The following is a 72,089-nucleotide window of genomic DNA, read 5'->3' as shown; positions in this document are numbered from 1 at the left end:
TGAAAGGTTGTATGAATTCCCTTCACAGGCTCCATGCAAACTAATTCCGTTACACAGAAGCGTGCCGCTTAGTGACATAGCACAATTGTTGCCACTAAGAAACACTTTCTGTCCTTTATTACTGACACATGCATGTGAATAGGGCAGGTTCCAAGTTGTTTTAAGGTACCCCTTACCCAATTTTTCGTACATGCCAGCCTGTATATATTTTTGGCAGTATTGAAACCTGAAGGTTGAGATTGGAATATTCATGATTCCGTGGATTATCCATTCACTGACAGGTCGTTCTGACATTGTCATTGGTAATCTTTCTAGTTTTTCAATGCGCAAGATTGTATAATCAGCACCCTTTTGCGCCATACCGATGTCTATCAGTAAGGTTAAAGATTTGGAATAGTGACGTTGTGTTGATTAAACGCCAAGGCACATAGCCTGAACGCAGATTTTGTAACGTCCAGACAAGCTGTACAATAGAACGCAATTGTGACTGACCATGTTGTAATAACAGTAAGTCTTGCAATAATATATCGATTGCTGACGACACAATGCTGTCCAATGAAAAAATTCTGGAGGACAGAGTCATTAACCCATTGTCCACTACAGAAAGTGATTTTTCCAAATTAATACGGTCAATTTCCCGTATTCTCTCTGCTGTTTGAATTTGAGTAACCTTCCAGGCCTCATTGTATGCTGCATATACAGAGGCTGCTATGAAACGCTTTTGACGCTGTTTGCGTGGTCCCATTATGAAATCACGCAAGTCAGCACCATCAGTAAGTAAAGTTAGGTGTTGCTTAATTTCAAGCAGTGTGGAAGTTTGTAGCCATAATTTGCCCACACTGTAGGTTGTTATTATCCCTGGGTGATGTCTTTGGGGATATCTAGGGTCTGGCCTGGTCATTTTGAAACCCTGTGTTTTTTCAGGAATCTTTCTTGACAGTTATTTGTATCTGTGGGCCAGATCAACCATTGTTTCCAATCAGGATGTGTTCTGTTTTGGTTTAATATATGGTTTACGTCTATCTCTTCATCTGTATCAGTGCTATTGCTAAACATTGTTGGCTTTGGAATATACGGTTTATTTAAATCTTTGATTTTGGCTAGGCCAAGACAGGTCGTTTGTTGAACAGTGTCATTTAAAAATATCATTTGTTCTGGGATCATGCAGGCTCTAAACAAAGCTTCTAAACCCTGTACTTGCCAATCTTTTGTACCCCAAACACTTTTCAAATCAACATTTTTGTCCCAATAATCAAATCCAAAAGTATTCATTTTTTCAAAGAATGAATCTGAATATATCAATTTTGTGTTGGTTATCATGGTTTTCATCCCTGTCTTGTTTGACAATTTAAAATAAAATGTTTCAGCATTACTTTTGTTAAAACCTGAAAAATATGAATATTTGTCATAAACGGTTCTTGAGCTCCCTTTTGGAGGTGTAGCACAATGTTCCCATTGATTATAATTTAAAACATTTCTAGGTTGTGCAGATTTATGCAAAAAATGGTTACCATAGTGGTTATAGCAATACATACTATCATAATTTGTAGAACCTTGCAAATAATCATGTTTTGTAAATTTAGCAGACATTACTAAGTCAGACATCATATTATTAATGCTTTCGAAGTCCCAATCATCAGCAAATGAGTTTGGTTTTGCAAAGTCACTCAAGGAGATCTTAATTTGGTGTGGATATTTCAGGATCTCGACCGGACCATAAATCTCATAGTCAGTGTTGTCCCAGGCTACCCCACCAGGTATCGGATTGGCTGTGAAGTTGGCTGAAGAAAGTTCTCTTTTCTCGACGTGTGAAGATGTGTGTGGTTTGAGGACCAAGTTGATGTTCTGACTTGCTGTGTCCATTTTAGCATATTTTCCCTCAATGAAGCGTCCCAAAGTAAATACCATGATGAGCCAAAGTATGAGGATAAATGCACCAAAACCCACCCAAAATTCAATCCATGGAGAAACCAGATATGTTTCTTTCAGTTGTTTCAAAAGTTCCTTAGCTTTTTCTTTAAAGGATTTTGATGATGGCTGTGTCTTTGATTCACTGAAGCCTTCAGAGGAATCATCGAAGTTTATGAAGTAGCCGGATGCAGTTCTGTCAATTGTTCCAATTGCTTCAGGATTTTTGTTTCTTGCATTTTCACTTGGTACTTCATTGTAGATTGGTGTGTCTCTGCTAAATGTTTTTATTTGGGTTTTCAGAGGTCTTAGTTCTATTGCATTGTTGCATAGTCCTTGTTGTTCTTCTGTAGGCGTTTCGAATGTGATGAGCCTCTTTGTTAGGACCTCTGTACTGGTAGCAAACCTTGGTGTTCTGCTACTTATTGGGAGTCCACTTGGCCTACTGTTTGTTATCGGCCACATGTTGTGGTTTTACCAGGTCGATGGATACAACTCGGTTCTCCTTTTTTCCAGCAAGTGGCGGTAGTACAACTGATCTTGTCCCGTTGACAGACAAGACAGGAACTGCTTTTCTGTAAGAAGGCCCAAATTCCTTCTTTACCGCGATCTTCTCCCTGACTAGATCCCCGACTTTTGGAATCCAGACAGGTCTTGCTGGGACAGGTGGTGATTCTTCAGTGGTCGTTGGCTGTTGTTTCAACTGTATGTTGCTCAGGTCTTTTCTTGTTTTGTTTAAGTCCTGCAAAATAGCCAAACGGTCTTTGACATCAAAGCTTTTTTCTTTAACCACTGAAGTCTGACTGTCGAGGTCAGAGATAATCAATCTAGTTCCAAATAATAATTCGTACGGACTGAATCCCTTCAGAGAATTTCTTGGCAAGTTATTTAGACTACGTTGGACACTTATTAGATGTTTGACCTACCCAGCTCCCGAACCTAATATCCTTTCTATTATAGATTGCTTTCTGCCTTGGTTTTTTCTTTACACCATCCCGTACCCTCAGGAAGGAAGTGAGAAGATTCCCGCTGGACTGTGCTCATTTGGCCATGTTTCCCCCCAGGCTGGTGTGCCTGAGTGAAAACAATGGTCAAACGTAACATGCTCTTAGCGTATATGCCATTTAGACTTGCAAATCTTTGTATAACAGTCCGGACGTCAGCCGAGTGCTGAGGATCTACATTATAAGTGGAAACTAGCCTGTATATGTTAATCGCAAGCCATTCTTTTTACTGGTGATGTTATCTGCAGTCAGATTCCACCGTATTATATTTTTTCTCTCCCCACTGCGATTTCTGTTACAGTTTGGGCAGTTTTTTAAAAACATGGTATGATGTAGGCTCATGCCTGGCCACCAGTACCGTGATTGTAAATCTTCCAGAGAATCTTTTAGTTTGAGGTGTCCAAGACCCTCACCCATATGTGCGTCTGCGATTAACAAGCTTCTCCTGTCCATGTTTGGAATCACTCTATTCCCCACTCCAGGGATTCGAGCAAAAGGGACGGAGTTTGCATCGATTATGTATGTATAATTGAGTGGATAGTTGATCGGTAACACTGAGCAGTCGCCTTTTGATGACGTTTTCACCGCCAGCAATGTTTCACCGTCAATGTATTTTAATGTACGCTTTTTTCGAACTACGGGAGCCGATTTAGTGGCTGCCGCTGCGGCTGTTTCAGCCAATGAATTCCCTACAACGTGAACGCCATCACGTTGATGACTCAGTGTATGTATCACGTGAGTCTTTGGTAGTTCTTTTTGTAAAAGAGCTACTTGTTCCCAGAGCATTTTATGCTTGATGGTGCCACCTTTCGCATCCTTGAAACCGTTCTGAAGCCAGATCTGCAAGTATTCATTATAAGATTGAATGCAATAATACGAATCGCACACTATGAGTGTGGGGAATTCTCGATCGGTTTTTTCAAGCGCCATCTTGAATGCTAGTAGTTCAGCTCGCTGAGCTGTACAATCTCCTAGGGATTGTGTTTTAGTGAGGGTTGGTTTAAATTTCCCTTCGTGCCAACGACCTTTAACAATCGCGCACGCAGCACTGTAAGCTTGTTTACCCCCCCACTGCTGGTTGTGCTGATCCGTCTGTATATATTATACAGCCGTATTGATCTAGAGGCAGAATTTCGGTTGGCGGAGGACATTCAAATTCATATTGGAGAAATTCTTGTGTTTTTAAGTAAGGATCAAATTCGTACACCACGTCTGTTGCAGCAAGAGAGTTAGCCCATTGTATCCATCTCGGATGGAGTGCTTTAGCATTTGGAATGCTTGCCTTTGTTACCGCCTCTAAGGCTGGTAATGGTGTCACGATTACTATTCGTTTACCTTGTGCCAGGGCTCGTTCTTTTGCTATAGCTGTCTGTGTTGCTGTAAGAATTTTTTCCGTTGGGCTAAATTTCATTTCAGCCTTAGTGTACAAGTGTGATTTGAATGCAATTGGTACCTTTTCTCCCTCATTAGAGGTCAGGTATGTGAATCCGCATCTCCCTGGGATGACTCGAATCACAAGATTGCGTGTGTTATCACGTGTTTCTAATTTTGTTTTAATTAGCATGTCTGTTTGTAAGGATCTCAAAATTTCTGTGTGTGTTTGAGTCCAACTGGATCTTTTAAAGTCTGGTTTAATTAGATCATAAAGGGGTTTGACCCTTTCTGCGTAATTTGCAATGTAAGTTCTTCCGAAATTTAGGAAGCCTAGAATTGACTGTAGGTTTTTTAGTGTTTTAGGAGCTTGGATTACGGCACATTTCTCTAGGAAATTGTCTGCCAGGCTTTTGCCTTCACTTGATAACTCATATCCTAAGAATAGGACTGTCAGATGGGCAATTCTGGATTTTTTAAAGTTGAATTTGTAACCCTCTGCCGCGAACCCAAGTATTATGGTGTTCACTCTTTTCAAGTGAGTCTCCAAGTCATCATCTGTTAAGTAAATGTCATCGACATAAGATAATGCTTCATCATCATATAGTTGTAGTAATTCTGTTACTCTCGCTGAGAATACCCCCGGGCTGTTCTTGTACCCCTGGGCTAACCGACAGAATTGCTTTTGAGTGCCATTTACTGAGAATGCAGTTAAATATCTGCTCTCTGGTGCTATGTTTTGACAAAAGAATCCATTGGAGATGTCCAAGGTTGTTTTGTATTTTTTGCGCACTATGTTATTCATTAGTGCAGCACTGTGTGAGTTTTGCACTGCAAAAGTTTTGCAACATGTGTTAAGGTGTCGGTAATCCAAAACTAGACGATATGAGTTGTCTGGTTTGGAGACCGGAAACAAAGGATTGTTCATTTGTGAGGTGCAAGTTTCAATCACCCCCTGGTATTCTAGCTGATCTAGTATTTCATTTACCTGTTTTTTAGCTTCTTGCTTAATTGGGTACTGCCTTTGTGCAGTAGGTTGTGATTTTAACTGGATTTTGTGAGGAGGAGAATCCTCATCCCATCCTACATGATTTTTATATAAAGCAGGTGCTAAGGCCACTGCCCACTTTCTAGCAAGTGTATATTTTTTATGAATCGGGATTTGATTCGAGAAGGCAGGCATAATTACTTCTTCGCCATGAGGGCACTCCCTGACAAACTCTGGTGGCCAATCTTTTTCAGCTAGGAGGATATCATAGCCCTTGGAGAGATTATCCCAAAATAGTCCCCTTATTTTCCTAGTCTTATCTCCCTCTATACGTAATGTTATCTCGTATATCTTGTGGGGTTTGCTAACTCTGGTGTCTGCAGTTTCCACTTGAAGATATTCATTCGTGTCCACTATCTCCAGATGATTCATAAGGACTTTGCGAGCTATGCTCACCTCTGCTGCGCTGTCTAGCATTGTCTGAGCCCACTCTCCGTTTTTCAGTTGTGTCCTCAGTATTCTCGGCATTGTTAACTACCTTGATACTGGCTACCTTCTTTTTTGGAAATTGTAATTTCTTTTTTAGTTGAGCAGGTTCCTTGTCTTTGGACTTGGCGTGCTCTTCTCTTTGTTCTGATCGTCCTCTTCTTTCCGATTTCTGCGAGGAATTCTGAAAAGATTGAGAGGGACGTGTATCAATGTCTTGATATCTATCAGGTTTTTTAATATTATCCCTATTTCTAAGGTTATATCTATTCCCAGAGGGGTCACTCTGCGGTGACCTCTGTCTTCGGTTTGGAGATTTTTCTCTTCGCCTAGGAGACCTTCCTCTGGACTGGAATTTCTTTTCCTTAGGATTGGATTGTTTGTTTCCATCCCAGTTCTTTTTTGGTGAATTATTATTAAAAAAAATAATTTCTGGACTTTCAGTCAGTTGCGGGTTTACTGGTATTCCACCTAAACTATCTCTACCTAGTTCCTCATAGGATTTTTCTATGATTCTGGCAATTTCAGCTGGTTGGTCTGCTATATCTGTCTCTTTTAACCTCTGGCGGATCGCCACGTTTGCTGCTTCACCTTTTATGTTGGCTAATAATATAGCCGAGACCTGCTTGAAGTCTTTCAGTAATTTCATACCAAGAGTTAAAGCAGGTTCTGGACCGTATTCATCCTGAATTTGTTTTAGCACATCTGGTATCACCGAAATGGATGGAACACCGTGCGTTTTTGTGTAGATGGAAGCAAAGACTGTACCCCAAGTGTCACAGTCCTCAATGTGTGGTGCGATTCCCATTGGGAGACATATAGTCAGAATCCTGTGTTTTTCCAGCGGGGTGGTGTCAGGAAACACCGCCTCTATTTGGGTGATTTTCTGTGCCAACCAGAATGGTATCTGTTCCCGTTTAGCCGGAACTTTACCTAGGCAGGATTGGATGTTCTGTGGTGTTATTTTATTTGTGTTCCCCTGGTGAGGGGTCAGCTGTGGAAGTTTAATCGCTGGCTGAATTGTTGAAGTCCGCATTACATACTGAACTAATTGTCTGTGAATTTTTAGTAATTGTTTTAGCTGTATTAACAGCTCTCCTGTAGACATCCCTTCGATGTCTGGGTGTGGTGTGTATCCGGCTAAAACCGGCCACGTTGCTCCTGGTCTACCTAAAGGACCGAGCCTTGTAATGTGGTGGTTATGTATTAGGGCGCCATCAAATAAGAGCAAATGCTCTTGGAATTTGAGTGGTACTTCCACCTCCTCGAAAGGAGTGTAAATGTCAGGTGGTACCTCTATTTTGTAATAGTGGAAGTACTTTGTTACAGCATTTGCTGCTGGAAAATGTATCCATGAATAGTATACCTCTGTCTGCCGATATTCGTGTGCCTCAATTACGAATATGACTGTGCCACCTCTAGGTGTCAGTCCATTTTCTATAAGTTTTAAGGTTATAGATTTCCTTTTGGCGACCAGGATGAGTATTATATCCCCGTCCGCATCTAGTGCTGCAGTATCAGCTGCTGCTATTTCAGCTGCTAATCTAACTGCCTCTCTTTCATCCTCATTGTCAGACATTTTACTGTCAATAAGGCTATTTTGTTTGTTTGCAGATCAGGTTTCTTATGGAACCAAAGATTAGATGCACAATATTTTGGAACAGTGTATCCTTCAACGTTGACTATACCAAGAACCATACATAGGAGTCCCCTCCTGCGAGGTTTTGGAGGATATTACCTTTCACCCACTCCAGACGTCTTTGGAGTATTTGGGAAAAGGGGTCTGAGTGAGAAAGCACGACTGAGTTACTCTAAATGTCTTACGTTAGTTTTATCGCCCTTTCCAAACACGTTGGGCGCCATGTAGTGTAGCTCCTATCTTCCCAGTAGGCTCTGCGCATTGGAATAATACCTACAGCAGTAAAGGCCTAGGCCAGACGTTAACTAGGTCTACTACTGTCGATACTAGACTTAATTTTTGGGTTTGCCAGCGTAGCTCAGAGTTCGCTAGTAACTTTCTCGAATGTTCAAGGAGGAATTAACTTCCCTGATTAGACAAGAAGGGATTTAGTTTCTGACAACCATAGAACATGACAACTTTGCTCTCCCCTAATCAAGAGTCAATCTCGAGAGTCGTGTGAGCACAAGGCAATTATTTTACTCAGTCAGTACGTGCATTCTTAGTCTCATCAGATTGTAGAGAAAAGGAAGAGACGGGCGTGTTCAATAAAAAGGTGTTATTTATTGATCAGTCTCTTTTCTCGTACAAGAGAAATGGATCAATATTATTGCAATACTTATAGTTAAGTAAAGTGCATACATTAAAAGCAATAGTATAAAATAATACTGTAAAACATTGATATGGTTTCTGAGCCATATGATGTTTTAAAATGATTAAAATATATTTACATACACATATACATTTGACTAAACGTACTCAACTGGTGTTTCTAAATACGCCTACCCCGTGTACCTGACCTAAGTCTAATGCGTGGGCGGGAATAGAAAGTTACAGTTTAAGTTAAGTTTGTTTTTGCCAAGTGAATAACTAAAGAATTCTCTGTGAGGGGTTATTCAGTTCTGTACCTGGAATTTAGGATGAATGAGGAATGGTATCTCTTTCTCTGCTCTCGATATTCCAGGCCGCCTGCGAGGGCTGCCCAGAAGCGCCGGTGCTGGGTCTCTCGGCTTGAGATAGCAGCGCGTCTCTCAGCGCGTCAGGAAGGCGGGGCTGCTGCCAGCGGGGTCTGCTTCTGCTCTCGGCTTCGGCAAGTATGGCTGCTCCGTCTTGTCACCACGCGTGTGTTTGCATAGGGCAAGATCGGCAATATTTATACCTTAAAGGTGCCGAGATTGACGTAAGGATGGACATAGATACGTCAATAAAGATGTCATACGACTTGCTCGTTAGCACATTCTTTACTAAAGTTCTCTGTGAAATCAAAACAATGGCCGCACGGATTTTCCAGGTTGTCATAGGTTTGATTTGTTATGAGAACGTCATATGCCTTATCAGGGGCTGGAGGAATGTCGCTTGTCTAATTAGATCTCAAGCGTTATGACCTAATCAGATAACACGTTCCTGTGCCGTAGTGTGACTGCGTCAGATAACGGTATCTGCATCATGGGGGCTTGTCTTGCCTCATGGGCTGACTGTTAGTTAACTTGATAGTTAGTTTAACCAGAATAGGGTCAGGAATAGGGGGATCGATTCAGAACCTATAGGAATACACGACAATTTCTACATGCTACTGAAAAAGTTGGTATGCAATTCCTACAGCACACACAGGATCTTTATTACACAGCATGGAGACTATTTGGGAATTCAGTGGCCTGACACAGATGCTGCTTTGCACTTTATAGCACTAACTGTCATAAGGAATGACTCACTACAAGAATACATCTTTTGCCATATTTTAAAACACATCAACTAAGCAAATTATTCTGCCACATTTTTCTGAAATGAATTCTCACTCACACTGTGATCTTAGACACATGACAGTATGCCTTTCAATTCAGCAAAATGATTACTACAGTGAAAAAAGTCTAGCTAGGAGTCCTGTTTCACATTTTAGGACAGTGCAGTGGTGTACAGGCTACGCAGGGGCTCAAGGTGGGACTAAGAATGTAGAAATGAGAATTCACGGAAATAATTTCTACATGCTACCGAAAAAGTTGGTATGCAATTTCTACAGCACACCCAGGAAGTTTATTACACAGCATGGAGACTATTTGGGAATTCAGAGGCCTGACATACATGCTGCTTTGGACTTTATAGCACTAACTGTCATAAGAAATTACTCACTCCAAGACTACATTTTTGCCATATTTTAAAACACATCAACTAAGCAAATTATTCTGCCACATTTTTCTGAAATGAATTCTCACTCACACTGTGATCTTAGACACATGACAGTATGCCTTGCAATTCAGCAAAATGATTACTACCGTGAAAAAAGTCTAGCTAGGAGTCCTGTTTCACATATTAGGACAGTGTAGTGGTGTACAGGCAATGCAGGGGCTCAAGGTGGGACTAAGAATGTAGAAATGAAAATTCACTGAAATAATTTCTACATGCTACTGAAAAAGTTGGTATGCAATTTCTACAGCACACCCAGGCTCTTTATTACACAGCATGGAGACTATTTGGGAATTCAGAGGCCTGACATACATGCTGCTTTGGACTTTATAGCACTAACTGTCATAAGGAATGACTCACTCCAAGACTCCATCTTTTGCCATATTTTAAAACACATCAACTAAGCAAATTATTCTGCCACATTTTTCTGAAATGAATTCTCACTCACACTGTGATCTTAGACACATGACAGTATGCCTTGCAATTCAGCAAAATTATTACTACAGTGAAAAAAAGTCTATCTATGAGTGCTGTTTCACATTTTAGGACAGTGCAGTGGTGTAGAGGCAATGCAGGGGCTCAAGGTGGGACTAAGAATGTAGAAATGAGAATTCACTGAAATAATTTCTACATGCTACTGAAAAAGTTGGTATGCAATTTCTACAGCACACCCAGGATCTTTATTACACAGCATGGAGACCATTTGGGGATTCAGAGGCCTGACACACATGCTGTTTTGGACTTTATAGCACTAACTGTCATAAGAAATGACTCACTCCAAGACTACATTTTTGCCATATTTTAAAACACATCAACTAAGCAAATTATTCTGCCACATTTTTCTGAAATTAATTCTCACTCACACTGTGATCTTAGACACATGACAGTATGCCTTGCAATTCAGCAAAATTATTACTACAGTGAAAAATAGTCTATCTATGAGTGCTGTTTCATATTTTAGGACAGTGCAGTGGTGTAGAGGCAATGCAGGGGCTCAAGGTGGGACTAAGAATGTAGAAATGAGAATTCACTGAAATAATTTCTACATGCTACTGAAAAAGTTGGTATGCAATTTCTACAGCACACCCAGGATCTTTATTACACAGCATGGAGACCATCTGGGGATTCAGAGGCCTGACACACATGCTGCTTTGGACTTTATAGCACTAACTGTCATAAGAAATGACTCACTCCAAGACTACATCTTTTGTCATAATTTAAAACACATCAACTAAGCAAAATATTATATCATTTTTAACAACAGGACTGTACTGCAAAAAATATCTCCTCAAACACATCAACATACCAAATGCTCCTTTCACAATATTTTTCCCAAAGCAGACAAATTCAAAATTAAACTCTGTACAAATAAACTCCTGCTTCCACATTAGAATACATTTTTCAATTTAACTTAAACTGCACAACATAGATCCACTTACAAATTAACAACTCACCTTTAAAAATGCTTTTGTAGTTTTAGAACAGTGTCAATCACACAGCAGATTTTCTTAAGCAGAATCTCTGAATAGAGCACTAGTCACAGCAAGCACAAAATGGCATAGCTTCCCTCTCATTTTACACTCTAATCTTGAAGATAACCAATCAAATATCTTCCCACACAAATTCAAAACCAAACTAACATTGTAATTGGTTCTACATTGAAACACTTTCAATCTCACATCAAATTCAACCTTTCCCCACTGCTCTCTCTGCCTGTTACCATGGTAACACTCCATAGACACCTAACTGAACACACAGGTGAAAAGGTCATCTGCAAAACAAACCAGCAAGGGTGTTTGACTTTTCAAAACAGCAGCGAATCTTGTGCAATGTTCCTTTCAATCACTTTTTCTCAACCATTAGCATTTCTCCTTAAAAAAACAACAGTAGCATGCACCCTAGTTTTCAATGTTGAATTTACAGAAACCACCCATCATTTATTCTTTTTCAAGTGCACTGAATTTCATCCACATGTGTTTCTAAACTCCTACTTTTCAAACTGCCATTTCATTTCCAGAGTCCATATGAGTGCAACCAGATCTCCCTTCAAGATGCTTAGAGTGTGGATTGTAGGACACAGCTATATTTTCTGGAGTGAAAGGTATGCAGCAAATAGATGCTTTCTCAACCTATAGATGCTTTCTCAACCTTGACCTACCAAATGTGGATATTATGTGGATTGGCCAGAGAGGATTGTGATGTCACCAATTGATGTCATTGGTAAAATCCTTTTTTGCATCTCCCACACCCTGACCTCATAATTGTGCACTGTGGTGGCAATGACCTAGGCACTTTGACTGGGGTAGGTCTGGAAATGCTTTTAAATGACACCTTTGGGCAATTGATGTCACTTTTTCCACAAACTGGCTTTGTTTATTCTAATATATGCCAAAGGCAAAAATAGAACTGGTCCAACCAATATTGTCCACAGATTGAGAAAGCAAGGAAACATGTGAATAAGTCAGTTTCTGCTGTCCTTCAGAGACTATGGTATGGGTTCTATATACCAGAACAACTTGCGTTACAACATGCAAGGCATTTATAGAGGAGACAGTGTACATTTCACAGATGAGGGAAACAGAGTCTTCCTCTTGAATTTTAGACTCTGCATCGGTACTTACTTGTAAACACAATGGCTCTTTTTAGAGCCAACCAACATCTAAACACTCAAACTTGTTATTTAACTGTATTTTTTTTGTTTTTTTTCTGACGTGCGTGCAACGTGCGCACACCTCGCAAATTTTTGACTCGAGGGTGCGCGCAACGTCCGCGCACCTCGCGATTTAAAAAATAAAAAAAGCTTTCGCGCGAATTTGCGGTCGGTAAAATCCGAGATATTTTTTTTTTGCTTGTTCGCGGGGCTTTTTGCGTGTGCGCGGGGCTTTTTGCGTGTTCGCTGGATTTTTTTCAGCGTGGCTACCGCGAGGTTACCCATGCGGTCGTACATTGGCTAGTTGCATGCTCCGTTGTGCAATTGCGTGTTTGCGCCCGTTTTTGCGTGCTCGCGCATTAAAAAAAAGCTTGCGAATTGCGAATTTTTTGACAAATTTGCGCGATTCGCGGAACGTGAATTTGTCAAAAGTTCTCAAATTCTGCAAGCGGAACAGATTTTATGCCCATGCTTAGAATAAAGACAAATGCAGACCCAGAAGTTCGGTGCTTTTGTTTTTAATTTAATCAATGCCCAGCACCTCCGCCATTACGCGTTTCAGCCAGCAAGTGGCCTTGATCACATGACGCGCTATTGGAGTGCTCTCACCCATTCAAAGTGACAGTGCAAGATCACATGACTGCATTGCGTAAAAGTAATCTGTGAAATAATGGTGAAAGCTAAAAACAATGTCGGCCGCAGCAAGTTTACAGTAGGTATGAAGTATCTGTTGGATAAATAAATTGATCAAGTATAGCAGAACAAATTTAAGGCATGTAAAAAAATCCTCACTGGAATTGAGACCATTTGGCATTTTACTGTCCAATTCTGAAATGTACCTGGTTTCCAGACTTTTAAACAGCGCTTCCCGGTTGGACCCCCTTTCTCAATGGAAGGACAGAATCCAGAACAAAATATTCCAAATCCTTTCAATCATTGCCATGGAAATCCTTGAAGTGCCGGGTAACCAGGTAAGTCACGTCAGGACTTATTAATGCTGTACTTACAGGCCTTGCGTGAGGTATATTTAAAAAATCCAGTTCTGGCATTAAGCCCTGTTTTAACACGCCTAATTTCTGGACTACTGCTCATTAATGTGTTGTGCATAGAATGAGCTTTCCTAAAAGTTATATTAAGGGACTTTTTCATGTTGCTACCCAAGATAGGATCATTTTATATCAATGGCCAATTTTATTAACGATCTTGTGTAGGCCTGTGTGTTGTTTATTATAGGTTAAAATGAGGTGTTTTGGTTGTGGGGGCTGCTCAGTTCTTGATGTCCCTAACTCTGTTTTATTGAGTAAGGCAACCGATCTGTCGATATTGCTGGTTCTGCTTTTGGCACTATTAAGTATCACTTCTGAGTACCCCTGTGCTCTTAACCTGTCCCTGCTTTCACTTCGGACCTTAGAACAATCTGAATCCGTGCTACAGAGCCTACGTATCCGCAGCATCTCCCCGCAGGGGATGCTGTGGATAAGATGCTGGGGATGGTGGCTGGATGCATGCAGCACGGAATTTCTTGCAGTGGGCTTCCTGTGCAATCTGGTTTCCAATTTGTTACATGATACAAATACTTCCACATCTCAAAACACAAATACATTCCTTGCTCATTTGTGCTGTGAATTCCAGATTAAGATTGTTGATGATGATATGTTCAATAAAATGTCTGGCTCCACTTTCCTCACCTTTCCAAATTAAGAACAGATCATCAATATATCTATACCAACATACAACATGTTTCTGAATTATCACACCATAGGTTGCCATGAGGACATGCTCCTCCCCGTATCCCATATGTAAGCAGGCATATTTTTGTGAGAAGCATGCCCCCATGGCGACTCCTCTTGTCTGTTGGAACACTTGGCTTTGAAATAGAAAGAAATTATTCTCAAGACATGTCATGATCATGGTACTTAACATTCTGTTATTCATGTACAAATACATGGGCCTGGTGTTCAAGTAATGTTCAATAGCTTTGACTCCATCAAGATGGTTTATACTGGTGTATAAGGCGGTTACCTGAAGGGAAATGCGTACATATTCTTCCTCCCATTAAATCCCTTGGATTTTTCTTAAATAAATCACCTGAATCCTGGATATGAAGGTAATGTTTTCACATGCTCCTGCAGGAAGAAATCAACATAGCGGGTAGTATTTTCCATCAGGCTCCCTCGACCCGTAAGGATTGGTCTGCCCAGACTGGGCAGGCCTTTGTGTATCTTCGGTATAAAGTATATTACAGGGATGACAAGGTGTTGAATTTTTAAAAACTTAAATTCATCAATGCTCAATAAACCTGCAGATTTCCATGCTAGTATAGAATTCACTCATTGAACATTTTACAGCCTGCATGGTGCTCCTTTTGTAGCAGTCCCTATTGTTTAGATGTTTGAGGGCTTCCTCCATGTAAAACTCCTGTGGCCACAACACCAAGTTGCCCCCTTTATCTGACTGCCGCATTATCATATTGTCATCAGACTGCAATTTTTTCATTATTTGGTAGTAGAGGTTGTCCTGGTTGCTGTATTTCCTAGGAGCTCTTATTGTTGCAGTATGTAACCTTTTTATTTCATATGTTACTTTGTCATTGAATACATCTAAGTTATCTCTCAGCATGATTGGACGAAAGGTTCATTTCACTTTGAATGGGGTCTTTGGTGTACCTTCTAGTTGTAAATTTATATTACTGGCCCCCATCTCGCTTTAGCTGTGTTCCTGCAAAGTTGCTCAAGATCCTTCAGTATTTCCACTTCCCCTAATGTTAGAATTGAAGGAGTACGAGTCTAAATCTGTTGCATGTCATTTGACTTGCGCTTGTCCACGCCCTGGGTAATGTCGTATTTTTGCAGTTTTAATTTACAAATACATTTAAAGATATCTACCTGAGTTTCAGCGTAATTGAAATCCAATTTCGGCCTGAATGATAAACCCAAGGCCAGTATTCTATTCTCGTCCTCGTTCAGTCTCGTATTGGTCAAATTGACTACCGTTTGTGAATCAGTGCCCCTCATTGCCGAGTTTACCTGCGCCTCCATCCCCTGTTGGCTGGTTTCTTGCTGTTTCTTTGGTCTTTTGTGGTTTTTTGAACGTCTAGCCCTTTGCTTGTGGTTCCTATTTTGTTTGATTTTACATTTTGCGCACGGCGGTGCAATGTTTGCCTCCGATCCTGTCTGAGGTAATCCACTTCTTGCCCCAGGGATGGCTTCTGAAACCCCAAGCCATGCTCAGGTCTGGGCTTCTCACTTTCCAACTCACTCCCCATAGAGGAGCTAAGATCGGATGCTGAGGTAGAGGCGGGTGTTCTTCCACTTGCATGTGGTTGGATTGAGGAGGGGATACCCATTCCGTTGATGGGTACCTCTTTGTGAATGTGAATACGTGTCCTGGCTCGTAATCACAGTTGTCTCGCTGGAATTTGAAAAGCTTTATGTTTCTTTATTATGTCCTCCTCCTCTGTAACTGAACCATCATGTCATCACATAGTTTTTAAAAATCAGCCGTGACTTCTATTTTACTGATTTCTTCATTAAGTTCGTCAATTTCAGCTTGAAGAGCCTCACGGTCACTGACCATGTATTTTACAAGTATCTGCACCAACTTTCTTGAAGATTATGGATTACACTCTGCCCACTCTGCTAGCATTCGTAGGTAAGATTTTTTATAACTTGGGGCTAGCATAATTCTTAAGCCCCTCGGAATCCTTCCCACTTCCAGGTAACGTGACAATGATTTTTGCTCCCACAATTTTGACTGTTCTGAGCGCATCAGTTTTCCAATGATTTGAATAATTCCCTAGCGCTCGGATTACTAACTGGTACAGCACTTGCTTGTATACTGCTTGCTACATCCCCACTTTGCGAATCGTCAAATAACTCATTTGCCGCTGCCTCGTGACTCCATATCGCGCCGGCGGACATGGTGCATTAAAACCAGTTGACAGAAAAAATTAAAACCAGTTAAATTGACAACCCCAAGGTGAGCGATGCATATAAAAACATGATACTTCTACATAAAACATATATCAAGGAACCCATCGGGATAGTGGTCGGAGCCTAATCCCTACAATAGAGGTGGCGCCACCGCAAACATCACCGTAGGTATTACGATGTTAATTTCTGACAGCCTTTTCATGGTGAGCCCACGGCCATGAAGAGTCTATCAGAAGGGGACTTTTGTGGCCCCTAGCAGGACAGTCGTCCACCCTGGTACTCGGCTATGAGGCCAGGAGGCCACTTGTGGTAACCCTACAAGCGCTGTTAGTGCTTTGACGCCCTTGGGCAAAGTTAGTGCTTTACAAGTTTTATATTCATTCATGATATTTATCAATGCACTGTGTGCCAGGCACCACATGGAGAGTCGCACACAGTGCACGGATGTTTAAAAACATGACTTTTTCTGATGCAGCTTGTGCTGCAGCCCTTTTCTGGGCTGCAGCACACGCCTCAATAGAAAAAGGGATGTTTCTGACCGCCTACAGAGAGGTTGCATTATAATATGGTGGGTCCATGTTCAATGGCAGTCAGACGCTCATCCGACCGCCATCGTAATGAGGGCATAAGTGTAGAGCACAACAAATAGCTGTTTTGACTATGAAATAGGGAACCATTATAAATCATTAATGGAAAATCCTTTTTACCAAACCAATGAAAATAAACTAACTCCCCTAGTGGAATAATTCAAAGACACATGGGTAGGGAGACTTTATAGACCAGAAAAAAGATAGTACCCTAGGCCATCAAGCCAAAACTAACAACTTAGTGGAAGGGTGGCATAACGCGTTCCAATCAACATTGGAAAGAACTCAACCTATCCTTCACAAACTACTGGAATCTGTATAAAAAGAACAAAGCTGTCAGGAACTTAGACTAAAGCAATCGGTCACACAACTCTGCCTTGAACTATGCAAAAATAAACAATGTATACACATTTACAATACAAAGTTAAGGTATTTCCAAATAACAAATCTATCTATCCTCTAAACAAAACATTTAAACAACACAAATATTATTCCCCAAAATAATATAATACAAATACATAATTGAAAATAATAATATACAAATATTATAATACTGTTAATACAAATATTTCCTAATTTATCAATAATAGTTGATATAATGTATAAACATATAAATATTTCAAATGAATTCAACATCAAACAATAAACTTATCTGACTAGATTTGGAAAAGATCCTCTCCAGGAAACCCATAAAAATTAAATAATTAAAAAAAATTACTTTATAATAAACTAAAACAGCTTTCCATTAAAAAAAAAACGTAGGACCCATTTTCCATTAAAAGTAAGTCCGGAGCAAAAACACCTGTAAAAGACAACACTCAGCGCAAATATTAAAATTTCGATACATAACATTACATAATACAACCACACCTAAGACCACACATAACCAGGTATATAACACACACATAATAAGCTACAACACTGTACACAGTAAAATAAAGCATATATTAACACAACACGATATACTACCCAAAAAATGCTACACAATGGAACAACATTAAAAATAATGCACAACATACTCCAAACATAACTTAACTACTTCACCCTACCTTCAAATTACCTTAACATTAATTTAAAATAAACGTACCTTTACTAATGAAATGCAGCACCCATTACATATTCGACCTTTCTTCCCACAAATAACCCAACACAACCTAAAACAATAGCAATATAATACAAATAACAATTAAGGGCCCATTACGATGGCTGGGGGCCCATCACCGCTAGCCGGTCTGTGGCGGGCCCTCCGCAATTGTACTTCTGTTTTCCCCACAATATTATGATGGCGGGGGAATCCTTGGCAAAGCGTGGTGGCTGTTAATACCACCCGCCACCGTCCCGACAGGCGGTCCTTTTCCGAAAGCCTGTTGGAACCAAAACATTGGCTGACATTGCAGCGGTGCCTTGCCGGCCCTGCCGTAGGGATTATGATATCCTTTTCCTCCGTTCGTTTTGCTGCAGACAGCCCAGAAACGGATTTGGGGGCCAATAGCAGACCCCCTCAATCCCTGGTGCACAGAAATGTACCCTGGGGCCACCTTTGCCCCCATATATTCCTGCACCATGTGGCAGGCACCGCAAGGTGCCTTCCACATGGTACAGTGATGTGTCTGCACCCTCTATTTTGCATTGTGGCTAGGGCTTCTGACCGCATCCCCACCACAATGCAAAATATAGGTGATGCGAGCACCTTGGAGACGGTTGCATCATGATTAGGATTGTGGGGAGGCCGCCTCATAGGTGCCCGGTCCCAAATCCGTATCGATGGCGGACGGACTAAAGTCCGCCGCCATCGTAATGAGGCCCTTGGTTACAAACAAAAATGCCCACCATACAAATCAATGGGACTATAAATTAAAGATGTATAAATATTTCAATATATTTTTTTACACAAGAAAAGTAAGTCATAATTGCTTATAAAATGTTTTGTGGAAATTGTGAAATATATATTAAATAAAAATATAATATATATACTATTTTTTACTATACATTAAAAAAGTATTTGTCTAATACCTGAAAAAATGTAGAAAAATGTTACATGATATGAAAAAAATATCATTTTACAATATTTATGAACTACTCTAAAATATATTTTTCTATACCTTTACTACGGTTTAAGAATTTAGGGCCTAATTATAATTTCCGATCACAGTATTGTGATGTAACAGCCCATTGTCATAAGAAAAGGCTGGCAGCACAAGCTTCCATTCAAAAATGGATGTTTGAAAACATCCTTGCAATGTGTGACAGGCATCTCATGGTAACTGCCATAAGGTGCAGGGATGTTTAGGAGGGCATCATATGTGCCACCCAGTTCCGTAGCAGACAGCAAGAGGGGATGGGACCCGGAAAGACAGTTTTCAACAGCCTTTTCATGTCTTAAAGCTCAATATGAAAAGGCTCTCAGAAAGTGCCATTGTATTGACGATTGCGGAGCTCAGCTAGGTTCTGCCGTCATTCAAGGGATTATGGTGGGTTCTGATGCACTGACGGGCTCCATGCCATGGGCGGACCCCAGGGACATTGTAATTAGGCTCATAATAATAATTAAAATTATATCATAAAATATATAATATTATTTATATATATAAGGAAATACATGTAAAACTATATGTTAATAATTTTGAAAACAGTAGTAAAATACAGATTAAATAATTGCACAATATCCATGCATTGAATTGTGATTTTTATTTGAATGCATAAAAACATCCATAAAAGTATAACATACATCATATCAGGTTTGAGGAATATATATCCAAAAATATAAATTGCCTACTAAAATTAGTTGAAATAAATTAACAATATTAAAACTTTAGAAAAACCTTTATGTTAACATGTAATACTTATGCTCAAATCCAATTCTAAGTCCCACTTTTAATAGCAAGCATACCCAGGCAAATTTTATAAAGTGCCTATAAACTGATATTGATTTACAAAGTTAAAAATATAGCTATAAGATAGTTATATTACAAGTCACTGTATACTGCTGAGTGTTCATTGTAATAGAAACAATAAAAAAATATAATAAAACAATATCTACTCCAATCAAGGTATTACACCTAGATTCTTTCTAGTATAAAATAATGCCAATAAAAATGGCACCATTCTACAACATATTTCTAAAGTAGGTAAGGTTTGCACGTATAAATATGCCGGGCTGCATTGAGTAAAACCACGCTGTTTTAATATTGGAACGATGTATCTTTCCCGTAAACAAATATAACACTTGAAAAAGCTAAGCACATGCATTGTGTCCTGGAGTGACAAATCATCACAAGAACAGTAGGTCAAATTTTCTGCTCGTTAATCTTTGGGAAGCTAACCAAGCGGTGGAAAATATCTAATCTTAAGCGAAACCAATTTAAGATAGCGTTGCATATTAAAAGTTGTTACAATTAGTTGGTTCCTTAGTAGACTTGGTCTAGGTGCTTCAAGTGTCCACATTAGAGTCTCTAGATGCATCAAGCCTTTCTATCTCAGATTTTTTTTTTACTAATGGAGCATAGGGTATCTGGTCTTTGATAATATTCACAGCAAACCCTGTCTTGAAAAAAAGAGTTGAACATATGCTAGCCATAGAAATATTTGATGCTAACTTAATTTTAGACTGTCCCTAATTAGGGCTTGATTTAATACTGTATACTCTAAGGTCCAAATGTGTAACTTTATCATGTATGTAATATGATGCGCCCCTAGTTCTGCATAAGTAACATAGGCTGATATACTTTTAGAGATGGCCAGCAAATATAAAAAAAATAGTTTTCCACAATTTGTAGGTCTGTGCAATCTTTGTACCCCAAAAATTCTGCCCCGTTTGTCTCTCTACTCAGACACTTGGCTTTATATATTTGTATCATAACCTTGGGAGATTTGTTCCCAAGCATTCTCCAAAAGACCTAAGAGCCATGCAGGATTTACTAAAGAGGAACTTCCTGTTGTCAATTCCTTTATTCCATAAGCAATCTCTATCAAATAAAACCCTAGGTAAGAGAATGTATTAGTAAAAGCAATGGTGGTATTGTCATTGTTATATCTCTGCATTTATTACTTACCCATGCTCATTTCTTGATGAATTTTTTCCCTAGGCTAATTAAAAGACCAAGATCTTTCATATAGTCTGAACATTTAGACAACCGGACTGCAGAGCTAAGGGTGTGCGGGCAATAAGAACAGCATCATCAGCGTAGAGGAGGGCTGGGACTGGGGACAATCCTATTTGTGGTAGATCTTTTGTTAAAGTTGCAAGAACCTCCCCTACATGTTCATATGTAATGAGAACAGGAAGGGGGCTAGGAGAGATCCTGCCTCGCCCCTCTCTCGATGCTAAAAGCTTCAGTGCATTCTTCCCTATTTCCATATCTGACCCTGGTTTTGCAACCTGAGTACAGGTCGGCTGATGAATGGTGCCTCCACTCCCAAATGCATCAATTTTTACCACAGCTTGGAGTGTATGACACAGTCGAAGGCCAAGGTTAAATTGACAAAGGCTAGATATAAATCGCCTTTCTTGGCCTTAACATGCTTTAATTATAACAAATTTAAGTTGAGGCTCTGCTCAGTCGTACCAATACCCGGGCAGAAGCCATATTGCAAGTCTGACAAGATGTTTTGTGATTCCAGCCAGTCCTGCAAACTTTTTAGAATTACACACATTCCTATCTTAACAAGAGAATCAAGAAGTGTCATGGGCTGATAGCAGGCAGGATTAAGCTAGTGTCCTTTTTTTAAAAATCGGGACGATGATAGACTCACCCTATGTGCGCAGAGTTAGGTTTAGCACAGGCCTCCAAAGGGCAATGTTACCTGTATATATGTGTTAATACATATTAAAAATATATTTGTTAACACCAGTAAAAAATGCTTATTTGTAAATGTGTTCAAATACATATAAAAATATATTTTACCATAATATATTTGATTGAAAAAGCTTTATTCGAGTTATACACTCATAAAAGCACACACATAAAAATGTATACATTCAAAACTCTTAACATACATTTAACAGCATATTACAATTAAAATTCATAATTCACACACATAAAATACTTAACAATAATAGTTAGTGCAAGCTTTCTCAAAAAGTGCTAAGACTCAATGCATGTTGGAAGATAAAGCCCTCCGCCTTATGGACCATGCCCAAATTTATACATTCAAAACTCTTAATCATACATTTAACAGCATATTACAATTAAAGTTCATAATTCACACACATAAAATACTTAACAATAATAGTTAGTGCAAGCTTTCTCAACAAGTGCTAAAACTCAATGCATGTTGCGAGATAACGACCTCCGCCTTATGGACCATGCCCACCCCAGGTATTTTGCTGTTCCTAATACAATGGACATTTCGGTGGAGGTACAAATAATTCTCAACCCCTCAACACCATTTAGTACCCCAAGATTTCTACAAACAGGTGCCAGCCAGGATTTTCTTGGGTTTACGTAGGCCTCACACAAAAATAAGAAATGTGCAATACTTTCGTTGGTGGCACCACAATATCGGGCAACACGAACTACCACTAGTTCTCCAACTAGACGTCAATGACCTCAGGGGGAGGGAACCTGCCCTTAACTGGAAAAATAATTTCCTATCTAACGGAACAGTTATAGTGTCCCAATACTGTTCTAGGGCAGGTCTCGTTTTAATTTCCATAAATCTACCCCCCATAGATTCTAAGTTTACGCTCCTCCAGAGCTTCTGTTCAATATAATCCCAATATATGGCCTTTATAATATTTTTACCAGGGAATACTTCCCCGAGGGGATTTTCCCAGAGCTTGGAGAGACCGAGCTCAACGAGAACGTCCCTGAGCATCTGCAGCCATGTAATTTTGTGGAAGACATCTGATTTAACTAGGGCTAGAAACCCCTCAGCATAGTGTCTAATTTCTGGGGTCGTCCAAAGCCGTCTCCAGTAGAGGATAGGCCTTAGTCGAGCACGATCACTAACCAATCTCCTTCCTAGATCCAGACCAAGTGGTATTAGTGGGGTGCTTTGGGGGAGACTTGTTATTCCTCTCAGAAACCTGTTCTCGGATCTTTGAAGGGTATTGAGCCTCTCAAAGCCCCAAACTTCAGCCCCATAAAGGGCTGCACCCAAGGCTTTTGCATCGTAGACCATGAGGACCGGTTTTATAGGCCTAGTTTTGGATTTTACTTGTTCTACCCGGAGTGCTCCTGAAATCTGCTGGTGTTTCAGTACCGCCTTCTCAATATGTCTCGACCAACCAAATTTACTCGATATCTCCACCCCTAGGTACGTAAAAACATTTACTACCTCCAGTTTGGTGTTATTCAGGGATACCCTTGGTTGGGATTGTCGCCTTTGTCCGAAAACCATCAGCTTTGTTTTACTTACATTAACTTCGAGACCTTGTTCTTTACAAAACATATCAAATATGTTCAAGGCTCGCTGGAGTCCTGCCGGGGTTTTGGACACAATCAGGGTGTCGTCAGCGAACATCAGGATCGGAACCCTGATGCCCGCTAGCGAAGGTGCGTCTACCCTTGCATTCAACATCCTATCCGCTATACCGTTAATGAACAAGGAGAACAGCAGGGGTGCCATGGCACATCCCTGCCGTACCCCCCGATCGACTGGGAAATTAGTGGTAGATTCCCCGTTCCTCCCCCACTGGACTTTGGCAAAGTTGCTTTCGTGAAGACGCATTATTAATGTAAGCAACTCAAGTGGGACCCCTATCTTACTCAGAACTACCCACAGCTTACTCCTAGGCACCAAGTCGAAGGCAGCCCTCAAGTCTACAAATGCTACATAAAGGCTGCCTTCGCCAAGGAGTACAGTCCCCCACCTTAGCATGGTAAATCGAAATATTTGATCTACCGTGCTGGTTGCCCGCCTAAATCCTGCCTGGTAGGGGGATAGAGCATTATTCTCATCTACCCAAGCCATAAGTTTGTTGACCACCATCTTCCCCACCACTTTCTGGATAGTGGCCAGCAAACTTATCGGTCTATAATTTGCCGGGAGTGACCGATCGCCTTTCTTAAAGATCGGTATTATTATTGCCCCCTTCCATATTTCTGGGATTTTAGCCCCTTTAGCGAGGGCATTTCCCAGTATGGTCACATACCTTGCCCACCGAACCTTATCGTGTTTAAATATATCTGAGGGAATTCCATCTAACCCCGGAGCTTTCCCCCCTTGCATTGTTGAAATTACAAGTTCAGCTTCTTTATTTGAGAATAGATCTCCCTTGCAAAATACCACTGGGATAGGTTCTATGGCCATTGTGTCCCTATTCTCTGCATACTGGGGTTTAAAATACTCGACCCATAATGCCTCATTAACATTGTTGTCTGGGTTGTTGGGGGTACCACCTCTGCCCCATTTCACGATTTTCCAAAAAAGTCTGGAATCTCTTAACCCAGAAGCCTCGAGTAACTCCTCCCAATGCTCCTCATCCCACTGTTTCTTAGCCTTACGGATGTTATCATTGTATTGTTTCCTGGCAATACTAATCAAAGCCTTATCTCTGCTTTTAATTGCCCTACCCAACTCCAATCTGGTTAACCTGCACTGCTTATTAAACCACCTCGCCAATTTGATAGGTGCTTTTCTATTTGCCTTAACTAATTTAGTAAAATGCGGTTTTATCAGGGAAAAGAATGTGTCATGTATGTCTGTTATTAAGGAGGAACCCGGTGTTACAGGATTTACTGTTTCCATGGCGGCGATAGCATTATCCACCTCCAAGTTAATGTGATCCAAGGAGGCCAGATTGGCCAGCACATTTGGCCATTTCACCCTTCTTGAGTCATTAGCCATAACAGGTACGATCTCACTACATGACTCTGGGTTGTCAGGCGCGGCCCTCCACCATGAATGGGTAACGCAAAGGGGATTATGATCGCTTTCTAATCTACCCTTAATTTCCATATCGCCCACGCCACACCATAACTCGAGACTACAGATGACATAGTCAATCCTACTTTTATTGTGGCCATTATCGAATGTGCAATTTCCTCCTTGGTCGCTCTTTGTCCTGCCATTAAGGGCCCTCAGACCATATTCCAAACATAACGCATTCAACAACAGTATATCTTTTGTCCACCGCTTCACTGGCATAAGATTTAGGTTTGGGACACCCCATTGAGCATCTTCCTCCTGTCCTATCGGATGTTCCGTGTTTTCTAAAGGCTCAAATGTCCTGTTGAGGTCACCAGCCACAACCACTCTATTTCCCAGTGACTGTGATTCTAGGAAGGTGGATAGAGCTTCTAGGGTAGGGGAGTTCCCAACACATGTACCCCTAGCATAAATATTATAAATATCTATCACACCCCCCTTTCCTAGTGATAACCTTAATAATTGTATATCCTTACAGCCTAGGTCAATCACTTTTATTTTAACTTTTGAACTTTGCTTGATCCAGACTGTTAGACCTCCCATAGGTCTGCCCCTAGGGCCTCTACTCGCTGGTATACAACAATTTAAATAACCTGGGAGGTAGATTGGATCACAAGCCCACGTCTCTTGAAATAGGCACATTTCAAACCCATTAACAAAATCTATCCAGTGTTGTGACAACAGTCTAGTTCCCAACCCCGCTATATTCCATGAAACAAACCTCCCCATGGTGTCGCCTTTACAGATCCCCCTTTCGATAACTAGCATAGCCGGTGAATTGGTCAAGCTCTCGCAATCACCGCCCTCTCCTGGAACAATATCTGCACAGTTAACATCTTTACCATCATTTATACCAATACTTAATGGAAGTCTGAGTTCACCCCCCCCAATCTTCCAAACATGCCATAGTGCCCCCCTCATATTTCCACTTTCCCTGTTAGTAACCACTTCATCTAAATTGCACATTACATCCCCATTAGTTGCCAGTGTTGCCTCCAAGATACTTCCCCTGGCCATATTTTCCCCAAAATCAATGTGTTCAACTGGTTTCCGTCAACATCCCCACCTCATATACCCTAGCCCATTATAGGAGTTATATACCTGTTTATAACAGTCATTTGGTCGTGGGATAGGGGCAGAAAAAGGGCTAGCCTCTGCCTAGGGAGAGAGACTAGTTCTCAATGGCTCATTACTCCCCCCAAAATAAGTGGCCACCGGTCTTGGATAAAAGAAGGTAAGATCCACAACACCAATCCCACCAATACTAATATTCCAACCTGGTCTCGTAATTAACCCTACTACCCTTGGGTCTTGGAAGTTGATTATAATACATTCGCCCCCCTGTTTTTTCAAGGTATTCCCTATCCAATTGACCCTTCTAACCCCAATAATCACTCCCCCTGGTAAAGGTCTATTGACCCGTAGCCAATGCATGGCTTTGTTTTTTAGCATGTCATAGGTTTCTCTTTGACCTTCCAATAAGGGTGGAACATTGGTAAGAATAGCCACATAGGGGTAGGAATCAGGGGTGAGTTGTACCAGGGGTATCCTAGTCGGAAGTTTAGTCACATGTGATATTGGTTGGCAACGTTCTGGGACAACAAGGCACGGTGGGGCAACATTTTCCAATGCTGTAGTAGCATTACTTCCATCAGCTATGGTATTTCCATCCCTTGCAGGACCACCCCTACTTACTATCTGGGAGGCAAGCGGCACATTTGTTCCAAAACCATTATTACAGTGGGTTTTATCATTACCTGACAATGTGCCATGTCTTATTTCCAAAGTAGTTGGCAAGGGTGGAATATTTTTATTAGCAGTAGTGGCAGAGTTTTTTGGACTGTCCTTTCTACCTTTAGCTGCAGTGCTATGGGGCTTAGTTTTCCCGCAATTGCTATTACTTACAGTAACCGATGGGTCAGCGATAGTCTTACTACTCTGCCCGTTACTCCGCTGAGTAGATGCACTACTCGCAATTGGAGGTTGTAAATCAACCAACGTGGCACCTGCATCTCGCTCGACTATCTGTTGGTTTTTCCCATTCTCTCCCATTTTATTGGAAGACTTAATTAAAGATTTTATGGAAAAAAAATTATCTAAGCTAGCCTGCTCTAGGTGGTCCAGTTGTTCTGCTAGCTTTTTAAGTCTAAACTCAAAGGGGTTTAAGAGGGAACGTATTAATTTTTCCAACTCCAAAAGAAATTCAGGGTTAGATATTGGTGGCCCAGGGGATGCTATAATAATAGGATCTATACCTGATGATACTGGTGTCGTAGGAGACACCAATATTATGGTGTCTACACCTACTGGGACGGCTTCTCCCTCTCCCGTTGTTAATCCAGTAGAATTCTCTACAGGGACATGGCTTGGGGGTGTTTTAGTGCCCAATTTCCTATACTTCCTTGCGGGTTTTGGGGCTTGACATTTTTTGACAGTAGCACCCCTTTTCCTTTTTGGACAGGGTTTGGATTTTATTGCTTGTACTTGGACACAGGGTTTTAGTGTTGCATTTTGCCCATTAGATGATTGGCTGGAAGCATTTGAGTGCTCTGCGGGCACAGTAGTAGCTACTATGTCTAAGGGGAAAGTACCCAGTGACTCATTAGATAAAGATAAATCGTGCGAAATATCATGTGTAGCTGGTAGTACAATAGATGATAACGGGGTAACCAATGAAGGGAAACTTTGGCCTTGGTGTTTCTCGAGAGGGGTTTTCATAAGCTCTATCGACAGACTACGCCCAGCACGTCTTTCTGCCAAGGCGATCTCCCTATCGATATCCTGAGGCAGCCGTTTGAAATAAGTATCTAGGGGGCCCATGACGGCCGTCTCCACCTCACCCATAGAAGGCAGCAGGGTGGAAGTGCTTGTAGGACAAGCCATATATCGAACCCCCCTACTACCTAACGATATACTAACAGATCAGGGTACAATTGCTAGACAAATGGTTTTCGGCAATACCAGAACTGTAAATATTAGTGGGGTGTCCCAGCCCAGCCACCTTCGGCCACTGACGGCCACAGACGGTCCCGCCCTTGTCCCGGGCTTCTCCCGGCGCTCCCGCGCGCTACCGCGCGGCGGTAATGGCAGTGCCTATTTATATATCTATGCAAGAAGGGGAGGAGCTGACAGGGAGAGCGGCCCAGGTGTTCTAGATTGGGTCTGGCAAGCGCTCCTGGGAACGGTAGTCCCTGCCCAGCGCCTGCTCTCGCTCGCAGCCCCGCCTGTCACTCGCCTTCAGTGGGACACAGTCCGAATTCCTGACAATCCGGTGAGCACCCCACACGAAGCGGGACCCGCGGAGCGGGTCCCGCGAGAGGTAGGAGGGTTAAGAAAGATAAAAAAAGGCTCCGTCCAAAGCGCTGCTGTGAGTTCCAGTGATAGCGTCCCAAATTGATCCACAAACGCAAGAGTCTTAAGCGCAGGGGAAGGGGAGGAGCTGACAGGGAGAGCGGCCCAGGTGTTCTAGATTGGGTCTGGCAAGCGCTCCTGGGAACGGTAGTCCCTGCCCAGCGCCTGCTCTCGCTCGCAGCCCCACCTGTCACTCGCCTTCAGTGGGACACAGTCCGAGTTCCTGACAATCCGGTGAGCACCCCACACGAAGCGGGACCCGCAGAGCGGGTTCCGCGAGAGGTAGGAGGGTTAAGAAAAGATAAAAAAAGGCTCCGTCCAAAGCGCTGCCGTGAGTTCCAGTGATAGCGTCCCATAATATATTTACAAATGTTTGTAAAGATTTGTAAAAGCAATGCTAAATAAATGTATTTTCTGTATATAACTATTAATTGTAGAAAATAATTACTTCAATAAATATTACTATGCCAATTATGATATTATTTAACATATGTTACAACAATGTAATACTTGCCAAAAATTCTGTTATTTTCAGTACATGTATACATTATATACAAAATACTATATAATGTGTTCTGTTTGCAAATAAAAATGGTCTTACAGTAATAAATAGTTGTTGAACGTTATACAACCTTGCAGTAACATATAATAATCAATAATTAGTATTCTCACTCCAATAAAGCATACTTAATTAACAATACCACACAGTAAATACACAACACCCAATCCCACTAACTTAAAATGTCTTACTAGTTACGTTTACAACACTAAAAACTTCAAATATACTAGTCTCACTAAAAGTAACATATTTTAATGAAAAGCGTGGAACGTAAAGAGATAACATAACTTAATGAAGATTATTAATTTTAATATACCAACATTCACCCTGAAAACCTGATGAAAACTGATCTTAGGTAATGTTTTCTACAATCAAAATGTAAAATTACTATTCACAATCCCAACAAATGAAATCAGGGAAATGTTGGTGTTATGATTAATAGGCATAAATACAAGAGGAGAATGGCTTCAGGTATATTATTTTGATTGAAGAAAAATCCCAAACAACTTCTTGCTGGACACAGCTGGACCAACTGTTAATGATGCCACAGGGATGACATCACGCCAGAATCTCCACCACATCACAGAGATGTGCCATTCCAGGCAGCATCTCAATGGAATATAACACATCTCCCCCTTTGCAGTAAAACAAAACTAAAATATCAAAAATAAAACATGCTAAAATAAGTAAACACATTAAACAAAACAAAGTAAAGTACACCAGACCCATCTCCCTCCCTTGCATCCATATCATGTTCATCAGACCCATTTACCTCATCAAAGGAGGAATAATCAACATGCTGTTCTCTAGAAAACTCCGCATCATCCATCAACATCCATGGCGAACATTGCTCACAATCAGGCTTATCCTCCAAATGTTCCACATGCTTGTAATCTCGCCTTTGATATAACGCCACCCGCCTCAAATTCCATGTTTGACCGTTAGTTGACTTGACCCAATTACCTCCCACATCCTTAACTTTAAAATGACCTTTCAATTAGTTCACGAAATTGCTATGGCCACCAGGTTTCACTTTGACTCAATCCCCAACATTAATGAAACGTCTGTTCTCGCCACTCATCTTATCACAATGTGAGCCACCCACAATTGCTTTTCTGCGCATCCATGAAGGAATCAACTTAGTGCCAGCCTCCCTCCCCCGTATCATTACAAATGGAATCTTTCCAAAAGCAGTGTTCACAGTATTGCGATACGCCCACAGCATTTCACTCACAGAATCTAGAACAGGTAAACCTGCTCCATGTGCTAATTGCATAGTACCTTTAACCATACAGTTGATGCGCTCAACTAATCCATTTCCCTGCGGATTGTATAAAGAACAGCAAGAATGTTTTATGCCAACAGAGTCCAAAAAAACTCTTTCCTCTTAAAGATGTCAGACAAAACAGCAATAGTGGCAGAGGCGGTAATACTACTCATGAATGCAACCTCAACCCACTTTGATTTTGCATCCCCCAAAACAACAGCATATCTTTCACTGTCTTTTAGAAAAGAAAAAGGACCAATAAAATCTAAACAAACTTTTTCCCAAACTTCATCAGCCAATGAAACATGTCGTGGCTCATTAGAAGATCCAATGCCAACTCTCATCCTTTTCTCAGATTCCTTACATGCTACACACCTTTCCACCCACTCTTTCACCTGCTGATCCATGGAAGGCCACCAATAAACCTCCCTCAATCTCTTCACCATCATAGTCTGCCCCAAATGTCCCTCATGCGCTAAACTGATCAATCTAGCACGCGCACCAAACGGTGGTACAAACTTATCCTGACACATAATCACTCCATCATCAGTAACAGATAATTGATCTACAATCTTTAAAAACGGTCTCACACCAAGTGGGAGATTACTCTCTTCTGATATTGCCCTTAATCAACTTAACACCCATCAAAGTCGTATCCTCTTCCATCTCCTTAATCCAAGTGTTCCTTTGAATGGCATTGGCAAAACCCTCCAACGCATCATCAACAATTGCTGCCACTTCTTCAGTCGAATAATCAGACACTACTGCCTCCTAATCCGGAAGTCTTGACAAGCAGTCAGCAACCCTGTTTCGCCAGCCTGGAACATACTCTACCTTGCAGTCAAATTCCTGCAGTTTCACAGCAAGCCTTGCCAATCTACCTGAACAATTGCTTATACCACCAGGACCCAAAACTTTTAACAAAGGTTTATGATCCGTACGCAACCTAAAATGACTTCCCCTCAAAAATACTCTAAAATGATTAGTATCCCAAGCCGCCACTAAAGCCTCTCTTTCAATGACCAAGTAATTTCGCTCAGACTCAGACAAGGAACGTGAGGCGAATGCCACAGTCTTTTTATCTCCCCCACGCACTTGTGCCAGGACAGCCCCAATGCCCACAGTACTGGTGTCCACTGTAACGATGTTGTCAATTCCATTTGGAAAAGGAGTCAACACCCCAGCATGAGCTATTTCCTCTTTAATTAAATCAAATGCAGACTGTTGCGTTTTCCCCCAATCAAATCTTTTGGGAAACAGCGTTTACAATGCAACTTTTACCACGCAGTACCTTTACCATGCAACTTTTACAACGCAAGCGTTACAACGACTTGCGCTGGGGGGAGCTGTAGGATAGGGAATAGTTTAATTCACTATCCAACTCCTTCCCTACTATCCATAGGGACTGGAGTTGGAATAGTAAATTAAACTATTCACTATCCAGCACCCCCCAAAGCAAGTCGTTGTAACGACTTGCGTTGTAAAACTTGCGTGGTAAAGGCATGCGTTGTGAAAGCATGCGTAGTAACAACATACATCCAATCTTTTACATCTTCTGAAAAGTTCTCTCAAAGGCTCGGTCTTGTGTGAAAAATCTAACACAAACTTCGAATAATATTCTACAAGACCCATAAAGGATCTCAAAGAGTCTCTGTCATGTGGCATTTACGATGGCACTAACAAAGTTTTCCTTAGGTCTTATTCCTTCCTTGGTAGCCAAATACCCCAAATACTCCACTTGTTGAGTCATGAATTTGCACTTTTCTCTCCTCAAAGTTAATCCAGCCTTTGCAATTCTATCCAACACCTTGGCAAGTGTTAGATTGTGTTCAGTATCGTCCTTACCAAATACAAGGATATCATTCTGAAACACCACAGCGTTATCCACCCCTGACAGAATGGAGTTCCTAAGTTGCTGAGAAACACTCGCAGCAGAACACAAACCAAACGGCAGTCTGCAAAACTGAAAAGTGCTCTCACCCGTGATAAACGAAGTGAGAGATTTAGATTCAGCACTGAGTTCGACTTGGTGGTATGCACTTCTCATGTCGAGTTTCGTGAATACTTTCGCACCATCAAGCATCAAAATTAACTCATTAATGTTAGGTAAAGGAAATTTGTCAGTTATAAAATTTTCATTTAAACTCCTCAAATCCACACAGAATCTGAGGGAGCCATCCGGTTTACTCGTGATAACGACCGGAGATAACCATTCAGCCGCCTCTACGTGTTCAATCACTTTATCGTCTAGAAGCTGCTGAATGATTTCCTTCACCTTTGCTCTGGCTGCTATAGGAACTCTTCTTGCTCTATGCTTAATAGGATTTGAATTTTTCTTTAGCTTGATGACATGCTGGTAATTTTTGAATCTACCCAACCTAGGTTCAAATACAACATTACATTTTTCCAACAATTCATTCAAACTGTGAACATTACATGCATTCACACTCATAACGGGAACCTCCGCCCTGGGATCATCTTTAATATCCAAGTCATACTGGTGTGGCCAACCCAGAATTGGTGGTCCATCTTCAGCCACATAAACCTTGCCATGGGTTTCTTTCCCTTCAAACACAATCTTCGCCTCCATGTATCCTACCACACTAATTTCACTCCCTTGGTACGCTTTTAAAACAACATCAGATCTTGACAGTGAATTATTGTGCCAGGTTTGTTCATAAATGACAAGTGGGATGATGGTATACAACGATCCAGTATCTACCATCAAAGAAACTGACTTTCCGTTTATCCCAAAGTCAGCTTTAGGTCGTGTTCTCCTTCTTTCCAGACCATCCACATCTGCAACAGTAATGTCATCGTTAACAACAACGACCTTGCAGGTGGATGTTGTATCATCCACACATGCAACCTTTTCCATTTGTTGTTTGCACATACGTGCCAAGTGTCCTTGTTTCCACATTTAAGACATTCTTTTCCAACAGCATAGCACTGCTTCTAATCCGCCATATGATAAGTGCTACCACACCTGATGAAATGTTTTCCTGCCCGTTTCCCAGATGGTTTACTGATGTTCTTCTGATACTTATTTTATTGCTAAAACATTTTGAAACGTATTCTTAATGGCACAAACTCCCTCACAATCATCTTACAAGACAGTAACTTCTTTATTTTTATTATTGCTGGGACTAATCTTCATTTTCCGCATGCATTTCTCTGATTCTTCAACAACCTTTTCAATAGCAATTGCATCCTTTAATTTTGGGTTGCTAAATGCCCACAGTCTCTCTTGTGTTTTCTTGCAACTGCACTGGACAATCATCTGATCTCGAATCATATCGTCTTTCATTGCACCAAATTGTCATTTTGCTGACAGTTCTCTCAATCTTGCAACAAAATCATCTATGCTCTCATTTTGACGTTGCGGTTGTGTGTAAAATTTGTGCCTTCTAATGACCACATTAACATGTTTCGCAAATCTCTTTTCCAACTTTAGCACTGCCTCTTTGTAAACATCATCCATTTCTTCTCCAGGTGGAAGATATTTAAAAACATGTAGCCCTTCCTTTCCCAGGCAACTTAAAAGCAAGGCTTTCTTCCTCACGGCAGGAAATTCAGTGCCATCTAAAGCAATCAAATAATTTTTGAAACAGTCTATCAAGTCCTCCCATTCTATAGGGGGTTCACCTGGTGACATCAGAAAAGGAGGTATCACAATAGCAGTGCTTACATCCATGTTTTTGTTTTAACAAGCACTACACACTTCCTCCACACGGTGGCAGCACCAGCCTTAATATTGACCTTCAAACTTGAATGAAGATTAAGTGAGACAGTGACAACCAATGAAAATGTACCTAACAACTTGCAGATTTTTTTTTTTACTCGTGGACTGTAGCAGCTCAACACACAGTTTCCGCTCTGCTGGAAAAATGTCAGTAATAAATCAAAATTGCCTCCTTATGCTCCCTTTCTTTGATAATGATCAAATTTCGCTTGCAGCGTCAAGAGAAACACAAGCGTTCTCCGCCTCTTCCCTGCGCTCCACAGCGTTTACATATGAACACTAAGGGGCCCATTACGATGTCGGGCGGATTGCCTCCGCCAGGCGGGCGGTAGCCACCGCCGGCCTGGCGGAGGCAATCCGCCCGACATCCATTCCCGAAAAGACCGTCCGCCGCTTTTCCGCCCCGGTCGCCTTGCTGCCGGGGCGGAGAATGTTGAATATGGTGGCGGTGTCTCATAGACACCGCCAGCCATATTAGTATGGGCTGTCATTCATGCCTTTCCGTGGCAGTCTTCACTCTGGGGGCCCCCTGGGTGAGAGTGAAGGAGGGGTGGGGGCTGCACACGGGGGTACCTGTGGTACCCCCCCACATTTGAATAAACATAGCAGCAGGCACCGCGCGATGCCTGCCGCTTTGCTTATGCAAATGCTGAAATGCATTTCTAGCATTGTGGCGGGCGGTGCTGAGAGCACCGCCCGCCACAATTCTAGAAATGCAGGATGTGCCCGCCACTGTGGCGGGCACATCCTAATGCCCCCCACGGGATCCCCGCCCTTATGGCGGGCAGTCCCAATCCCCGCTAGGATGACATCCTAATGACCCCCCTAGCGTTCGACAATAACAGTTAGGCAAAACTCCAGTTGGTTATAGTGCCGGTAACATAATCATGCTGCTTAAAATGCCATTTCCATGTAAATCTTGATTAAAATACTCTCTTTCATGTACAGAACATTTGTACAAAATCACGAGTTTCCATTTTTTTTTAAACAAATTTTATTGGATTTTTGTCACATAGCATACAACAATTGTAACAGTTCCCATATCCCCAATCATTTTTAGCGGGTCCGTACAATAGAGTGCGAGATGTTGGCCCCCAGAATGAACATGGTCAACGGAATACAATCATGTAAAAGGTAATCCTATCTATGTGTTCCTTAGTGCACAGGGGAATGCGAAAGCGAATTTTAACTCCCCCCCCCCCTCCCAGTTCCCACCATCGGTGCTTTGTTAACAGGCCGGTCGTTGTGGGTCTGAAGCACAGGCGATGTCATTAAGGAATCGTGCAGTGTACCTGTCGTGTTATAGGGGTATAGTCCAGTCATAGTATTAGTCTTCCGGGACGTGTCGTGTATCTTAGTCACGTAATGTTTGTACCAGGGCCTCCCACGCATGCGCAGTCTCTAAAGCCTTGTCATTCTGCTGTCGCCATGCTAATTGGAACCTCAATGTGCTCTCCCCACCAGCCCATTTAAGGAGCTCAGTGCGCCATTTAGCATCTGCTGGACCCGTCTGTGCCTTCCAACGTCGTGTGATTTCGCGCTTCGCAAGGATAAGTCCCATATCTATGAATTTGCTTGTAACCTTGTTTTTAGGGGTATGCGGAAACCAATGGAGGATCCCAACAGCCATGTCAAACTGTAAATCGCGCTCTGTAACCTCATTAAGAGTATCACCCACCGATTTCCAATAAAAGTCTAAACTAGGACAGGTCCATAGCATGTGGTCAAGCTCCACTCCAACTGCCTTACATCTGGAGCAAGCTGCGGAATCTACAGCAAGGTATTTTTTGATCTTTTCTGGGGTCAAGTATGCCCGGTGAAGGATATAAAAGTCGCCTAATTGAAATTGCGCATTGCGCGTGCTCTTCCAGGCCCGGCGCATCAGCTGCGCCCATACTGTCTCGGGAATTTCCTTCCCTATGTCAGATTCCCATTTACTCCTAAGCGTCTCTAGTGGAGGTAATCCCTCATTAAGCATTCTGGAATATAGGCACGTAACTGCCTTAACCGTTCCAGCTGCCATCATGGTATATTGACAGGCCATTGCCGTTTTTGGTTCATCAAGCCCCCCCCTTCCAGTGTGCCTGTATTGCACGCGTAAGCGCCGAATGCAGCAGAAAGTCACCTCTAGGTAGGTCATAGCGATCTAAGAGCGCCGGAAATGACAGTAACGTCCCGTCTTCATAAAGATCACCCAGGACTTGAATCCCCGCCTCCTCCCATTTCTGCAATTGCGACCAATCTCCGCCATGCGGCAATGCTGATAGCATCCCCAGCTCAATTTCGGGGGCATACGGGTGGGTCACTCTACGTTGTGTTCGGGTCCAGCATTGTCTAAGTGTTAGCTCTTCTTGCGTGAGATCACTAAGGGCTAGTCTCTGCTGCATAGCTATATAGGATAGTACATGTCTAGGTATTCCCAGCCCCCGTTTAGTCTCTGGAACTCGGAACTCGCGCGCTATTTCCTGGGTATATATCTGTAATTGGGCCGCTAAGTAATACACTTTGAAGTCTGAAACAGCCAACCCCCCTTCTGGTTTTGGCCTCATTAGTGTTGCAAGAGCCACTCTACGCCGGCCCATTCCCCGGAGAAAGGACCCTACCAGCGACTTCAGAAGCCGGAAGACAGCAGGAGGTATCCAAATGGGGAGCGTCCTAAAATAATATAACAGTCGTGGGAGCGCCACCATTTTTAGTAGCGCTATACGACCCGCTACCGACAGTGGGAGGGTGGCCCAGAAGGACATGCTGCTCTTCAGCGCTCTGATACTGCGAGAGATGTTGCCCTCCAAGATATCAGTGTGGGTGTGGTAGACATAGACCCCCAGATATTTCAGACAGCTGGGTTCCCATCTGATTGCCCTAGTCGTGGTGGGCTGAGTCTCCCCCTTGCGTACTGGGAATAAGCATGTCTTGGACCAGTTTACTCTGAGGCCAGAGATTTCGCCAAAGGTAGCCAATAGGTTGTCGGCTCCGTCAGGGCTCCGTCGGCATCTTCAAGAAAAACCAAAAGGTCGTCAGCGTACAGTGAAATAAACTGTTGCCCCGTCAAGCTCCGCAATCCCCTATAATGAGCTCCCGTACGGATCGACATTGTGAGGGGCTCCACCGCCAGTGCAAATAGCAACGGGGATAACGAACACCCCTGTCTCGTGCCTCTTTCCACCGAGTATTGTGGGGATATCAGCCCGCCCGATTTTACTCTAGCCGTTGCTGAAGCATACAGCACAGTAGTCCACTGTAGGTATTCCTCGCCCACCCCGTAGCGCCTGAGTACCTTATGGAGGTACTCCCATTCGAGGCTGTCGAATGCCTTTTCCAGGTAGACCGACAGTATCATGGGGTGGGGGGCTTCCACATGGTCTTCTTCCAATAGGCGTATTAGGCGGCGTATGTTCATGGTGGTGTTGCACTTAGGTATGAAGCCCGCTTGGTTCTCATGGACCAGTGTGGTCATGTGCTCTAACAGTCGGGATGCCAGTATGCTACTCAAGATTTTATAATCAGTCGTAAGCATCGACAGCGGTCTGTAGCACGCCGTATCATTGCTCTCTTTATCGGGTTTAAGTAGAGGGATTACTAACGCCTCGCATAGTATGTGGTAGACAACCCAATTGTTTCGCCTCTCTATAGACCATCAATAGACGTGGAGCCAGTAGATCTACGTATTTGGCGTAGAATTCAATGGGCAAACCGTCCAATCCCGGAGTTTTATTGCGTGCCATCTGTTTTATGGCACAACGGATTTCACCTAGCTCAATATCTTTGCCCAGGTTTTTTGCTTGCTCAGGATCTAACATAGGAAAGGAGAGTTCTTCTAAAAATTCATCTATAGCCGAAGTACCAGCTACCAATTTACTCTGATATAGAGTTTCATAATAGCTTGAGAAGCAGCGCAGGATTTCAGGTTGGGTATTGACTTCAACGTCCTCAGCCGTGTGCATGGATACATACATGTTAATTTCTTTCTTCGTGCCGTGCGCGTCAATATCCTCTCACACACTCGACCGCAATGCAAACATATGGCTTTCCGCTATGCTTGTTATGGACTGACACAGTTTAATTTATACAATATTCACTCGGCTATCTGTTAAATATCTCAGTTTCTTTTAACACATTCCAGTTCACAATAGTTTTAGGCTCTGCTGCACTGTGTTTACATTTAAATACCTAGCTCTTGAGTAATGTTTGTGTTGCGACTAGGTTATAAATCAGTAAAACACATTTTACTTTGGAATATGTAGTCGCTCTCTGCTGCACTGCATTTACATTTAAATCCTTAGCCCTTGAGTAATGTTCATGCTACGACGAAGTAATAAATCATCAAAATACGTTGGTCTTTGAAATATGTAATCGCTCCAAAATTATTTAAAATACTCAATGTCTTTGTGCTCAAAGTTTTAACTAATGTCTTTTATAATGAGATAGCATGTCGACAATCCTCACAGTGCTCACAGCTCGGCAATTCTCACAGCGCTCATAGCTCTTACCAGATAGCCGGTTTACTTCACCTTACAAATAGTCAGTCTTCTGCACGAGTTTTTTCTCAATAAACTCGTAGTACTGCCTGCAGGATATCTTCACTTTCCATACAGATACACATCAGTACACTGCTTAGCACGACGAGTTGGGTTCTTCATTTTCCCATGTTTGGGTTAATCTATCTCCCTCAATCACAATGCCTTTTCCTGTCTGGCAAAGATGCAAGTGTCGCCAAATTTGTTATGATTAATAGGCATAAATACGAGAGAAGAATAGCTTCAGGTATATTTCTTTTGATTGAAGAAAGATCCCAAACAGCTTCTTGCCAGACACAGCTGGACTAACAGTCAATGATGCCACAGGGATGACATCACGCCAGAATCTCCATCACATCACAGAGATGTGCCATTCAAGGCAGCATCTCAATGGAATATAACAGTTGGATACTAAAGGAACAATAAATACTATTCCCAATCCAATACAACTTAACTCACGGAAGATGCTAGGCAGTCATTTCCCCACTTTAACATTCATTTCTCCCTAAAAACTTATGTTTGGGTAAGATTAGTACATTACAAGCATGAAATATACTATTGCAACTCAACAGAGAATATTTCTAGAGAAGTATTAGACAGAATAAAACTAACTTTAAATATTTCCACTCCAATACCACTCAACTTTGTGAACATATTAAACACTAAAGAAAAAACATTCACTTTCTACATTACATAAAAACGTATCACAAAGAAGGTTTTACAACCTAAGGGGTCAATTATCATCTCTTTCTGAAGGGCTCAGAATCAGAATGGAAATGGAAAAAGAAAAAAGGTAAGTTTCTACCTTATATTTCTTGAAACAATCTACCCAGATGTGGAGGTTTACCTGCCACAGGTATGTCGCAAGAATGCACATCATAATTGGCCCAGTGGAAATATTGACTGACTCCCTCTGACAGTCGCTTTTACCTTTGGTGCCGTTGAAGCAGGAGGATAATTCAGGAGTTGGAATAGTAATTGTTGCCCCTACGCTATCCAACGCTTTCCCTACTGTTACACCCTCTGGAGTTGGAATAGTAAGTTTTACCCCTACGCTATCCAACGCTTTCCCTACTGTAACACTCTCTGGAGTTGGAATAGTAATTTTTAGCCCTACGCTATCCAACGCTTTCCCTACTGTTGCCCCCTCTGGAGTTGGAATAGTGATTTTTACCTCTAAGCTAACCAGCTCTTTTCCTACTGTTACACCCTCTGGAGTTGGAATAATAATTTTTACCCCTACGCTATCCAACGCTTTCCCTACTGTGCCACCCTCTGGAGTTGGAATAGTAATTTTAACCATACGCTATCCAACGCTTTCTCTACTGTTACACCCTCTGGAGTTGGAATAGTAATGTTTACCCCTACGCTATCCATTGTTTTCCCTACTGTTGCCCCCTCTGGAGTTGGAATAGTAATTTTTACCTCTACGCTATCCAAAGCTTTCCCTACTGTAGCACTCTTTGGAGTTGGAATAGTAATTTTTACCCCTACGCTTTCCAACGCTTTCCCTACTGTAGCACCCTCTGGAGTTGGAACGGTAATTTTTAGCCCTAAGCTATCCACTGTTTTCCCTACTGTTTCACCCTCTGGAGTTGGAATAGTAATTTTTACCCCTCCGCTATCCAACGCTTTCTCTACTGTTCCATCCTCTGGAGTTGGAATAGTAATTGTTACCCCTACGCTATCCAACACTTTCCCTACTGTTATACCCTCTGGAGTTGGAATAGGAATTTTTACCCCTATGCTATCCAACGTTTTCCCTACTGTGGCCCCCTCTGGAGTTGGAATAGTAATTTTTACCCCAACGCTATTCAACGCTTTCCCTACTGTTACACCCTCTGGAGTTGGAATAGTAGTTTTTACCCCTACGCTATGCAACGTTTTCCCTACTGTTGCCGCCTCTGGAGTTGGAACAGTAATTTTTACCTCTATGCTATCCAAAGCTTTCCCTACTGTAGCACTCTTTGGAGTTGGAATTATAATTTTTACCCCAACGCTTTCCCTACTGTAGCACCCTCTGGAGTTGGAATAGTAATTTTTAGCCCTAATACATCCAATGTTTTCCCTCCTGTTTCCCCCTCTGGAGTTGGAATAGTAGTTTTTACCTCTACGCTATCCAACGCTTTCCCTACTCCAGCACCCTTTGGAGTTGGAATAGTAATTTTTACCCCTACCCTATCCAGCGCTTTCCTTACTGTTGCACCCTCTGGAGTTGGAATAGTAATTTTTACCTCTACGCTATCCAACGCTTTCCCTACTGTTTCACCCTCTGGAGTTGGAATAGTAATGTTTACCCCTACGCTATCCAACGCTTTTCCTACTGTTGCCCCTCTGGAGTTGGAATAGTAATTTTTACCTCCACGCTATCCAGTGCTTTCCCTACTGTTACACCCTCTGGAGTTGGAATAATAATATTTACCCCTACGCTATCCACTGCTTTTCCTACTGTTCCACCTTCTGGAGTTGGAATAGTAATTTTTACTCCTACGCTATCCAACGCTTTCCCTACTGTTACACCCTCTGGAGTTGGAATAGTAATTTTTACCCCTACGCTATCCAACGTTTTCCCTACTGTTGCCCCCTCTGGAGTTGGAATAGTAATTTTTACCTCTACACTATCCAAAGCTTTCCCTACTGTTTCACCCTCTGGAGTTGGAATAGTAATTTTTACCCCTACGCTATCCAACGCTTTCCCTACTGTTGCCCCTCTGGAGTTGGAATAGTAATTTTTACCTCCACGCTATCCTGTGCTTCCCTACTGTTACACCCTCTGGAGTTGGAATAATAATTTTTACCCCTACGCTATCCACTGCTTTTCCTACTGTTCCACCCTCTGGAGTTGGAATAGTATTTTTTACTCCTACGCTATCCAACGCTTTCCCTACTGTTACACCCTCTGGAGTTGGTATAGTAATTTTTACCCCTACGCTATCCAACGTTTTCCCTACTATTGCCCCCTCTGGAGTTGGAATAGTAATTTTTACCTTTACGCTATACAAAGCTTTCCCTACTGTAGCACTCTTTGGGGTTGGAATAGTAATTTTTACCCCTACGCTTTCCAACGCTTTCCCTACTTTAGCACCCTCTGGAGTTGGAATAGTAATTTTTACCCCTAAGCTATCCAATGTTTTCCCTACTGTTGCCCCCTCTGGAGTTGGAATAGTATTTTTTACCTCTACGCTATCCAACGCTTTCCCTACTGTAGTACCCTTTGGAGTTGGAATAGTAATTTTTACCCCTACCCTATCCAGCGCTTTCCTTACTGTTGCACCCTCTGGAGTTGGAATAGTAATTTTTACCCCTACGCTATGCAACGCCTTCCCTACTGTAGCACCCAATGTTATCATTACTGTAGTTTTTTTGGACTTTGAATAGTACTTTTATTTATTCAGCTAATTAATATCTGTATTACTCACACATGAATCTCCCCTATACAATTACAAAGTTAAAAAGAGCACGGAACAGGCTAAGAAGACAACAAAATTCCAAAATGACTAGTGAGGAGACCCTGAGTAACTTAAAAACTTTGAACCAGCACCTCAAGAAACTTATATGGAATGAGAAATATCAAGAAAAACAGGAATTATTGTCCAAACTATTACACGCAAGTAAACAGGCTAATGCGAGAGAATTCTGGAAAATCATAAACAGATTAGTACGGTCAAGCAAATTGGTAGTCTCGTCGTCAATAACCAAACAAGAATGGGTAACTTTCCTAGAAAAACATCTAAACAACAATGGTGCAGTAAAAATCGCTGTGAGTATGCAAAACAGCTTTATAGCCAGTGATGAGATGCAAGAACAATTTGTAATGTCTAAAATGCATTTGATAAGATTGATTAAGAAGCAGAAAGATGGAGCGCCAGGACCAAACGGGATTCCATTTGCCCTATATAAAGAAAATCCTGATTTTTGGTCGACGTACCTAGTAAAGGTATTCAATGAAGTGATAGAGACGGGAAAAATCCCTGATTCGTGGCGAGGATCTTTAATCTCTCCTATATATAAGAAAGGTAATTGGTCTCTTGCAGAGAACTACAGACTCATTACCTTACAAGATACAGATGCTAAACTGTTTGCTGGTGTGCTTTTAAACAAACTAAATGAATGGGTAACAGAAAACAATATTTTACCAATGAATCAAACTGGATTCATTAAAGGGCTTGGAACAATGACAAACATCATGGCATTATCGCTAACAATTGAAAAATCACTGAGAATAAAATTGCCCTTATATCTATGCTTTGTAGACTTTAAGTCTGCTTTTGACTGTGTGCAAAGAAATCTATTGTGGAAAAAACGTTTTGAAAAAGGCATCCCGGCCGCGCTACTAAAACTTATACAGTTGCTGCACAACAAAACCTGGGTGAGAGTAAGGATGGGAGATGGTCTGACATTATCAAAGGAAATTCCTGCATTGGAAGGGCTGAAACAGGGATGTGTTCTGGCCCCCCTCCTTTTTAATCTATTTTTAGGAGACCTATCGGTCAACCTGAACGACCTTAATGCACATCCCCCTAAGTTGGGGTGAAAATTGATATCCAACTTGATGTATGCGGACGATGCGATCCTATTAAGCCACACTAAAATAGGTCTCCAGCGTTTAATCAACAGTACACTCTTGTATGCAAATGAAAATGGAATGGTTATTAACGAAACCAAAACAAAAATCATGGTGGTATCCAGGAACAAAAATATGAGACAAAAAAATAAATGGTACATGGGAAATAATCAACTTGAACAAATAGAGGTGTACAAATACCTGGGGGTACTGTTTGACCAGAAGGGAAACTATCTCCTACAGAAACAGGACATCCAAAGGAAAGCCAACTCACTAACAGCAGCATTTAAGATAGCACAAAAATCCCTTGGAAGTTTAAATTATGGCCCACTATTGAAAATCATAGGTGCTAAATTGCTCCCAACTATTACATATGGAAGTGAGGCATTGATGGGTAAGGATGCGGCACCAATTAATAAGGCACTCTCTAAAGTATATAGATCTCTCTTCCACCTTCCTATGAATGCTTCACCAGCACAAATAAGACTAGAATTTGGTTTGACCAATCAAGAGTTAGCGAGAAAAGGTCAGTTTATTAAAATGTGGTATAGGTTTAAGAATGACCATGATAATCAAATTTCACAAATACTCTGGCAAGAAGTAAATAATAATAAAAAATCACTTGCTGGGAGATATCTTCATGATGCACTAGAGGAGTTTTCATTGATGCCTATATGGAACAATACAATAAACAATGGATTGTTTAAAAAAATAGTGAATCGAACAACCAATTTTTTATCACTATTACATGATAAAAACATGCTGGCAAAAAGGAAGCATGCGTGGACAGTAATAAATGGATATGAAAAAAAGAAAGTGCAAGAATACTTGGAGATACCGTGGTCTGAGAAAAGTAAACAATTTTTCATGAATGCAAGATTTGGAATTTTGCCAGGCCTCAGTCACGCTCTGCCATGGAAAAGATTTAACTCCAGTTTATTGTGTAGACTTTGCAAAGGTGGAGAAGAAAATATTGTCCATCTCCTATGTATCTGTCCTGGCCTTAGCAGGGAAAGATGTGCATTACTTAAACCTCATTTTAATCTTCGGGCCACAAGAACATGCAGGCAGGCATTGAAAATTTGTCTTGATCCAAATGATATAGTTATGAACGTTGCCTTTGTAAAATTTTTAAAAATTATAACTACCGAATTAGAAAAGTAGATGAGGAAAAAAGCTTTTATGAAATCATAAACAGATAAATAGATAATTAAAAAAAAAAAAATTTACTATATTTTTATTTAAGTCCAATCATCTCAATTTTAAGGATAAAAGAAATGCTTTCTCTTTTTATTGTATTGTATTGTATTACATAAATTGAAAATGTTTTTGTAATGGAAGTATTGTAAGATTTTAATTAATCAAACAATAAAGAATTACCTACCTGTATCAATATCTGTATTATTAGTTTTTGATAAAGTAGTATAATAATACTTTCAAAAAATATTGAAAGTATATATTTTTCTTAATGTTTTAAATATAATTATTTACTTTGTATTTATGTTATTCTTTTATGTTTTGATGTATTTGTAATTTATAATATTTTTTGAATAATTTAGGAGTTATTAAAATAATTATTAAAAGGATTATTAAGGGGCCGATTCCGATTCGGGAAACTAATCCCTACGACGATTCGAATCCGTAGCCCTTTCCCTACGAATCGTACAAATCCGACCGACTTGCATAGCACGTAAAAGCAAGGGAAAATCCGTACGATACGGACCCTCACGGTGAACCGTACAAATCATAAACATGCTGTACAACCCGTCAAGAACAGTCCGGACCGGGGAACGAGAACACGATTCGTACAGAAAATGTCGTTTGAGCAATTCGTACTTAGAGCCACACAGTCACATACGCACCGTACCTCTGCAATCATGGGGTGTACGCACCGTACCCCTTTGCACCGTACCCCTGTGCACTGTACACCTATGCACCATACCCCTACACACTGTACCCCTACGCACCGTACCCCTACGTACCGTACCCCTGCAATCATGAGGTGTACTCGCGTACCCGGTGGGTCCATTTCGTACGCGGTTCGAGACAGAATTTGCTTTTACGGACATTTTCAGCTCCGTAGAAAAAGAGTCGTACGGAGTGTTTACGTGACGAATCGTACTTGCTGGGTCGCAAAAAGTTGCTTCAATCTGTACGGACGTCGCATACTGCGTGTTCCGAATGCGATTTGTATGGATTTTTAAGTCGTATGGTCTTTCGTACGATTCATACGGATATCTGCTTTGGGTTCGGATCGTACTTCATCGTATGTACGGGGACGTTCAAGGGTACGATTCGTATGGGAAATATGCTCCGTACGGCTATTTGTAGGTGATTTTACCGAATCGGAATCGACCCCTAAGTAAGTATATATTATATATTTTATGTATATGTTTAATTAATGTATATTATTGTATATGTATTCTTTAATAATTTTAAACATTAATAAATATTTTTAACTATGTTTATGTGGTTTATAAGTTTTATTTACTTTATTTTACACTTTTTTTATTACAAAAAAAACCTGATATTTTTAATTACGATATTTTTAACATCAACATTTTTTAAAAATATTTTTGTCCTTACCATGTTGTAGGTAGGATGTCGATATTCTTGCCTTCGATATTCCAGCGTTGATTTTTCTGCAGGTCGATATTTTGGCTGTCGATATTCTGTCAGTGATTCGCAGAGGTGGCACAGAGGTGCCAGGCCTTCCCCAGCGCAGCACTTAGGGCCACATTAGGATGGGGGGCGGGCTTTGCCCGCCCGCCACCCCATCGAAAAACAAAACCGCCGCCTTAAGGGCGGGGTCCCAGGGGTGCCATTAGGATGTGCCCGCCACAGTGGCGGGCACATCCTGTATTTTCAGTATTGTGGCGGGTGGTGCTCTCTGCACCGCCCGCCACAATGCTGAAAATGCATTGCAGCATTTGCATAATGAAAGCGTCAGGCACCGCGCGGTGTCTGCCGCTTTCATTAGGCAAATGCTATGGTACCCGCAGGGGGCCCCCAGAGTGAAGTCCGCCTGCCTTTCCGTGGTGGCATTGCCGCCACGGAAAGGCATTGAAAAATGCCCATTATAATATGGCTGGCAGTGTCTGATAGACACCGCCACCATGTTATCCCTTTTCCACCCCGGCCGCAAGGCGACCGGGGCGGAAAACAGGCGGGCGGTGTTTCCCACCGCTGCGGTACCCTCCGCCATTGTAATATGGCGGGGGGATTGCAGGGAAGGATGTCGGGTGGATTGCCTCCGCCAGGCTGGCGGTAGCAATCCGCCCGACATCCTAATGACCCCCTTAGTGTCAGCTGCATCGTTTAGGCCCCATGTTATTGTTCCCAGCTGCCCAGCAAGTAGTGGGCAGCTGCAACGTTTAGGTTTTGCGCAGATGGCGCACCCTTGACTTTCACTGCATTGGCAGTGTGCGCTGAGTTTCTGGACACAGGGCATTTGAGCCCCTTTGGATATTGCCAGTTGGCCAGGGGGACGGGTAGATGTATAGGACGCAAGGCCCTAATATGATTGATGTGCTCATGCAACATGGTGCAAGGAAATGTAATGTATTTAGTATGTTTTATGGACCCTGTTTTGATACCTGTACATATGGTTTATGATTAAGAGGTTATTTTGCATTTCATGCGGTTATGCTAATGAGATTATGTTTCACTGTGTGAGGTACGCCCCTAATGTGAGTTATACTTAGGAGGCAGGGTCTAATGTGTTTAGACTTGTGAGAGATTGCATAATGTGTTTATGCTGGTTAGGTTGGCGCAGAATGTAATCGTGCCTGATGTGACTGTGCATAATGTAGGTTATGTTACAGGTTGAGGTGGAGTACAGTAACTACCAGTGGTTACTGGTTGTATGTTTATGATCTATTTACTTTTACCAATTTCTGCTAAGTGCTGATCCTGACAGTGGCTCACGTGGCCCTGTCATGTGTAAATAATCCCTTGTGATTATTGCCCATGCCAGTTGGCACAGTGTATGTTATGTGTTTACTATTCTAGAATACAAAAGCTATTTTTATGTAACCTTGTGTGGAGTTCCTTTTGTAGTGTGCCTGTGATGTTGTTGCTGTGTGCGTGCGTTAATGCTTTACACATTGCCTCGGGGAGAAGCCCGACTGCTGGTGCCAAGCTATCAAGGGGGTGAGCAGGGGTTACCTTTGGCGTATAACTCCCTTGCCCTGACTAGAGTGGTGGTTTCTGCCTGGCTTTGGCGCAAGCCTTAGCCAACCAGAAATCCCATTTCGAATACATGGTTTTATTGACATACACCTAATTGGAATAAATAATTTACATATAAAGCTTATATCTCTTGTAATTCCAAGCAATCAATCAATCAATCAGTGAAATTATAAGCACACTCCTCACCTGTGAGGGTCTCAAGGTGCTGGGGGGGCAGGACAGCAGTTCCATGTCAGTCGAAGATCCAGGTCTTCAGAGCCTTCCTGAAGGTGTCAGGGTGGGGGCAAGTCTGATGGCAATGGGGAGCTTGTTCCAGGTCGTGGCCCCGATGTAGTAGAAGGATCTTCCCCCCGTTCTGGCTCTGTGGATGTGCGAGGTTTTGGCGAGGAGGAGGTTGGTGGAGTGGAGGTTTTGTCTAGGTACATGGAGGGTGATTCTGTCATTGAGGTATTGGGGTCCTGTGTAGTGTAGGCATTTGTAGGCATAGCTGAGTATCTTGGAGGTGACTCCTCTTGACGGGGAGCCAGAGGAACCCGCGTAGGTGTTGGATAATGTGTTTGTGTCGAGGGACCCCAAGGACGACTCTGGCAGCGGTGTTCTGCATTGTTTGGAGCTTGGGAGTTCAGACTTGTTGATTCCGGCATAGAAGGTATTTCCGTAAGTCCAGCCTGCTGGTGATGAGTGCATTGGTGACTGTTTTCCTTGCCTGGGGGGTCATCCATTTGAATGTCTTTCAGAGAATGCAGAGGGTGTTGAAACAGCTGGAGGTGACAGCATTGAACTGTCAATTGACGGACAGTGAGGATTCGAGTATGATGCCAAGGTTCTTGGCGCTGTCCATGGGTGTTGCGGGGTACCGAGGGTGGTGAGCCACCAGGAGTTGTCCCATGCTGAAGGGGTGGTTTCGAGGACAAGGACTTCTGTCTTCTATGAGTTGAGTTTTAGGCAGCTGTTTCTCATCCAGGCTGCAACGTCCTGCATTCCTTGCAGGAAGCTGAGTCTGGTGGTGGTGGGGTCCTTGGTGAGGGAGAGGATGAGCTGGGTGTCATTGCCGTAGGAGGCTATGCTGAGGCCCTGCGGTCGGTTGAAGATGGCGAGGGGAGCTATGTCGATGTTTAAAAGGGTTGGGCTGAGGGATGATCCCTGTGGGACTCCGCAGTTGATTTCTGATGGTTTGGAGAGCAAGGGTGGCAGTCTGATCCTTTGGTTCCTGTAGTGAGGATTGATCTGATCCAGTCAAAGGCGGTGCCTTCTATGCCAGCGTCATGTAGTCTGGCTGGGAGTGTGTGGTGGGAGACGGTGTTGAAGGCTGCTGATAGGTCGAGTAGAATCAGGGCTGTGATGTGGCCGTGGTCAAGGAGGGTGCGGATGTCAGTTGTGGCGGCGAGCAGGGCAGTCTTGATGTTGTGTTGCTTCAGAATCTGGGTTGGGAAGGGTCGATAATGGGGTTGTCTTCGATGAACCTTATCAGTTCTACATTGATGCCCTTCTTGCCGACTTTAGCTACAAAAGGGAGAAGCGAGGTGGGCCGGTAGCTCTTGAGGTCGGTTGGGTCTGCTGAAGGCTTTTTGAGTAGGGGCCTGACTTCTGCGCATTTCCAGTCCTTGGAGAAGGAGCCGTTCTCGAAGGTGGTGTTTATGGTGCATTGCAACACGGGTGCGATGGTGGTGGTGACTCTGTGGTATATGTGGGGTGGGCAGGGGTCGGTAGGTGCCCCAGAGTGAATGCCTTTCATGGTCAACGTGGTCTCCTCTGTTGTGATCGGTGTCCAGACGGAGATGATGGTCTAGCTGGTTTTGCCACCTGGTGGGCTGACGGGGGTTATGAGTGTGGTCGTTGAAGATGGCATAGAGGTTCTTTATCTTCAGGTGGAAGTAGGATTCGAGTTTGTCACAGAGGTGATGTCCGTGTGTTCACTGCGAGGTTTGGAGAAATCCTGGATGATGCTGAAAAGTTTCTTAGAGTTGCTGGAGTTGGTGGGGATTCTGTTGTGGATGAAGGTCCTTTTGGTGGTTCTGATGCGTTTTCGTCATATGTCTTTGAAGGTGGTGTAGTTTTCGGGTGTCTTGCTGTCTCTCCAGGCATCTGCAGGTGCGCCTGGTTTCTGGGTCGTTGCTTGTCGGGCAAGTTTGTCTGCGCAGTTGGCGATCCAAGTGTAGAATTCCATTGCAGCACGGTTAGCATCGGTTGGAGGGGAGGCAGAGTTGCCGCTGAGGGTGGAGGTGAGTTGTTCCTCAGTGACTCTGCTCTAGTTTCTACAAGGGGGCTGAAGAGCAGGTTTGGGTGACTTGGGTTTGGTGACGAGGAACAGTACGAAGTGGTGGTCGGTCCAGGGGGGCTGCGTAGTGCGGCTCAAGTGAACGCTGTTGCCTCCAGCAAAGATGGGGTCGAGGGTGTGTCCTGCCTTGTGGGTGGGTGTGGTGATAAGTTATTTGAGTTCGATTTGGAGAGGTTGTCTTGGAGGGTGATGGTGCTGGGGTCATTGAGGTGAAAGTTCAGGTCTCTAATGAGTATGTATTCCATGGCGGCAATGGCTTGGAGTGCGATGAGGTCTGTGATGGTGTCAGCGAAAAGTGCTCAGGCGCCGGTGGTCTGTAGGCGAGGGTGCAATGGAGTGTGGAGTTAGGGCTGGTCTAGAGGTGGGGAAGTTTTTGCTGGAGGTGGAGAGGCGTAGTGAGATTTGTGCGCAATGGCGATTCCTCCTCCCTGCTGGTTGGGGCAGTCTTTCCTCTGGATTCTGTATCCAGCTGGGAAGGCAATGGCGACGTTGGGGGCAGAGGAGGTGCTGGTTCAGGTTTCCATGAAGAAGGCGACATCGGGTGAGAGTCCAATAGGTTCCAGACTCCCACTGTGTGTCGGTGCAAGGAGAGCACATTGAGGAGGATGCATCTCATGGCATCAGATGATTTGGCGGTCAGAGCGGTGGTGAAGTTTCTGACAGCAGTAGCGGCAGGAGAACTGGGCATGCATTGTGTTAGGCGTGGCCTTCTGGCAGTTGTTGTTTCATCCGGGGTTGAGAGCGAGGAGGGCGGCAGCGTTGTAGCAGTGGTTGGTTCGGGATCCAGGGTCCCTGGCGCTGGTCGTGGCCGGGTCGTGGACGGGTGCAGCTGTGTTTGCCTTTGGCACCTCTTTTGGCAAGCCAGCGGCATGACCCTGCAGTGGCCACCATTAAATAGGGGAGGGGTTGGGACGAGAGGCTTGGAAGCGGGAGCAGGGGCTGTCTGAGTGCAGGGGTCGCGGGGGCAGCAGTGGCAGGAAAACTGTCAGATAAGTAAGAAATAAATTAACAAAAAGTAAATAAGCGGGGCAGTGAAATAAAAAATAAATAGTGAAATGGGGACACCAGGCAAAGGCTGAAAGCTGCGTAGAGGCAGGCAAGATCGAGCACCAGGCACAAACCCTCACCGGGAGGAGGTCATAATACTGTGGCACTGCTGAGCTGATGGGAAAGAGTTGACCCAGACCAGTGGTCAAGGTCATCGTATTGGTATCCATCACCCAGGGCTGGTCATTTAGCTACCAGTGGGCCTGCATCACTTATTGTGCCACCCACTTAAGTAGTACTCCAAAACATGTCCCAGGCCTGCCATTGCTTGCAACCTGGATACAGTGTTGCAGTGCCATGTTGACTTGGCATTTAAACCCCTCTGCCAAGCCTTAAACTCTCTTTTTATTACAGGTAAGTCACCCCTAAGGTAAGTCCTAAGTAGCCCATAGGGCTATAATTCATAATTGAGAGCAGGTATATATATCATGTTGGGTACCCAACATGACATGAAAGAGTCCAATACAAAGCCCTTTGTATCATGCATAAAGACTCTCTCAGGAAAAGGCCCCCATATTATCAGAAGCATTATTCACCCCTATCATCCCAAGAGATCTCTTAGGTCAAACAATCAACTACTGGCAGTAATTTAAAAAATAAAAAGAACTTGAAGCGGAAACATTGCTTCTCATTCAATGCTGCTACCCCATCTCCCCACCAATATCCACCTTGAGCCTAACTATCTGACTTTTAGAAAGCAACTTAAAACTAATCTATTCCCCTAAGGCTGTTCATAGTTGAAATTGCAATGCTATTAGCGCTGGGATGCTCCCAAGTATCCATGCGCTCTATAAATGCCTTTCTATTCTATTTTATTCTACCCATGATATAATAAGAATAAAACGTTTAATGGTTGATTTTAAAAACTTAGGACCTTTTCGCTGTTATTATGGGCTCCTCAGCCAGGTATACTTTGATTCCAGTGGCAAGATGAGCACAGGACCCACATCTGGGTATATATCAGTCACACTTGGGACATCAAAAAGCAAAGTGGTGGATGGAATGGTTGAATTAACCTGAGCCACTGGTGATCACTCGGGCCACATCCCACTCCACTGTTTTTCACCAACCATGCAACCTCAGTTTGAACCCAGCCATATGCAAATCAGCCTTGACACTGCTTGTCATGGGAACAGTCCATCTAAAACTTCCAGGCCATGTCCTCCCTGAAGTGGAATACACGCAACCTATGACTGGATGTGCCATTATTATGGGCTCATCAGCCAGATATAGCTTGATTCCAGTTGCATGGTGAACACAGGAGCTACATCTGGGCATAGCTGTCACACTTATGGCATCAGAAACCCTGTGCACACTGTTTCACTGGAACAAGCTGTGCCAGACTGATGAGACTCTAACAAGGCCAAACTGGTCCTGGGGTGCTTTTATTCCAGTTTAGGGAAGGCCTGGCTTGACAGTTCCTGTTGGACTGTTCAGATTTGAGCAGGGTCAAGAATGATTTGCATATAGCTGGATCAAAAACTGAGGTGACCTAGTATGCAAAATAATGATGAATTGTGATGTGTCCTAAGTAATTACCAATGGCTGACATTAAGTCAAGCATAACAACTATCACTTTTTTGTGTACTTTGTGTATTGCCCTAGGTAGGACGGGTATGCACAGACATGGATTCCATGCACACTGTGTCACGGGAACCAAGCTGTACCAGACTATTGAGCCTACAACTAGGGCTTAACCGGTCCTGGGTTGCTTGTGTTCCTGTTCAGGGAAGATCTAGTTTGGCAGTCTGTGCTGGACTGTTTCGATTTCAGCAGAGCCAAGACTGACTTGCACATAGATGGGTCAGAACTGAGGTGAAATGGTGTGCAAAATAACAATGGATGGGATGCATCACCAAATAATTACCAGTGAATGAGATTGTGATCATCATTTTTTGTATACTTTTAGAAAGCTGGTTTCTTCCTGCTTTGACCTATTTTGTGCCTGCAGCCTGGCTTGTGTTTACATGACTGGGTGTAACTGATAGTTAGGCTTTGTGTATTACTCACAGACAGTCACACAATAGAGGGAGTAGGTGTACCTCAATGGGCCGGTTGGGGAGAGTGTAGCTGAGTACCACTCTACTTACACATGAATAGCCTGTGCTTTGCCTTCACACAAAGGTCTTAACAATCTTGCATTGTCATGGAAGCCAACCTGGAGCCAGGCAGGGGAGTCAGGAAAGTCTATGCACTTCAAATAAACTTTTCAGAAGCTTCTCCAACCTTCCAGAAGAAGGGCACTGGGGTATAAAAATAGAACCTTCAGATCCAATCCTCAGTTCTCTACTGGACCTGCGATAATACTCTCAGAGGGCTGTATGCTGCTGTGACCTGCTGTGCACTCTGCCAGACTACTGCTGTTCTGGAATCCTGCCTTGAACCCTTGGAGGCCAGCTCAGCTTTTGAGTCCAGCATATTAACCCTGGACACAAGACTAACAGAATTGACTCCAAGGGCTAGTTTACTGGCCTCCTGTTCAGAGGTACAAGACCATAAATGGCTCCCACCATCTTGAACCCGTACCTGGACCCACCCTGAGTAAATTCTGACCCCCAAAAGGTGTTCCATCAGTCCTGGACCCTTGGTTGTGGTGCTAAATGTGCCCAGATGACCAATTTCCAAACCTGAGGTCTTTGACAGAATGTGGGCAAAAAGTGTTCTGAGAGAACAGGCAGGAGATCGCGTTTTGGATATGGAAGTTATGATTATTGAAAGGGAGAATGTTATCTTACATCAGATTGTTCATGGATATGTGCTGGAAGTGAGTTAACGAATTTTGGTTTACACACGTACGCAGTTTTTCTGAGCAAAGGGTCCCAATTATGAACGACATCGATGCCCAACACTTTTTTGTGTATTGGGTGGTTTCTCTGTTTTTATGATCCAGGTTGTAAGTGGGGGTGACATTGCACTCTGCATTTCTAAGAATCATTCTATGTGAGGTGAAAAACCAGTGTAAGATGGCGCCAGTAGTTTTGAGTGAAATGCCCACTAGTTACAAGAAAGTCGGTGCATCTCTGGGCTCCTGGAAGCGCTCTGAAATATAGGTTTCTGTCCGCACCGGAATGAGGAAAAGCTTGCCCGCCTGGCGTGTGCGGTAAGAGTGAGAGTAGGTTACCACGGCTGCGCAGTAAGTTAGTATGAGTGAGAGACGGACTGGAACACAACGGGACAGGAGTTCTGAAGGTCCTGCTTTGGCATGGGGATCTGTACACACAAATGCCCCGCAGCGAGGGACGCTAGTGAGGGCTAACTGTTGTAGTGGATGGCTGCAATGGTGAGACCATGGATACGGTGTTAAATGGCGGTCGTTTTCCGGTTTAATTGCGCCACTTCGGCATTTTCACTACAGAAAGAGTAATAAGAGACTGTAGGACGGGGTGACCAGTCTACATACTTATGACTATTCAGCATGTATGGAATAAACAATAATGATGTATGTTTTACCAAACAGATTATCAGCAAGAAATGTGCCATTAACAGGGTCTTACAGTCGAATGAATTGTCCTTTGGCAAGGAGATTAGCTGCTACGAGAGGCCTCGGCTACCACCTGGTAAATATCTGTCACAGTGATAAAATCCCCTTTTTGACAGTTTTAAAAAAAAAACGGATGTTGTTTGTGGCCAACTGTTTGGACGATTTTAACTTTTTTCCTCTTTGTGTTTATTAGTCATCTCGAATACAAAATTGAAGCCTAGTAAGGTGATTGACGACCTCCAGCCCTGACAAAATTGCTGCTAAATCAACAGGCAATGAAACATGTTGGCCCATCCTGATTTGGTCTGCAAAATGCAGTTGTTTATTAATCTTGAGTAAACTCAAGAGATTTGAATAAAAGCATCTTGTGGTGTACAAGAGTTATAACTCAATTATCATTATAGAAATATTTTCTATTACATGGGGTCTTTCCTTTTGTTATGTATACACAAAAAACTCTTTTCACTTTTACTGCTAGTATTGGACACTTTTTTTGTTTCCACAGTCGAGATGACCACCAATGATGAGAAACGTGGGCATAGCTGGTGAGAACCAACCTGTAAGCTCCTTTGTTGTTGCGCATGTGAGGTGCCATCTCTCCTTCACACCATTTTTTAACACACCTGAATATTTGGGGTATATTTCAGGTGAAGTGATTGATAAACCCAAGAGTGAATTTGTTTTTAAATATTGAGAATATGGCAACGAGGATTGATAAAATTGAAACTTTTCAAAATGGGGACAATAAGTTGTAGACCCAAGTTGAATCTTTTACATTTAAAGTGAGTTTAGCTCTGATCATTCGGGTCTTGTTTTCGATTGTGCTGTTCGAGTGGAGGGCAACCTGATTGATTTTCCCACTATAGCTCCTTATTGTGGGTAGGAGATCGGGTTGAACCTGCCCACTCATCCACTTGAGGTGCATCACCGCTCTTATTAACTTTGCAGCTTTTTCCATTACATCCTTCTCCACAGCAGCAAACCTGTTTCAGCAGTCCTTCACCAAACAGGAGTCTAACATGGTGGAATTTGTTTTGCCTACAGCCATTTTCTCCTTCCTTCAGGAGGCTTTTGACTTCCATTTCAGCAACTAAGTAGAAATCGTTGCCACTGCTCCGACTGAAAACAATCCGTTGGCAAAGCTCCTTCCTCTGACAAGTCCTGTAGCTTTCCCCCACTGAACTTTACCTTCACAGACATTTTCTTCAAGATTTTTTCAAAGTCTGAAGGTAAGCACTGACGGGGCCCAATCCACTTCTTTTGTCCAAACCGTGCTCCATTGCTATCTGCCTTAACTTTTGACTCTGACCCAGTTTTGCTCACCTGATGTCTGTGGTTGACATTTTGATCATTTAGGCACTATTTGTAACCTTAAGCTTTAAAAAATTCATAACTATGGTTCTACTGGGTGGATTTTTGTTGTTGTGGTGTCACATAATTTGTTCAAATATATTTTATTTTTCTAAATTGTTTTGGGATTTTTCTTGAGTTTTGTTTTCACTTTTTTTCTCTTAATTGAGCCGGACGGTTTTTTGTGCCAAGTTACCCATGGTTAAGCATAGGAAATTTAGTGATTTTTTCTGCAAAGGATTGTGGCTGTTGCTTGACCAGTGATCACACCCCAGTGAATCAACAATCCAATTTTTCACACTCAGCTAATCACATTTGTGTTTTGTTGTAATGGTGTGGAGATGTGTGTAGTCAATGTTGGGCATGTTTTGTGGCACAGATGACGGAAAGGAAATGGAGGGACTCTATGAGGCCAGATAGCCATTAGGTGAGGTTCCAGTGAAGTAACGGTCTTTTGATAGAAAAGCTCAGGGTAGGAGAAATTCAAATTTCTTTCCAAAGGCAGGTTTCTCGCAAGCCAGATACTTTTGGTGCCTTTGCCCAATGAAGATTTATTTATTTACAACTAATCACATTTTTGGAACTCACATGCCTCTAGCACGGCAATGTTGAAATCTGTAGCCAAACAGGTTTCCATGAGGCCAGATACCTTCTCCATGACACCCCCCTGAAACTTATTTTCCTGCTGTGGAAAAGCTTAGAAAAGAAACAGCCTCAATCTTTGGCCCAGAAACAATGCATGCCCATCAGAGTTCTCAGGAATGTGTGTTTCATTCCTCCAGAGGTCTTTGGGGCAAAACACCAAAATGTTTATAAGTTCCAGGTTCTCCAGGATGTTAGGAGGAGTACACTTTGACACAGCTAAGTCACTGCACATCGGAAGATTAACTTGGATGTCAAGGCTCACTCTAGCAGAAGCCCCACCATGTCTAGGACATGTCCAGTTGAAATTGATCTGCTGGGCTCTGCAGGCGAACGGCTTTTAACAGCTTGTTAAATCCCTGTAGCTTAACAGGAGGCCACAAAGCTAACCCTTGGAGTCCACTTCTCTGTCCTGGGTATATATGGAAGCAGGTCCAGCCTTTCAGTTGTCCTCACAGGTCTCAAAAGCAGGTTCTGTCCTTTTTCTGTCTTTCAGAGACCCAGTAGGGTATTGAAAAGGGTGCCTTGGAATGCCATTTTTCTACCTGCCACTAAACTGTGGGTGGAGGTGACTCATGGCCACTCCCTATCAAACAAGAAAAAGGTTAATCGGTGTAACCTTACTCAATTTTGCAGCAGTTCCTGTGTACCCTCCTGCAAACAATCTTACAGTGCCCCTCCCCAGCTAAACCCAATGCGGAAAAACCTTTCATCCCCTAAAGAGAGCTACTGTGTCTATAATAGAATGTGTTTATAAGTGCTACAGTAGGTTCTGTTGGGTTTTTCAACTGCTTATTTATAATAATAATAATTAATTATTAGTCTCATCAGAAAAAAGGTATCAAAGATACACCACATGGTATACTTAATACAACATGTATCTTTTATATGAATATATTATCTTACGTATGGCTGATATACAATCAAATTCACAACAAAAAATATTATCAAAATATAGTTTGACCAACAAGAAATGAGACATAAAAAATGAACAACACATGCAATATGATTCACATTTCACAACAACACGGAAAAAAAACAAAAGCCCTGATATGCCGTCCTTTTACAATCAGTGTAGTTGAACTACCACCCTATATTAGGTTTACAATGGTTTAGATAGGGGGAGTGACTTAAGACGTGAAGTGGCTGTGCGTCGACGTTTCGACCCGGGATGTATGTGTTATTGTTAAAAAATCACAGAAGGTCTACTTCAGGACTGGCGGACAATCATGTAGACAGCCAAAGAAGGTGGTGGACTCACCAGTATCTTGTCTGAAGCAAAAATGGCATAAAACCAGTATTGACTCTCACCTCACCTCCAGAGGCCTCATAAACATCCCAAGGGTGGTAGCAACACTTTTTTCAAAAGTACAATAACCTGGTCTCTGGGCCCAGCAAGGCAGGGATCGTGCTAACAACTTTGTCACTTTGCAGGCATGTGTAGGGTTACAGTAAAACGTTCCTGAACCAAGGACTCACTGAACACTTTGAGTTGCCAGAAAGGGCCAAGAAGATCTACACCCATTTATTTTCACAGCCCTCATAGAAAATTCGGCTTCAGTTTCAGCAGACAAAAAACAACTTCTGACCCTGGCAGAGTGAGGAGGCCTTTTCTAAATAGGAGAGTGGTCTAGGGAGAGTTGGAACATCTGCTGATGGGAGTTGTAGATAACTATTTTGGACCAAGTGCTTCAAAACCGTTTTCAGCAGTGTGAAGATGAGGCACTGCAAGAAGAGATAGGCATAGGGTGGGAGATGATGTGTGGTAAACAAAATCTCTAATCACTGATTAGTGCATAGAATAAGACTGGCCCCTCGCCATCACCTCCTCAGAAGATTTCTGGACCTGGCTATATCAGAATAAAAAAAGTGCTGACTGAAGTAAGAAGCCACTTGGACACCAGGCCCGGCTAGCTTCAAGGGAATGAAAATTCTTTCCATGAGTCAAATGGTTGACCTTTTCTATACCTGCTTGAATGACACAAAAACAGAAACACTTCTCATCACAAGAGGCCCTTGCTTACCACTGACAACGGTTATAACCTGTTGTTTAGAATCCTGTCTTTCAGGTCTGAGGATTGCAAGAGTGACAAACTGGGCACTGCTGAAGAGTGGGACCTACCAAATATTTTTACATCCAAAGGCCCTGGACTAGGTGCTAAGACTTGCCCGTGGCTGTGAAATGCTACATATTGCCCTTTTTTCACCTCTTGTTGTTTCTCATTCCATTTATAGTTCTGTCATGTCTTTTAGGATTTTCCGTTTCTGTATACCCCATTCTTTACATACATTGTCCCATCCACAAGACAATAACAATTCTAAACAGTTGACCTTTTATCTAGTAGCTTGCTCCTGTTTCTTCGACACAAGGCTCCAAGTATTCTATAATAATCCCTGTACCTGACATACATAAACATGCCCCCAGACATAGCAGAATTATTCTGTATGAGGTTCACTACTTTTTTCACCCTTGGCCAACGGCCAGCAGTGCATATACAACATTACATTGCGGTGTTTACACCGCAATTCCTTTACCACGCAGACATTACAACGCAAGTCGTTACAACAACTTGCTCTGGAGGGCACTGGACTTAGGTATAGTATGATTTACTATTCCAACTCCAGCCTATGTTACAGTAGGGAAGGTGTTTGAATAGTAAATCATACTATTCCTTAGCTTAGATCGCCATCCAGCGCACTTGTTTAGAAAAGCACTGCGGATTGTTTTCAAAACATCAATAATAGTTTTCAAAGCATCTATGATTGTTTTAAAAACATATCGATTCTAGAAAAAACTCTGAAGTGACAACTTTTGTATAAAAGACCCTTACTCCCCCCTACAAATCAGAAGTGAATTCCTCCAAGCTGAAACTGGGTCCTGCATTCTGAATCTTCGACACGTAGCAGTCTGACATCCCTCGCTGGGTGTTATTCTCGAAGCAGAGACAGAGTCCTTCATTCTAAACCATCAGGTGAGGGGGATGCTTCATCCCTTGGGGTTTTTTGGCGACAGATACCCATAGCTATACTCATTAACCTACACATCCAGGTTAGGATAGGTACATTTAGCAAATTGCTTAGGGCACACACTTTAGGAATATGCAAGTGCTACTGTTTTTATCTGAACTTCTTATGTTCATCTTATTAGCCCTATGGTAGAAATACTTCTACTATTTACTATATATGTACTTGCAATCTCTTTCGTATGCTTCTGTCTCCTGATTGTAGCAGCATATATGTTTTACACAAGGATGTCGCTGGACCAATAAATACCTATTGAGACATCTTAATCGCCAACTTGTGTGTTTTCTGAGAGAAAGCAAGCACGCGTGTCTGTGTAAAATCTACCGTGCTATTTCCCATGATCCCTAATGAATCAGGGTTGGGATGTTCAGTGGTTGCCAGAGACTACATACACCACTGAAGAATACAGGGGGTGGTAGTGGCACTGTAGAGCTAGCTGGTCTAATGGCTGACATATCCCGTGAGGGGGTCCGGAAGCAGTAGGGACACTAAGCCCTCAGGTTAGGTCATCCAAAATGCGCAGCTCCTGGGAAATTCCTGGTAACTAAATGACAGTTAATCCTTTTGAAGGGTTTATTGCCTGAAATGTATGCGGGTATGACGTCAGTCATTTCCATGAGAAGATTGTTTCAATGATATTGATTTAAACATTTCTATAAGTGTGCTGGAAAATTTGTATTTGCTTCTTGGAAATTAAGAACATTATTTTTCACAATAAACTGTTTACAACAGGGAACAATCGTTGCATTCTTTTGAAGAGGGATTTGTTTATAAAGGAAAAGCCTCAGAGTCTGATTACGTTTGAATCAAATGACCTACATAGAAGTGCACTCTGGGTCTGGCCCACCTGCGTGCACCAGCTATCCACTCCCCTTTCTTGGCCATATTTACCAGCTTCAGCACTCTCTTGTTGCACATCATTGTTAACTCTGCTATGTTGAGGTTCTCATCACTGCTCAGAACCAGATGGTGGGAATGTAGTCCTGGGCAGTGAACTCCTCTCTGTTCACAGAGTTTGTGGATTTTACACACTCCGTGGAGCAGGCGGAGCTTCGAAAAAATCTATGGAGTGGAGTTCTTTCCACGCTCACCAACGTTAAGTTGGCGAGTGAGGACAATCCGATTGCTAGACTGCTTCCCAGTGACATTTCTCAACGTGGACGGTCACGGAGTGTCGCGAATGCTCACAATGAGAAAACATCTGTTCATGTTGAGGAAACGTCCTTGCAAGTAGAAAATCTATTCAAGTGGCAAAACTATGCAGTACTCCCTTGCACTGCACAAAGTGCCATTCATGCTGATTTCCTAGCATGGGAAAACCATCTGGTGCTAAAAGTCTGCACGAACGGCATGACCTAATGCACTCCACCGCTTGCAGACAATAGGAATAAAATTTATGAAAAATGAAAAAATGAGCACTTAAAAATCAGAAGAGAATTTCAAAATCAAAAATACTATTTGATATCAGTTTACAAAAGGTTGTTTGATTTTAACCTAAATCACTGAGGGGTACTGCAAAAACACAAGACCTGGATCGCACCTCTGAATCTCAATGTTAGAAAGTAGATTATAAGATGAGAGGGGTATGTACCACCTCAATTAATAATAAGAGTGCTTGTAAAGGTGAGCCACTAAACAAAACGTTAGCTCCATTCCAACCCAGATAGGACACAGAGTTGAGAGGCTTAACTGAGTGCAATGTGTAAAGAAATTCTGTATTACTGAAATAGTGAATTAGTTGAAATGCAAAACAACAAAAATTACACAATGAATTAGGAAAATAGAGTAACTGTGATGCAGTCTGGTCTAGCTTAGGGGAGAATAGGAGGGTGATGGCCTGGGAATTATTTACACCTGCTTGTGAAAGTGGAGTCCTCTTGAAATTTAATCAAGTTCTTGGGTCCTATCAAGGGCCCAACAACACTTCCCTGCACCCAGCATCTTTTTTGATTCTCCTACCTGTTATGATGCTATTTACTTGCTGGTAGAAAGGAATGAGCGAAATGCATTAGTTTTAGGGACTTTGGGCAGAGCAGAGGTGCATTTAAAAAAAATAATCACCTTTCCAATATATTTATTACAAATCCAAATCCACCAATAAACTGGGCTTGTGATAAATGCAGTGAAATCAGTTTTGAGATGGTAGCCACTGTAAGGACATAAATACCATTAACTGTTATATGTCCTTCTTTTGTATACCTTGCACCCTGCCTTAATGGGTAGTAAGGTTTACTTTAGGGGTGACTAATACATATTTAATAGAGAGGTTTTAAGCCGGTCAAGAGAGGTATTATGATAGGTCAAATTTGGAGATAAATCCTCCACCAACGCTCCACACAAGGCAGGTCTGACGTCATGTTTGTCCTGTCAATGAACTGGTTAGCACAATGTGTGCTGCAGCCCCTGGTGACATTTAACATACAAGCCCTGGGAATCAATCAATCAATCAGGGGTTGGTAAAGCGCACTACTCACCCGTGAGGGTCTCAAGGCGCTGAGGCGGGGGGGGGGGGGCTAAGGCAGATCAGGTCAGTTGAAAAGCCAAGAAGAAAAAAAAATAAAGAGTCTGCCCTGGAAAATGATGATTAGAGGCTCACAAGGAGTCCAAAGGATTAAAGTTGAACAACATTGAGCTCACCAGAAAGCACAATCAGGCCACACGATAGATCAAACTACATATAGAAAAATAAATATATTTATTCTTGTTTTCGCTTCAAAATGCATAAGACATTTGAATTACAATACAGTTTAAAACATTTTATCTTTCACAAGGTTTCCTAAACAGCCCCACCTCACCCTATCAACAGTCATCCAAACTCATCCTTTCTCCTCAATTATAACTCCTTGCACATTCACACAACTCAACACACGTAGCACAGTTCATATAACATCATTATGATCAAATAGTCCTGCTGGCTGATTTTTCCTCATTTGGGCTGCTCTCCCCCACAGGGGTTCCCAGGGTCCTTTCCCCGAGGCCGGGCTTGGCTCTGCCCCTCCTGCACTCTGGACGACCGGCCGGGCTTGGCTCCGCCGGTCTAGCTGCATACTACATCCCCCAGCATCCTTCGGGGCTCGACGACGACGAGAGCAGGAGCACGCCAGGAGGCGCATAAAGACTGGACAGGGGCCGAGTCCCCTGGTGTCCTGCTGGCTGATTTTTCCTCGTTTGGGCTGCTCTCCCCCACCGGGGCTCCCAGGGTCCTTTCCCCGAGGCCGGGCTTGGCTCCGACCCTCCTGCACTCTGGACGACCGGCCGGGCTTGGCTCCGCGGGTCTAGCTGCATACTACATCCCCCAGCATCCTTAGGGGCGCGACGACGACGAGAGCAGGAGCACACCAGGAGGCGCATAAAGACTGGACAAGGGCCGAGTCCCCTGGTGTCCTGCTGGCTGATTTTTCCTCGTTTGGGCTGCTCTCCCCCACCGGGGCTCCCAGGGTCCTTTCCCCAAGGCCGGGCTTGGCTCCGCCCCTCCTGCACTCTGGACGACCGGCCGGGCTTGGCTCCGCCGGTCTAGCTGCATACTACATCCCCCAGCATCCTTAGGGGCGCGACGACGACGAGAACAGGAGTGCGCCTGCAGGCGCATAAAGACTAGACAGGTCCCTAATCCCGTGAGGACGCTCGCGGGACGCGCCGGGCGAAGCCCGGGCAAAGGGCGGGCCCTCTGTGGCCCTCAGAGGCACGAGGAGGACGGGACGGGGCCATCCTCTTGGTTCTCCGCTGGGAGGAGGTAACGAAAGACACTTGATTTATTTATGTTTTTTGTTTCCATCCATTGACATGGACTTTGCCTTACCTCAGGGACATTTTCACTACCGATCTGTATGATTTGTTGACACTTATATTGTTACACCCAAACCACACTATGACTGACAAGGGGGATAATATAGATAGCACAACTTTCTCGTGGTTAGATGAGTTAAACTTCCTGTGTAAAACCACTCATGTTGTAGTGGAATCACCGCTTCCTGCTGAAAGCGCCTGTGCATTGCCTGAAATTGGTAGCCCCTTGCAACCACTCCCACTACCCAAAAAAGTCAATACTGAAAACATCCAAAGGTCTCCAATTACCCAGTTCTCATCCGCTAAAAGGAACTGTGATGGGGTTAACAACATCGGGAACCAATCGAAAATCCAAAAATCGTGCTTAAGCCCCACAGCTCCAGCTAGTAATTCTGCCTCGACTCCTGAGGCCGTCGAGAATTTAGTCGGTTTAACATCTCCCATACAGCTGGGTTTATTATCCCATATTGAACGATTGGTCAGTTCTATTATTTCTCCACTAATGGAAAAAATAAACGCACTAGGAGACAGGCTGACTGAAATGGAGGAAACTATCAACTTGCTAGCCACCAAATGTTCTGTAACATCAAATAGTTCCCACTCATCTCCTCCTCCCAAAGACCCTAAGCCAGTCACGCAAGACAAAAGTGTTCCATCACAATCAATAGCCCTTAACGCACCAGCCCCAACAGCTCTCAAAACCTCCTTCAAACCCGTTTTTCCGCAGGGTGTTGCCCGTAGACCACAGAGTAATAAAATGTTTCCTATGCAACTCCCACCGGAAGCAGCTCCCTTTGTGTGTGTCCTAGCGGGAGTACCAGTTCTTACTCCGGGAAAAACCGAGAGACAACGACCTGCTGAACAAAGTAAAATTTTGGCTGACAAAAAACAGACCCTTGCCACCGAACCTCGAGGGCACAATAACGAGTGTTAGAAGGGTGGGTTGGCTGGGTTCCCTCCCAAAAAAATATTGCTGGCGACCTAGTACTCGTTATATTTAGGCAGAGACACATCGTCCCGTACCTGCGTCTCTATGCACCCCAAGTGGGAAATGGCCCAATCTCCGTGTGTGATTTGCATGATTTTTACCCCAGAACGCCGCACATCCCCTCACCTAGTCCAAAGGCAGGGTGCAATATGTTAACGGGCAGAGGACATTGTCTATGGAGCGGTCCTAGCCTTCCCACTTATATCTGACATGAACTGTTGTTTTACAGTCCCAAGTCTTGGAAACCCTATTAATTGCTGTTTGATTTGATCTTAACTTGTGAAAAGTACACTATAATTAATGAAGATATTTTTTCCCACAGGTTGGACGAAAGTTTTCTTCAATTGTTAGCTATTACGTGTTATCACTGTATGACGTAGGCCTTTTTGATAACATTTAATTAAAATCTTTTAAATACATCCTTTGGTTAATTACAACCAAACAGTTTCCATCCAAAAACACGGTTTATGATGTGATCTTGTATTATGTGATTTATGTATCTTGTTTTCTTTTTTTTTAACGTATTTATTGTATTTTAGTGATGTCTTTTATGGTGAATTTTACCGAAATAAAGACGTATAAAACTGATCAAATAGACAAGGTACATTATTTAGGGACCCAGAGGGGACTTCTCGGCACAGGGCCGGAGACCCAGATCAAGTTCACGGATCTGAAGAAACAATGCCGATGCGCGTTTCGGTGCTTTGCCAGATCATATGGCTTGCACCTTCATAAGGGCTTGTGCATCGGTGGGGTGGGGTAGAACAAAACAATGAGACCGGTGGCCAATCTGTGGTGTATAAAAAACACGTTTTACCATTTGCATCATGGAACATATTCTATTTACAATAATACAATATTATTCTAGATCCATTCTTTGCTTCTGAATTACACTTTAATTAATAAAGCATACAAACATGCGAAGTGTTTAGTTTCAAAAGGAATTCATAATACAAACATTTGGATTGTGAATATGATGGGCTCAGAGGTTGTCCATATATCATGGATAGATATGGTTAACAGGTAAGTTCACACATTAGGCGAACAAACAACAAAACCCCTGAATCACATACCACTCATACATTTATACTAGTGCTCTACTCTTACTAATCAGTAATACATTTATGCTAGTGCCCTACTCATATTAATCAGTCATACTAGTGCAGATTTATTCAAATCTGTACAAGTCCCTGTGAGAAGCATGGCTACGCACATCTCTAAAAAAAGAGAGAAGAAAACTATTTACATCATTTCAATACCTAACAAGCATTTACAATGCAATGGTTTTGCCTTTGTTAAAGTTAGAGCTATTGGCATTGCTCGACATTATATTTATTTATGTTTTTTTAACATAAATAAATGGCATTGCCATTTACAATGCCACTAGCTTTATCTCTCGCAAATGACACACACAAACACACACAGAGCCCCCCCACACACACACCCATACAGAGCCCCCCACACACACCCACACAGCCCCCCACACACACAGCCACACAAAGCTTCCCACACACACAGCCACACAAAGCTTCCCACACACACAGCTACACAGAGCCCTCCACACACACCCACACAGCACAAGCAGGCAACAGGGGCACACGGAGGCACAAGCAGTGGGTGCATCGGTGGAGCTGAGTGGTGGGTGCATCGGTGGAGCTGTGTCGGTGGAGCTGTGTGGTGGGTGCATCGGTGGAGCTGTGTGGTGGGTGCATCGGTGGAGCTGTGTGGTGGGTGCATCGGTGGAACTGTGTCGGTGGAGCTGTGTGGTGGGTGCATCGGTGGAGCTTGAGTGCTACCTCCTGCACCATCAGTAGCAGACATATTAAAATGGCACAGATGGTCGCTTTGGATCAGCCAATCTGTGGTGGACATTTTTGAGTTTCTTAAAGCATAAGAAAATTAATTCAAAGATAACCATCAAGGATGCGCTCGCCATCGCGGATCCATCTGGGAGAGAGAAAAAACCATTGGCAAAGTCCAACAGATTTCACAAGCAAGACCTACGGGCTTTGTCAATGCCTGTTGACAGAAATATAGGCTTTGAAGTCAAGACATGTTAAATGATGTTGGTTTATAAACCAGTTCTGAGTGTAACATACTTGACTTGGGACCACTTAGCAGAGTTGTAACTAACTGCTCACTTACCCAACATATGTCAGAGGCAAGTTATACATCGGTAGTCTTAAATGTAATAAATACAAAGTTTGATAATGGCAATATCATACTGGAAAATGTGGACTAAATAATACGGATTACTAAATTAAAACACCAAAGCTTTTATTGGCAGTTTATTTCCTTGAAGTTTGTCCACATCTGATTTACTTCCTTACAAGCACTTTAAATGAACTCACCTACAAACGGTCTGGAGAAGGTCTTTAACAATAGTGCTCTCAAGGATGCAGCGTTTCTATAGGTTCAAAGGGACACAGTTACTGACAACTGAGTGAAGTAAAGACGACGGCAAGCGTTTCAACATTGACTTCATTCTGGTTGCCAATGACAAGGAAAATTTTCAAGGCCTGCCTCTGCATAATGTGATCAGGTCCTGACAACGTTTTCCATACAACTCACCATTCATAGAACGGACACACAGAGACATAAGACCAGAGGATGAGTGTAACCCGCAAAACACTTGTAAAGTGTTGTCGTGGAAATGAATGAAAGTAATTGGGCGACCAAAATAAAATAAAATACAAAGTATGTCATTGATAATGTTCTTTTGATGCGGGTTCTACCGGAATAGAAATTCTTAAGGATTTGTTGAGAGCAAGAGCACGAGGAATCTTCACAGACGGAATGTCCATTCTAAACATGCAAAGGGTGCTTCCATTAACTCCAGCACATGCTTTGCAAAACTTTAAAGCAGAAGCTCCAGCTCGCAAGCATAGAGTTTCACTTTTACCTCTGCCCCTCCTTGCTCAATGACAATCAACGCTCTCTAAAGTCAGCCTGCTTAAACCGAAGTACGGCCGCCGGGGTCAGGTCTGCGGGAGGACATGACGAGCGACGAGTGAAGGTAGGAGACAGGGGGAGAGAGGTTGGGGCAGGAAGGCAGGGGAAGAGAGGAGGGAAAAAAAAAAAAAAAAAAAATCGACTCACCTGCACCTTGCGACGGCGGCACTTCTCCGGTCTCCCTCTTCGGCATGGGAGACCGGCAACGTCGACAATCTCTCTGGCACTTCTCCGGTCTCCCTCTTCGGCATGGGAGACCGGCAACGTCCTCCGCATCTCCCGGGGTTCCCTCCAGGCCACGGGAGCCCCGCGGGCGCCGCCATACTTCTTGCCGTCTTCCTTCTTCCCCCGGGCTGCGGGGGGCGGGCACTTCCGGCCGGCCGCGCTAGGATTGGCCGGCCGGCCAGTCACGGGGCGGGAAACGGGGGAGGAGAGACGCAGAAGTGCCGGCAATGCCGGACCAGACTCGGGGGCGTTCCCGGCGTCGCGTGACGTCGGCAAAAGCCAAAGAATGTCGGGAACGCCCCCATGTCTGGTCCGGCATTGACGGACAGGCCCCTCGTCCAATGGCAAGGCTCCATTTACGGAGCCAGCCAATGAATGAGGAGGGCCGACCCAAAGCACACTACAATTCTCATCAGGTTTTCGCCTGCGCGAAAAAGATGCGCAGAGCGCATCTTTTTGGCGAGGCAAAACCTAAAAATAGGGTCAGTCCCGGCCAACAACGGAATAACTCATGTATCGAGGTCCTGATGTCAGCATAAGTGGAGAGAGGTAAAGCAGTGCATCATAAATACATCTAAGAAATAAGGATCAAAAATCAACACTGAAGAGTTTAGCAAGGGAGAGCGTATTCAAATTCACCTAACCAGTTTCAAGGTGCTCAGTCTAGCATCCGCCAGATACCAACCTAATTAAAGGTTCAATCCTCGTCCAGAGTTCAGGCTCGAAAGGCTAATTGTAAATGTACCGCACTCCAGGCTTTAGAACAGTTGAATCTCCACGCAGTAGATGAGGGCTGTGAAACAAAAAGATGGAATTCGTAAGGGCCAGGCCTAGACAAGTAACCGAAAAGCTACCTAGGTCTATACCAGACGGCATAATCCGACGACCTGTCTCTTAAAGGAGATGATGGGTAAATAATAATTACCAAATGAGCGCCCAAAAGATGTCAGGTGATCACAGGGAGTCGTCACAGAAATTCATCGGCAAATCTCCAGGGCACAGTCCGCCGGGGTATAAATACTCAATTTCAGTTAGTGGTGTAGACTGTTAAGTGAGGAAAAGGAATTTTAATGGGAGTTCAGACAAAACATGCAGCGAAGCTGCTGGAGAAAAAAAAATCTTTTAAAACGACATGATCATTACGCATCCTTCTACACAGGAGATTAGTAATGGCTGGTAATTACCGTATAAGCGGCTGACCAGAAATCGTGAGGTCACCAGTGCTCGCTTCTAGGGCCTGTCATAAAAAATTCATGCGCACAAAATCGAGAATTTCAAGACCTTCGGTTTGAACTTCGGCGCTTTTCAAAATAGATGCTAAAAGTCAACCAAATAAGAGCAGAACCGATCGTTAGTAGAGGTTTCTGCTGAGCAAGGTGGCAACATAATTAAACGTGACGGACACTTCTAAATTGCATAACAATCTGTATCAGTCTTTGCAGGAGAGACAGATAGTTAGGGAAATTAAGCCCAGAGGCCTGCTAAACCAATGATCATAGAGGGGGTACAGGCTTGCAAGCAATAAATGACACAGTTTCAAGACATCACCTTTCCCAGTTAGAAACAGCGTTGCATGCAGCTAATGGATCGGAAAAATCGGCTAAACACAGGCCTTAATAAGCTGTAAGGATTGAGGGTGTTAGAACATCGAGGCTCTCCAAATACGAACCGCTTACCGAATATAAGGTCGAAGTACTGCCGTATGACGAGCCCCCAACACCTCCGTGGCGCTCCAGAAAGAAAAGGAATCAGTATCTTGAGGGGCCTAAATAGCGAGCCCAACCCGACGGATTCGTTAAGTAACGGCACCTGGGTAGCGATTTTCCCAGGAGGCCAGGCTCAGTGTAAACGGCGGACTGGCTATCGGATTGGGTTCCATTATTTGCGTTTTTGAGTGCATTTTGCTGAATAAATCATAAACCATAAACACAACACGTTAACGGTTTCAACAGACGCGATGAATTTCGGAGACGGAATTCTAAAAGCAAAAAGGACTCAGTTAGTTCCCAAGATAGAATTTTAAGGGAACGGAAGTAAGTTGTTTCATACGTCCTGATGGTAGAGAGACAAAATATCAAAATTAAAATATCGATATATACAACAATATCGATGTTTTAATTTCGATGGTATAGAATATCGATGTGCAAAATCAGTGGCGTCACTAGGGTTGGTGTCACCCGGTGCGGGTAACTCATGGTGTCACCCCCTCACAACTTACCGGATGGATTAACTCACCCTCTGCCTGCACCATGTCCTCTCTGCATGCACCATCTCTCCCTCTGTCTGCACCATCACCCCTCCGCCTGCACCATCTTACCCCTTGTAGGCACCATCTCTCCCTCAGCCTGCACCATCTCACCCTCTGCCTGCACCATCTCCCCTCTGCCTGCACCATCTCCCCTCTGCCTGCACCATCTCTCCCTTTGTCCACACCATCTCCCCTCCGCCTGCACCATCTCTCCCTCTGCCTGCACCATCTCTCCCTCTGCCTGCACCATCGCTCACTCTGCCTGCACCATCTCCTCTCTGCCTGCACCATCTCCTCTCCGCCTGCACCATCTCTCCCTCTGCCTGCACCATCTCCCCCTCTGCCTGCACCATATCTCCCTCTGCCTGCAACATCTCTCCCTCTGCCTGTACCATCTCCCCTCCGCCTGCACCATCTCTCCTCCACCTGCACCATCTCCCCTCCGCCTGCACCATCTCACCCTCTGCCTGCACCATCTCTCCCTCTGCCTGCACCATCTCCTCTCAGCCTGCACCATCTCTCCCTTTGTCCACACCATCTCCCCTCTGCCTGCACCATCTCTCCCTCTGCCTGCACCATCTACCCTCTGCCTGCACCATCTCTCCCTCTGTCTGCACCATCTCCCCTACGCCTGCACCATCTCACCCCCTGCCTGCACCATCTCACCCCCTGCCTGCACCATCTCACCCCCTGCCTGCACCATTTCTCCCTCAGCCTGCACCATCTCCCCTACGCCTGCACCATCTCACCCCCTGCCTGCACCATCTCACCCCCTGCCTGCACCATTTCTCCCTCAGCCTGCACCATCTCACCCTCTGCCTGAACCACCTCCCCTCTGCCTGCACCATCTCACACTCATCTACTCTACATTGCCCGGCCCCGGCCAACAAACTTAAGTTATCTGGGGTACCAAAACTCATCAAATTCGGAAGCACTGCTGCTAGAACCTCAAAATGTCATCCAGATATAGCGCCATGATGCCTCGCAGTATTCAAGCGCTTTACTAAACCAAAAATAAATCTAAATCCAATCAACCTTCATGGCTCAATCTTTTTCAGATAATGTGATCAGAATCTGGAACTCCATGTCTCAGAACCTGCTCTCCACCAGCTCGCTGGCCGTCTTCGGATCAGAACTGAACCTCCTTCTATTTCGAAGCTATTTCAGTTACCGACTTCTTGGGTAACCTTTCCTGTGTAGGAACAAGCCTTCTCACCTCTTTATTTTAACGTCTGACCATTGTCCTGAGTTTAGAAGCTTTACCTACATTTGATTTTACTAAGCCTTTTCAGTTGGCAACTACTCTGTAACATCTTATATTATGTACTCCCTCGAGCCACTGTAACTCTATTCCGTGGGAGTGGTCCACAGGTTTATAATATGTAAAATACCGACCGCTCTAGTGATCGGACATTGGTAATAGTTGACCTCATATAACGACATTTACAGCGATAGAACATTTGGTTATTTTTGACCGTTTACAACAACGTATGTTCACTGGAAAGACTTTACGTCACCACGTAATGCTAGTCCTTATATAAATTATAACTATCTTCGTTTTATTATAAAGCGCTCTGGCACCTCTGGATAATGTCTATGATTTATAAAATTGCATATATAAATAAATAGGGGCCCCTGTCAGTGAACTCTTCCGCCACTCAAACCCCGCACGCAGCAGACATTGTGTATGCAGTTACTTGAAGCAGCATGTAGAATGCAGGCAGCGAGACAAAAAAGCAACTAGCATAACAAAGTAGAAGCATCGAAACTTGCAGTACCAGAATGGTTACACAGTCCCGCTTTTGAGCTTTTACATTCGGCTCCCAGCACTGCATCTAATATGTAAATGTCCCCCTCTTGAATGGCTGGAACACACGCAGCGTAACCAGATGATGTCACCCCATGTCAGGGTGTCACCCAGTGCGGTCCTCACCCCCCGCACCCCCCTAGTGACGCCACTGTGCAAAATATCGATAGACAGAATATCGTTTTTAAGGTATGTATGTTACTAATATCGAAATTTACTAATATCTAAATTTTGTTTAGTGTTATGTATTTTATTATGTTGTTTATATGTTTGTTAAATATGTTTTTTAATGTATGTTTTGAAATTAGTAATTTTTTTTACATTTTGCGTTTTAGTATCAGAGCAGGTTGTGGTTTTATAGGGGAATAGGGTGGGAAGTAATTTATTAATAATTAATTAATTAATATGTTTTTAATATTTATAATTAATAATTAATTGGTAATTAATTATTATTAATTAGTTAATTGAATTAATTAGAGTTAATGTAGTAGTATTTACTATTTTTTGTTATTGTTAATTAATAATTATTTGGTAATTAATTATTATTAATTAGTTAATTGAATTAATTAGAATTAATGTGCTAATATATTTATTTTTTGATATTGTTAATTTTAATTGGTAATACATTATTATTAATTAGTTAATTAAATTAGAGTTAATGTGTTTATATATTTTATTTGTTGTTATTGTTAATTAATAATTAATTGGTAATTAATTATTACTAATTAGTTAATTAAATTCATTAGAGTTAATGTGCTAATATATTTAATTTTTAGTTAGTTAATTAATAATTAATTGGTAATTAATTATTATTAAGTGATTAAATGATGTGATTTATTTATATGTAGTGGGTTGTATGTTTATAGGGGAATAGGGTGTGTTATAATTAAATTTAATTTATTAAAGAGATTGTATTTATTTATTGGTATTTATTGTTAATTAATTGGTAATTAATATGTGTTAATTAGTTCATTTATAATTACATCAATTGTATAATATTTATTTTTATTAATTGATAAATTGATATTTATATTAATTGTGTTTTGTTTGTTTGTTTAGTGTGTTGTGTGTTAAAGGGGGAGTAGTGAGGGAAGTAGTTTTTACCTCCATGCTATCCAACGCTTTCCCTACTGTTGCACCCTCTGGATTGGGAATAGTAATTTTTACACCTACGCTATCCAACGCTTTCCCTACTGTTGCACCGTCTGGAGTGTGAATAGTAATTTTTACCCCTACGCTATCCAACGCTTTCCCTACTGTTGCACTCTCTGGAGTGGGAATAGTAATTTTTACCCCTACGCTATCCAACGTTTTCCCTACTGTTGCTCCCTCTGGACTGGGAATAGTAATTTTTACCCCTACGCTATCCAACGCTTTCCCTACTGTTGCACTCTCTGTAGTGGGAATAGTAAT

Source organism: Lissotriton helveticus, chromosome 1_1 (assembly GCF_964261635.1).
Source record: "Lissotriton helveticus chromosome 1_1, aLisHel1.1, whole genome shotgun sequence".
NCBI lineage: Eukaryota > Metazoa > Chordata > Amphibia > Caudata > Salamandridae > Lissotriton > Lissotriton helveticus.
Note: the sequence above shows the minus strand (reverse complement) of the source record.